General features: G+C 35.0%; 2 protein-coding genes, 2 long non-coding RNA genes and 1 other non-coding gene across 7 annotated transcripts; 4 read left to right on the plus strand and 1 right to left on the minus strand.

Annotated features, from left to right (window-relative positions):
* The first annotated feature begins 12567 nt into the window (after positions 1-12567).
* LOC139865459 (small nucleolar RNA R71) lies at positions 12568-12674 on the plus strand. The gene has a single exon (XR_011764978.1). It is a non-coding gene; the product is annotated as a small nucleolar RNA R71 (small nucleolar RNA).
* A 17971-nt stretch (positions 12675-30645) lies between these two features.
* Positions 30646-30993, plus strand: LOC139863826 (uncharacterized). Its single transcript, XM_071852426.1, has one exon. The coding sequence runs from the start codon at positions 30646-30648 to the stop codon at positions 30991-30993; it is 348 nt and encodes a 115-aa protein (XP_071708527.1).
* A 24007-nt stretch (positions 30994-55000) lies between these two features.
* LOC139861117 (uncharacterized) lies at positions 55001-56577 on the minus strand. The gene is made up of 3 exons (XR_011763654.1): positions 56362-56577; positions 55972-56205; positions 55001-55856 (listed from the first exon to the last, which is right to left on the minus strand). It is a non-coding gene; the product is annotated as an uncharacterized lncRNA (long non-coding RNA).
* Positions 55169-59344, plus strand: LOC139861118 (uncharacterized). The gene is made up of 3 exons (XR_011763655.1): positions 55169-56618; positions 57432-57502; positions 58109-59344. It is a non-coding gene; the product is annotated as an uncharacterized lncRNA (long non-coding RNA).
* Positions 59345-59903: 559 nt separating this feature from the next.
* LOC139861116 (uncharacterized) lies at positions 59904-67139 on the plus strand. 3 transcript variants are annotated; one of them, XM_071849418.1, is made up of 5 exons: positions 59904-60026; positions 60930-61047; positions 64749-65437; positions 65963-66391; positions 66566-67139. In XM_071849418.1, the coding sequence occupies exons 3-5, from the start codon at positions 64822-64824 to the stop codon at positions 66739-66741; spliced, it is 1221 nt and encodes a 406-aa protein (XP_071705519.1). In that variant the 5' UTR covers positions 59904-60026; positions 60930-61047; positions 64749-64821; the 3' UTR covers positions 66742-67139. The 3 variants fall into 3 exon arrangements, with proteins under 3 accessions (XP_071705519.1, XP_071705520.1, XP_071705521.1); XM_071849419.1 differs by lacking the exon at positions 60930-61047; XM_071849420.1 differs by lacking the exon at positions 60930-61047 and having other exon boundaries at positions 64760-65437.
* Positions 67140-72089: the final 4950 nt, after the last annotated feature.

Raw genomic sequence — 72089 nt, forward strand, 5'->3', positions numbered from 1 at the left:
CAATACCCCCTATCTATTAATAGTCATAGTCCAATGTCCACAAGTGTCGGTCTTTTGTCCAAACCTTAATTATGGTACAAAATCTAATAAACCAATCTTAATTTTTAGTCTAATATCACGATTAATTTGGTTCAAATAAGCATAATAATAACTTAGTTACGAGACATTAATTTAAAAAGGAAGAACATAGCTTACAGTGGTGATTAATCGCGCAGCGTTACACGGACAGAGTTCCGACTTTAAAACCCGTAAAACATTTCTTACAATAACCCAACTAAACCATAATTTATTATTAATCTTAAATTAAAATTATAATTATAATTTAAATATATTACATAGAGAAGAGATATTGATTTTTGTAAAATTAAAACGTCGAGCAAACTGCCTTTTTATAATACTTGGCCTGCTACAGTAACTCATGCAGTCGCATGAGATTTTAGTGCAAATCTCATGCACTCGCATGGGCTCATGCACTCGCATGAGTTTTATGCCTATTTCCCATACGATCGCATGGCCGTCAGATCCAGCTCACATATTTTTTGTTTGCTAGTTTGTCGACGTTATTTAATATAATATATAATATATAAATAATTTATATAATTATTTAAATATTATATTATATTCTTGTGCATAGTTGACTTGTAATTTTAGCTTCGTTGCGTCGCGCGTTGATAGTTGGCTCAGGTCCCGGTTCCGGTTTTTCGAACGTCCTTTCGTATAATTTAATATCTTGTACTTTGCGTTTTGCGGCTCGTACTCTTGTAATTTTGAGACGTTTCTCATCAATAAATTGAACCACTTGAATTATATCTTGTACATTTGAGCTTTTTGGTCATTTGCCTCTTAAAATCGTCGTTTTCTTCTTTTGTCTTCGCACTTATTTATTTAAACGAATATTACATAAAAATAGAACAATTGCAACTAAAAGCTTTACATATTGGAAGGATATTGATACTAAATATATGTTCCTTTTTAGCATTATCAAATATCCCCACACTTGAACGTTGCTTGACCTCAAGCAATACAGAATTTGAAATTAAATCACACTTCACTCGAATCACTTTTTTATTTTCACACTTTATACATCAGTGATTTTGATACGGCGGTATGAACAATGATAGTAACGATGTGGTTTACAGTCCCACATGACTATGAAAATTTAGATCCTTTAAGGAAATTGGATCTTTATGAAAACATTTGATCTTTTGAAAATTCATTCTAGATTTTACCATAGATAAGTTTTCCGGAATAACCCTTCACCAGTGTTTGCAAATTGTTTTTGTGGGTTTGGTGGGTTTCAGATTTGAAAATTTTAGCTAAAAGCTTATGGTTTTGTGTCACCCACTTGCTAACCTTGTATTGGGAAAGCAACACTTCCAGTATACTTGCTCCGTATATTACCTTTCGGTAAACTACCGTCCGGTTGTAAAGGAAAGCGTTGAACAAGCAACTGTTAAGGCAATGTCCCGTGACATGCTTTTGTTCATGGTCTAAAACGTGTCGGATGCAATTACTATCCTTTGTAGGAGCAATAGTAAAGATCACCCTATAATTTTTCGGTCTGGCACAAGGTCCTGTCTTCGACCATGCTATGCAACCACCGTTCTTACGATTGACACCCGAATTGGTTCAGGTGACCTAATGAATTTCGGTGAATTCTTACGATTTTACGTTCAATAGTAATGAACGCATTGAAAATAGGTTTTCAGAAAACAAATCGGTTTGTAATTTTGATCAAAATAATTTCTCGTTCAAGCTCGAGTTTAGATATCATCGAATTCCATGAGTTTGTAATTCTCAATCTTTAAGGTCAATCTCAAAGATTGAGTAATATCAGTCTTAAAAGCTGATTTTTAATCTTTAAGGAGATTATCCTTTTCGGGGGTATGATTCATTAGTCTTATCAAGCTAATTTGCACAGTGCCCTCCCCATTTTACGAGACAGATCCTCTCATAGTTAGGATAAGTCTGACCACATGGCGACCCTGTTTTATGTTGAGGTCTGTGGATTTTCTGCTGATTTTAGAGATGACTTTTCTAGATTTTTCGTCAATCTACAGCTGGTCTGGACGACAACTTCCTGACCTAAATCAAGAAGCGTGTGTCTTTTTCGGAAGACTTTACTTCCTTTTAATGATGTAATTGATTCATCGTGCAGATCCATCTTTCTTTCAAATATATTACAATAAATTAGGTAAAACTGATTAAAATCGTCCAAAACAAAAGTACCTGCAATAATCTTGTACAAACATGTAACATCCCGCGTTTTTCCGTTAAATTTATTTTTAACACCGTCTTTTTTTTTAAATAATAATCTTTCGTATTTAAATTCGTAGTTTCCGTTGACTAACGTTCATAATAATTCCGTCATTTAATTATAACATCTCTCGTTAACTTGCGTTTTAAAAATATTCGATCGGTTAAATCTCGCACCCGCTTCTAAACTCGAGGGACTAAAATTGACACGGGGCAAACTAGTTGACTAGGTCAACTAGTCCACCCCAATCACCACCATTCAATCCCTCTCTCTCTCTCTCTCTTTCTTTCTTTTTTTTTCTCTCAAGAACACAAACATAATTCATCATCTAAATTCGGATCGGGAAGCAAACTTCAAAACAAATTACATATTCGTGATCCTCTCATCATCCTCTTCGATTTGGTACCAATTTCATCCATTTTGGGTAACATTTCTAAAACACTAAATTTCTCTAAATTCGTTTTATATACTTGAAATTGTGTTAGTTAGTGTCTATGGCTCGTGTGTAACATGAATATATGTTTTGTTTGCTCGATTTGTGGTTTGGAGTAACTAGTTTGAGTTTTTGAAATGGGTTTGCTTAATCCTTGATTTTGGATGAGTTAATGTTGTTAGATTGTTAAAGTGCATGTTTTAATTGTGTTACTAGTATCATTAGCCACATTTGGATGTGTAGGTTGATTAAGAAAACTTCAAAAACCCGATTAATGATTTTGTGATGTTTGACTAGGGTTTGATAGTTCTTGACATGAACTTTTGGATGCTTAAATGCCATGGAGTGTTAATTGTTAGTGTTTAGTAGTAATGTATGCTTCATTACCTTCAAAACGGCATATCGTATGAGTAAATTGGATTCCCGAATCATAAAATACGTTTTACGAACTTGAAACTTTGAAAATAAACCTTTCTTGATCAATTGACGAGTTTTCGGTTATTGTAAATGATGTTTTTGATTGATGATATATATGGTTAGTTGTATTCCTCGTCAAAATACCTTTTCGACGATATATGATAAGCATTATAAGTGTTTGCGGGTCAAGAATTGGGTTGGAAAAGGTTTTGGTTCGTGCACACTTGGAAAAACTGACCAGAATTCTCTGGCCAGGTAGTGGCGCGGCGCGCCACATCCCCGCGCGGCGCGCAGAATCGCCTGGCCAGATTCTGCTCACTTTGTCACATTTCACACGAAATGTTTGACTAGCTACCGACCTCCGATTCACATGAAACTTGTTCTAATATGCTTATATATGAATAAAAACCTCAGAAAAATAGTTCGGGACCGAACCCGAACGTGTTGACTTTTTCGTTGACTTTGACCAAGTTTGACTTTTAGTCAAACTTAACCAAACTTTTATACAATCATTCTAACATGCTTTTATACTTGTTTCTTGTATGAAACTTGACAACGTGATTCACATGCTATACTTAATCGAGTCGTAACGAGCCATAGGACTAATTGAACACATTTCACCCGACCTTGTGTCGTAACCGGTTAATTGATATAACTTACTTGTTTAGGTCAAGACTAAGCAACTTTCATGCACACGTTTACTTGTTGAAGTACTTTTATACTCGTGCACTCGAGGTGAGATCATAGTCCCACCTTTTCAACAACTTTTTATACTTTTAAATTGTGGGCTGAGAAACATATACTTTGTTACATTTTGTGCTACTTGCTTTTATACTTTGAACACAAGTACAAGGAAAACAAACATTCCACAGCGAGTTAGAACAAAAATCCTCAATTCGATTATCATTAGTTACACTTGCAGGGTGTAAGCGAGAACTTATATTGTGTGGCCATACGGGTTTGACAAACCCTCATTCGGACGGTTCGCTACCGTTATGCGGATGAAATATATTTTTGAGAAACAGTGTATGTTCTAACACTATTGTGATGGGGTTCTATGGAAGGAAACGTTAAGTCTTGATAATTGGGTGCTCGCGAACAATACTTTTGGAATGCAAACGATTTTGATAATCAACTATGGGAATACTAAATCTTGTGGTTCGAAATATAACGTTTACAAATACACCTATGATTTCACCAACGTTTTTCGTTGACAGTTTTCTATATGTTTCTCAGGTTCATACTCGGCTACTTGATACATGTTTCCGCACTCTTTGATTACTTGATTGGAGTCGAGCATACATGCATACATGCTTCCGCACACTTTGATTTCTTGCTTGAGGTCAAGCATACATGCATACGCTAGTGATAGCACTTTTGGATTAAACCTTAAAGCATACATACTTACGCTATTTATAGCAACTGTGATTTTCAACTTATATTATGTCGCAAGTTATTTCATTTATACTTTACAATTTTTGTAATCTTAAACTTGTTGTCGAATTGTTTGTAAACTAAACTTTGCAAGTCTTGTACGTTTCAAATGAATGCGACATAATTTTGGTCAAACGAGTCTCATATAGGGACTACGACCACGCAACGGGACCTGAGTTAACGGCGCCGTCAATAACGGTTTTGGTCGGGTCGTTACAAGTGGTATCAGAGCGTTGGTTGTAGGGAACTAGGACGTGCATTAGTGTGTCTAACAGAGTCGTTAGGACGCATTAGTGAGTCTAGACTACAACCGGATAGTTAGCCATTGCATTCTGACATACATTTGCTATAGATAGCACTTACTTGACTACTTGTGCATTATACTTGAATCATTCTTAGGAAAACTTTTAATGGTACCCAACCTTCATCATACGAACTCGTATTCTGCCACTTTGGTTCGGGAACTCTGACTCCTTGGTTGTTATTCACCCCGTCTCATCTTACTATCCATGAGTATTGTAAAGTCACTGTCACTACTCTAGGTGAGTATCGTCATCACTATTTATCGCTACGGTTGCGTACTACTCGCTATCATGACTCGTTACTCTTTTCATACCTAACTACGTTATTGTCTGATTCGAACCGCATTGACGTGAACAATCACTTATACACTTCCCTCGGGGAACGCATCTTTAGAGTTGCACTAATTCTTTCGATTCAATACGAATCATGTTTGAGACGTCGTTACATTTTGTTCATTTTAGATTTTCACGATGACACGAACTTGAACTTATGGAGTGATGTGGGAATGGAGGTATGATTTGGCGTAATATAACGACACTCGATCAACGTGGTTATATTACGGTAAGACATACCAAAGTTCTAGTGACGCGTGATGGTGGTTAGACTCGATCAACCTAAGCACCACCATGTGCCATGTACATGACTTCATCCTTTCATGTTTGGACATCCGAAAACTCCGAGAATATTGATAACAACCATACCGGGGACACCCCTTCGACTTTTGTCGAACTATACTTATGCTTCCGAATGAATTACCGATTCCTCTCGACTTCAACCGTATGTTACACGTGTATACTATCTCGTCCTCGCACAGTCTTATGACTAACTACAATTTACTCGTTATGCTCACATCGGGGCGGAAACTTCTCTTGCATCACCCTCGTACTTCCGGTTCAGGAGGTCCTTATTCTAAATTCTCAATGGAGAGCGACTCTTTACGTCATACAAGTATTCGCCGCGAGGGTGGATAGTCCTAACAATCGTTTTCAAAACCCGATAAGAACTTGCCCCGACGAACGTTTTTGGAAACCGATAAATCTTCCGCGACGCGAATTTTCTTGAGAAACTTGTCCTAGCTAACGTTTTCAATTCCTAGCAAACTTGTTCAATATGCCTTAGGGAAATGTACCCCGTTTCGGATCGAGATCCTCGTTTCACTTCTAGATTTTGGAGTACCTTACAAAAAGCCTCGGGACCGCGTTTAGACATGAGTACCGCGTACCATCCACAACCCGACGGACCGAACAAACATGCGATTTAAACCTTGGAAACCATAATACAAGTTTGTATTACCAACTTCAAATTTACTTGAGAAAAGTATTTTCCTTTAACCGAATCCTCGTACTACAATGATTTTCATTCGAGTTTTAACGTCACTCCTTTTGAAACCACGTGTGACCGGAAACGTCATTCTCCTTTGTCGAACCAAGTAAACGATGATCAATTCACTGGGGCCGAGGTTATTCATGAGCAACCGAGAAAATTTATTCATATTCAGGTAAAACCCTACGCGACTCGTAATCACCAAGAGCTACGCCGATGTTAGATGTAAACATTTCAAATTCCACGTGGGAAACCGCGTCACGTTAAGAGTCGCACCTTGGAAAAGGTGCAATCCGTTTCGGGAAAACGTAGGAAGCTAAATTCGCGATAGTTTGATCCTTTGGAAATCTTGGGGCGTTTTGGACCCGTTGTTAGCCGTTTAGATTTCAGACTCAATTGAGTCTCCGTTCATCCTACATTCGATGTATTAAACTTAAAGAAGTGTCTTGTGGACAAGAACTTGTTATCCTTTTCGATGAGCTTACTATCGATGACAAACTCCGCTTCCTAGGAGGACCGGTTGAAATTTTGAATCACGAAACCAAACTCTGAAACAACGTAAAACCCCGACTGTCAAAATTCGTTGAAATACCCTAGAACGTACTTCTCCCTCATTCGTAGAATTGGCAACACAAAATCTCGAGGAAGATTCAACAACTACTACTTCCAACTAAATTTCGGGACGAAATTTCTTTTGAGGTGTGGACAATGTAACATCCCGCGTTTTTCCGTTAAATTTATTTTTAACACCGTCTTTTTTTTTAAATAATAATCTTTCGTATTTAAATTCGTAGTTTCCGTTGACTAACGTTCATAATAATTCCGTCATTTAATTATAACATCTCTCGTTAACTTGCGTTTTAAAAATATTCGATCGGTTAAATCCCGCACCCGCTTCTAAACTCGAGGGACTAAAATTGACACGGGGCAAACTAGTTGACTAGGTCAACTAGTCCACCCCAATCACCACCATTCAATCCCTCTCTCTCTCTCTCTTTCTTTCTTTTTTTTTTCTCTCAAGAACACAAACATAATTCATCATCTAAATTCGGATCGGGAAGCAAACTTCAAAACAAATTACATATTCGTGATCCTCTCATCATCCTCTTCGATTTGGTACCAATTTCATCCATTTTGGGTAACATTTCTAAAACACTAAATTTCTCTAAATTCGTTTTATATACTTGAAATTGTGTTAGTTAGTGTCTATGGCTCGTGTGTAACATGAATATATGTTTTGTTTGCTCGATTTGTGGTTTGGAGTAACTAGTTTGAGTTTTTGAAATGGGTTTGCTTAATCCTTGATTTTGGATGAGTTAATGTTGTTAGATTGTTAAAGTGCATGTTTTAATTGTGTTACTAGTATCATTAGCCACATTTGGATGTGTAGGTTGATTAAGAAAACTTCAAAAACCCGATTAATGATTTTGTGATGTTTGACTAGGGTTTGATAGTTCTTGACATGAACTTTTGGATGCTTAAATGCCATGGAGTGTTAATTGTTAGTGTTTAGTAGTAATGTATGCTTCATTACCTTCAAAACGGCATATCGTATGTGTAAATTGGATTCCCGAATCATAAAATACGTTTTACGAACTTGAAACTTTGAAAATAAACCTTTCTTGATCAATTGACGAGTTTTCGGTTATTGTAAATGATGTTTTTGATTGATGATATATGGTTAGTTGTATTCCTCGTCAAAATACCTTTTCGACGATATATGATAAGCATTATAAGTGTTTGCGGGTCAAGAATTGGGTTGGAAAAGGTTTTGGTTCGTGCACACTTGGAAAAACTGACCAGAATTCTCTGGCCAGGTAGTGGCGCGGCGCGCCACATCCCCGCGCGGCGCGCAGAATCGCCTGGCCAGATTCTGCTCACTTTGTCACATTTCACGCGAAATGTTTGACTAGCTACCGACCTCCAATTCACATGAAACTTGTTCTAATATGCTTATATATGAATAAAAACCTCAGAAAAATAGTTCGGGACCGAACCCGAACGTGTTGACTTTTTTGTTGACTTTGACCAAGTTTGACTTTTAGTCAAACTTAACCAAACTTTTATACAATCATTCTAACATGCTTTTATACTTGTTTCTTGTATGAAACTTGACAACGTGATTCACATGCTATACTTAATCGAGTCGTAACGAGCCATAGGACTAATTGAACACATTTCACCCGACCTTGTGTCGTAACCGGTTAATTGATATAACTTACTTGTTTAGGTCAAGACTAAGCAACTTTCATGCACACGTTTACTTGTTGAAGTACTTTTATACTCGTGCACTCGAGGTGAGATCATAGTCCCACCTTTTCAACAACTTTTTATACTTTTAAATTGTGGGCTGAGAAACATATACTTTGTTACATTTTGTGCTACTTGCTTTTATACTTTGAACACAAGTACAAGGAAAACAAACATTCCACAGCGAGTTAGAACAAAAATCCTCAATTCGATTATCATTAGTTACACTTGCAGGGTGTAAGCGAGAACTTATATTGTGTGGCCATACGGGTTTGACAAACCCTCATTCGGACGGTTCGCTACCGTTATGCGGATGAAATATATTTTTGAGAAACAGTGTATGTTCTAACACTATTGTGATGGGGTTCTATGGAAGGAAACGTTAAGTCTTGATAATTGGGTGCTCGCGAACAATACTTTTGGAATGCAAACGATTTTGATAATCAACTATGGGAATACTAAATCTTGTGGTTCGAAATATAACGTTTACAAATACACCTATGATTTCACCAACGTTTTTCGTTGACAGTTTTCTATATGTTTCTCAGGTTCATACTCGACTACTTGATACATGTTTCCGCACTCTTTGATTACTTGATTGGAGTCGAGCATACATGCATACATGCTTCCGCACACTTTGATTTCTTGCTTGAGGTCAAGCATACATGCATACGCTAGTGATAGCACTTTTGGATTAAACCTTAAAGCATACATACTTACGCTATTTATAGCAACTGTGATTTTCAACTTATATTATGTCGCAAGTTATTTCATTTATACTTTACAATTTTTGTAATCTTAAACTTGTTGTCGAATTGTTTGTAAACTAAACTTTGCAAGTCTTGTACGTTTCAAATGAATGCGACATAATTTTGGTCAAACGAGTCTCATATAGGGACTACGACCACGCAACGGGACCTGAGTTAACGGCGCCGTCAATAACGGTTTTGGTCGGGTCGTTACAAAACATATGTGATATGTGTTTTAAATAACTTGGTAAATTCTTCCCACACTTAGCTTTTATTTTCCTTTCTTTGCCTTTTTATTTTCCTCTATTCTATTTTAAATGAATTCTAATGTTTTGGGTTGTTTCTCCATTTATGTTCTCTCTGAGGTAACAATAATTTCGGTATTACAACCTAGTTTTATCGTTCATAAATATGTATAAACATGATTTTGAATTCATTTAATTGAAAATTTTTTAAATTTTCACAAAATTTGGCAATTAAACTAAGTGTAAACCCGAGAGAATTTAGAACCCTTCCCCACACTCAAGATCATGCAATGCCCTCATTTGCATGAAATCGGACTATAATTATAAATTCATGAGGGTGATTAGTGTAGAAAAGTGATTAAAAATACCGAGTTTGAAATTTCTAAGCTCGTCGAATGATAGATGGCGCGCCTCATCGTTCATTTCTTTTGTTGTAATTTCACATATGTTTTGCGTCTTATTGTCAAAATTAGTAGCTTTTGCTGAACTCAATGTCAGTCTTTGAAAGTGCGTTGTTTTACCATGTTTTGTACATAAGATAAACTACAAACATATATATATGTATATATATATATATATATATATATATATATATATATATATATGGTTTATATATATATATATATATATATATATATATATATATATATATATATATATTTTAAAACCTTTATTTATTAAAACAATTTAAATGAATGATTTTTAAAATTTTGTTTCCTTTTACTTTAGGTAGTTTCGGTATGTTTACCTAGTCCGTCCCTCAACAAAATTTAAAATTTGTCGTTTTTAAAGCGATTGTTTTAAAAGCATAGATTTTTGGGTTTTTAAATTTTTTTTATTTTTTTGGTATACTTTAGATCAATAAAATTAAAAATAATGATAACAAAATTTGTCGCCCCGCCCTCGGGTAAAGCAATTTCGGTTCCATGACCTAGTCTTCAACTTACGATAAATTTTAGAAATCATTTTTTTTTAAACTTAATGAAATAAAGTAATTTTTGTTTTTTAAAATCACACAAAAATTAAATTTAAAAAGCATATTAATTTCATATAAAACCTACAAAATATTTGAAAAAATCAGAATGGGGGGAGAAAACTAGTTCTTTAGTGTCTGCTAGCGGAAAAGACCAATCGAATTCCATTCTCGGAACTACACGAGAACAGAATAACTAACCCTTGACAGAATTATTTCTTAGAACATTTGAATCTCCCCACACTTAGGTAGCTGTGGTGTCGAAATTGTGGTTAACTTCATTGTCAATTTCTCTTGGACCATAATCAACTTGCATATCTGTGACTTTTGCTTTAAGCCATTGGTCAGATTCCTGTGTAATATCCACAAATTCAACTAGTTTCGCCTTTTCTCTAGGAGATAGATTGGATACTAACCGGTTACATAACTTAAAGTTCCCCTTGGTTCTAGCATCGCGAATCCGTTTAATAAGTTTCTTCATTGAACTGTTAATAACGGAGTCATTTAATTTTGTATCAACAACGGGGTTCTTTGTTATCAGGTCATCATTAGGTGTTACTTCATCTTCCCCACACTTAGGCATTTTATTATTGCTAAGCACTACCGTTGGAGTTGGTAAAACAACATGGTTCTTACATATCGTTTTTGTCGGTTCAACGGTTTTGGTTGGTGGAGATTTAGACTTTCGACTCACAAAGGTGATCGATTTTTCATTATTACTAAGTGTCATTCTACCATCTCTTACATCAAATAACGCCCTGGTAGATGCTAAGAATGGTCGACCTATAATTAGAGGAATGTTTGGGTCCTCTTCTATGTCAATGACAATAAATTCGACTAGAAAGGTTAAATTACCTAATTGAACGGGTAGGTTGTCAGCAATTCCAACTGGGTGCTTAATGGTTTGATCAAAAATTCGAACACTCATCACTGTTGGACTTAACTCATCTACTCCTAATCTCTTATATAATGAAAGAGGCATAAAACTCACACTCGCACCTAAATCTGCTAGTGCATCATACATGACACAATCACTAAGTAGACAAGGAACAATAAATTCACCTGGATCACCCAACCTGGGTGGAGGTTTTGGTGGAACTGTCTTCACCGGATTTATTTTTTACGGTTTTTGTTTCTTGCACTTTCTTATTCTTCTTCTTCTTCTTTCTAGAGGTATCACAAACTTTATTACCTATTACTTGCTCATACTCAACTCCTTTTTTTGGAAATGGGATGGGTGGTCTGTATGGTGCCACCACTGGCTTTACATACTCGGGTGGTGGTGGTGTTGTAACTTCTTCATTGTTACTCACATCTAAAATCTTCCCATCTTCTGATGTTGGTTTTTCAGAATTTGTTGACACCATATTAACATTCTCATTCCTAGGATTTACTTCAGTATTACTCGGTAGCTTTCCTTGTTCCCTCTCACTCATCATGCTAGCAAGAGTACCTACGTATTTTTCTAGATTCAAAATGGAAGCTTGTTGAGTTCTTAATGACTGATCAAACCTCTCATTTGTTTGGGTTTGAGATGAAATAAATTGTGTTTGAGATTCCATTAACTTTGCCATCATTTCTTCCAGATTTGACTTTTTCTCTTCGGTTTGTTGTGGTGGTTTATACAAGCCAGGTCTTTGTTGATTGAAAGTGTTGTTTTGAGTTGGTTGGTTATTCAGACCTTGTTGGTTGTACGAGTTATTGTTGGGTCCATTTGGATAGTAAAGAATGTTTTAATTTCGATTAAAGTTCGGCCTTGGCGGTTGATAATTATTTTGATAATTATTTCCCGGCCTTTGGTTCATGTAGGAAACATTCTCTCGTTGTTCCATCGTTTGCTTGATGTGACAATCTTTCGTTAAATGTGGTCCACCGTATTGCTCACAACTGATTCGTATTGCGTGAATATCTTTATTCATCTTTTCCATTCGTCTCTCGAAAGCATCTATTTTTGCGGAAACGGAATCAAAGTCATGGCTAGAATCGGCTCTAGCCACTTTAGATGAAGGAAAAATATCTTTTTCTGATGCCACTCATGTGAGTGGGAGGCTGTGTTATCAATAATTTTGTGAGCTTCAGTTGCAGTTTTCTTCATAATGGAACCACCAGCTGCTATGTCGATGTCTTTTCGTGTAGCAACGTTGCATCTTTGGTAGAATATTTGTACTATTTGATAAGTGTCTAAACCATGTTGAGGACATCCTCTTAACAATTTTCCAAATCTTTTCCACGCCTCATATAGAGTTTCATTTGGCTTTTGCGTGAACGTAACAATTTCTCCTTGAAGTCTCACGGCTTTAGATGCCGGAAAGAATTGTTTAAGAAAATTTTCAACTAAAACATCCCATGTATCAATCGCCCCTTCAGGTAACGATTCTAACCAATCTTTGGCTTCTCCCTTTAAAGTCCAGGAAAATAACATGAGATAGATCTGTTCATCCTCCACTTCTCGGATTTTAAATAGAGTACAGATCCTATTAAAGGTACGAAGATGTTCGTTTGGATCTTCCTTCGGCGCACTACTAAATTGGCATTGATTAGTTACCATGTGTAGAATTTTCCTTTGATTTCATAATCTGGCGCATTAATGTCTGGCTTAATAATGGCGTGACCTTGGCCCGTACGTGTGGCTCTCATTTGGTCTTCCATACTTAGAGGTTTCGTTACTTCCATAATTGAAATTGTTGAATATGAATCACTAGAGGATTCTGATTTAACGGTTTGTAGTTCAGGAGGAATGATTAGTGGTTTTGGATCTTGGAATTGTCCTTGAATATCCTCCGGGTTCTCGATAGTGAAGTCGGGTTCAAAAAATGGATTATCAGAAATTTGAGTTGGAGTACTTGGTCGACTAGATGACAATTCTAAAGAAAAATCAACGGCGACAATATTGGCTAGATGTCTTGATCGAGTTACAGGTGGTGAACGTTTTGCTCGATGCATTCACTGAATATCCTATTAGTTATAAAAATAAAAATTATATAAGTTATCAAATTAATAGACTTTTCTGATTTTGCCCACGTTTCGAATAGCCAATAGATGCAGCAGGTAGCCAGGACCCTTTAAATCGGAAGCCCACAAATCGCCACTAACAAATCCAACTATTACTACGAACCAGAAAATTTTGGATGTCTATCAATTTAACCGCTTAAAATAATTTTTCGTTTTGAAATTTTAGAGAAGAAATAGAAAATTCTATGTCCTAAAAACTAGAGCGGCGAGAAATAAGAAAGAAAAAGAGCGCGTCGGAAAACGTCGAAAAATAAAAGGTCGAAAAATAAAAATAAGAAAGAAAAACGTCGAAACGTAAAAGTCTAAAAACTAAATTTAAAAAGTTGCGCCTAAAGGTATTAAAGCTAAAAAGGAATTCTATATCCAAAACGGCAATAACTTAAAAGGCACTAAAATATATAAACGGCGTCGCAAAATTCTAAAGCATCTAAATCTTAGTCTAAAGAAAAAGCACTTAAGGGATTTTACGGCAAAGTCTTAAAATCTAGAAATAAAAATTAACTACTGCAAAATACTAATCTTAAAACTAATTATGAATGAAAAATTATAAAATTACGAATTAAATGTTTAAAAATACAAATTATAAAAAGAAACAAAAAAAATGATAAAATCACATATTTTTATAAAAATATTATTTTTATATTATTATTTTATAAAAGTATTAATTTATTATATTCATAAAACTAAATATAACTTAAAAATACAAAATAAATAACAACTAAACTAAATTATTATTAAAATAAACCCTAATTAGGTAATTAATAATAATAATAATTAATTAACTTAACCCTAATTCGGCTGTCCTAGGTTTCAGACGTGTCAGACATCACCATGCGGACGCATGGATTTGAAGCTTCCGGTTCATGCGATCGCATGGGCCTGAATTTCGGATCACAAATTGGGCTTCTACAGTACCAGGCCCAATTATTTTTACTTTTTTTTTCTGTTTTATATTTTTGTAAAATATTTATATAAAACTTATAAATAAGAAAAATTTACTTATTAGTTTTTTTTTATAACTTTTCACAATAAATAGAAATATAAACTTTTTAAATTTAGCTAAACTTAAAAATATAGATATATATTTTTCTTTTTCTTTTATATTTTTGATTATATTATATAAAACATATTTTTATAAAAATGAATTAAAGCTTAAATTTTTTTTTTAATAGCGTTTCGCTTCGGCGTTCCACGGTAGCGGCGCCAAAAACTTGATGTTGTGCGAGGTGCATACAAAATAGTTATATTTTTATTACGAAATACTATTAAATACGATACAATTTTACACAAGTTATTTATTTATTTATAGAATGGATATACGTAAACCTTGCTACAACACTTATAGGCAGTGTACCTAATCGTAGAGTAGTGTAGTTTTTAGTAAGTCCGGTTCGTTCCACAGGGAGAATGCTAAGTTTAACGCTATATTTTTCACAACTATATATAAGTAGTATTATTATTAAAGGGGGTTTTTACCGTTTAATGACCAGTTTGTCGATTTTAAATAAAGCGTAAAGATAAATGACGATAATATAAATGACAGAATTTAAATTGCGATAAAGTAAATTGCGGTAATTAAAATGACAGTAAATAAAGGTACGATGAAATATGAATTAAAAGTATTATGCTTATTTAAACTTCCGTAATCATGATGTTTGACGTTTTGATTTTAATTTATTTATCTGGGTTAATTGTCCTTTGTCCTGGATTTATTTAATACCTATCTAGTTTTTGTCCATAATAGTCCATCGGTCATAATTATAAAATGCTCGTCAAATTAACCTTATTCCCGAAGTCAAATATTCCAACTAATTAGGGATTCGAACTGCAACAAGGTTTTAATACTTTGTTTAATGATTACACCAGGTTATCGACTGCGTGTAATCCAAGGTTTTAATACCGAGCCTTTGTGTTGTTTGAAGTCAAAAGATTTTTACCGAGCCATGGGAATGGGCTTTAGTGTTGTTTGGTAACGCGTAGTCGCTTTGTGTCGTAAATTGATGAACCATAAGATTCGTCGGGTGTATATGACTTAAATTCACTTTAGTTGTGGGATGGGTGACATCGGACAACCTGGAAGTCGAGCCTTTGGTCTCATTGAATGTTGGTAGTGGAGTCTATGTGACGCAATGTCAGGTGCCTCTTTCATACCTGCGAGCGTAATATTTGACTCTGACGATGTTGTGGTTGCATTGTACTTAGGGTGACGGTGAGAAACCCTTAGATGTATGTGTGTCTAGGTAGCAGTGACAAGCGATAGCGATTGGATGATTGCATGAATAAAGCTTGTGTAAATTGTGGTGAACCCAATTGATAGATAAGTCTACCTTACGGGTAGCGGTGTATTGTGTTGGCTTTATGTCGTTGCGTAAATAACGCTAGCGCGTGACGTGAGCGTCAACATATTTGTTGAAATAAACTCGTGAGAATTTGAGGACTGTGATCGGCGGGGAGATTGGTCACGTATTTCGGAGAAGGGTAATTATCGCGGGATGATATTATCTTGACGATGTGGTTATGGGACGTAATTCCAAGTGGGGGAGTTGCACTCCCACACGAAGAGGTTCTAGTATGAAATTTTGGATGATACTCGTAGTAAATTCGGAGTTAGTATCGGGACCTAGGTTGGTCAGTGTGATGACCCGAAAAATTTCGACTTATTTAAACCAATTCTCGATACGATTTATTATTTTGTTACGTTAAACAAAGTCTGTTAGATTGAGTCTCAAAATTTTAGAACTGTTTCATATATTCAATTACCTTTGACTACTCTCGACGATTCATGAACAATTATATGTATGTATAGATATATTATAAGATGTACAAGTAAAAACGACTTTCCTACAGTAAAAACGACTTTGCTACAGTAAAACACTATTTGCTACAGTGAAACCGACTTTGCTACAGTGGAATACTATTTGCTACAGTGAAACCGACTTTGCTACAGTGAAACGGTGAAATCGACCTACAGTAAACACTATTTGCTACAGTACACACTATTTGCTACAGTAAATACTATTTGCTACAGCAACACTATTGCTACAGTACACTATTTGATGTCGACGAACTAGCAAACAAAAGCGGATAAGGCGGCCATGCGATCGCATGGCAAAAACACTGAAAACTCATGCGATCGCATGAGCTACAGGAAATTGAAAAGTACTATAAATACTCCAGTTTACTATACGAATTATGTACTCCTTTCTGAATCTCTCAATCTATCAATATATATATATATATTAATTATAATTTTAAATTTTAATTTTAAGTTTAATAATAATAAAGTATATTCGGGGGTGTTTTAATTCGGGTTTCAAACCGTTTTAAGCTAAGGAAATATTGGGTATTGTTCGGGGTATTGTTCTTGAATCCAAAGCCAACCATACAGTCATCTACCATCATTACGTCTATGCAATTTGCCTACAATATTGAGTCTCAATATTGAACCGTGAGTTTATAGTCTCCCCTTTTAAATACTTTAAATATTTTTGGGCTGAGAATACATGCAATTTATTTTAAACGCAATAAGACACAAGTACATACTAAATTCTACACTGAGTTAAACCGAAAATCCCTTAGCTTTGGTAACTAGTAGCTACCAGTACATAGGATATGGACTGGTGGGCACGAATAATTATATATGGATCCATAGGGCTTGACATCCCCGTCCGAGCTAGAGCGCTAGCCTTTTAACAGACGTATGTTATTTGAGTTTATGACACGTTGGTTTGCGTGTATTAAAACAAATGGGGTAATTATCATTATAACGTTAAAGTTTAGTTACCAGGGTGTTCTGTTACGTAGAATCTATTGATAAATTTTTGATGAAATCTTGTGGTCTATCTTTATATACAATTATGACTCGAGCAATTAAACCTATAACTCACCAACATTCGTGTTGACTATTTAGCATGTTTTATTCTCAGGTCCTTAGACTGCTTACGCTGTGATGTGCTTGTTGCCTGCATGGAGTCTCTCATGCTTTGTATAAAGTTTATTGCATTCGAAATAAAACTGCGTTGTGTAATAAATAATTGGACTGTGATGTCAACCTGTAAATTAAAGACTTATGTATTTTGGGGTTTTGCTTACACCTAAGCACTCACCCACATGATTATGACTTTTTATGTTTAGAAAGTCACGTATTTTAATGAATGCAATATTTTATCAAAACGTATCATATAGAGGTCAAAACCTCACTATGGAATCAAGGATTAACGTGCCGCGTCAATAGCGATTTTGACGGGTCGTTACAGTTGGTATCCGAGCTTGAGGTTATAGGGAACCAGAATTTGCATTAATGTGTTTAACTGGTAATTGTTAGGATGCATTAGTGAGTCTGGACTATGACCATATCTGTTTTTACCGATTTTTGCTTATCATTTTGTCAAAAACATTATATGTGATATATTTATATGCTAACGTAATTGTTGTTTCAATTATGTGATAGATGACTTCTTCTAATCCTATCATTTTGTACGACTCGGAATCAGACACTGAATCTATTCTATCCACAACTGAAAAGGGCGTTCCAATACCTATTAAAGAAGAAATTGTGTTAGCTGGGGAATCTCAACTTCAGGTTAACCCAGAGGAGGTCCCAGCTCCACCCAGCTCTAGTTTTCCGGAGCCACAGTATCGTTGGCATGGACCCATGATCCCTGGAGTAAAGGAGGATCGTCCATTTCTAAATGAACATGGACATTGGGCTAGATACACCGCCGACGGGCGGGTTGTGCCGATTACGCCTGGAAGATTTCGGCTCATGACCACCGGTCGAACACATCCTACACATGATTCAGACAGTTCGTTATCATATTCTCCTACACATGACTCAGACAATTCATCATCAGACGAGATCAGTGAGGAAGAGGATTTCGCTAATGAAATAAAAGAAGTCACTAAGGAGAAATTCTAACTTGCTATAGATAATAAAACAACCACAATAATAATAAGTCCTTAATTATTAAAAAGGAACAGGACCATTCGATCCGTAACCACCCTTATTGTATTAAACCCACTGAGGCAACGGGTACCTCAAAACCCCAACCAAAAACTAAATACACTGCTAGAATGTCTGTCGGACCATGCACACACAAATAATTGGCAGAGAGAACCAAATGGGAAGAAGTTTCTGATAGTTCTGAATAAATGACCTCGCAACCATAAATCTTCCATGCGCTATTCTATTGCTTATGTGTGCTACTCTATCTTGTTATGTAGAATAAGCATATGTAAAATATCGGTATTGTATGGTATTGTATTATTTTGGTTTATTAATAATAAATGCATGGAATGATTATTTGTATTATTACTACTTCTTATTATTATTATTACATAATAACATAGTAACTCGCTATAATTTTTCATAGTGGAATATTATTAGGATTTTAGTAGTTAATTCCTTGTACTAGCTATTATGTATGAACTTAACGGGTAGGTAATACCCTAGAAATAATTATAAAATGCTAATAAGAAGAAAAGGCTTTTATAATAAGTGGTTCATATTATTAATATGCTACGATTAACTATTGACAACTCATTTTACCTATAATATTCTATATGATTAAATTATCTCTGTTGTATTTATTGAAGAAACATGTCTCAAATGTCGGATGCTGAGTTTGAGGAACTAGTCGAGAAACGTGTGAAAGAAAGAATTGTTGCAGCTGAGGCAGCAAAAGCAGCAGCCGAAGCAGCAGCCAAAGCAGCAGCCGTAAACACAAATTCACGAAACGGATGCTCATACAAAACTTTTCAAGGATGCAAACCACAGACGTTTAGTGGGACCGAGGGACCAGTCGGTCTAACCCGATGGTTTGAAAAGATGGAGTCCGTTTTCAAAATCAGTAATTGTGTGGACGGAGACAAGTCAAAGTATGCTTCGTGCACGTTGCAAGACGGTGCACTTACTTGGTGGAACAATTATGCTAAAGCAGAAGGAATAGATACGTCATACGATATCTCTTGGGAAGAACTGAAAACGGTGCTAATCGAGGAGTACTGTCCTCGAAACGAGATCAGAAAAATGGAATCTGAGTTACGTAATCTGAAGGTTTTCAGCGCGAATCTCAATATCTATGAAAAGCATTTCATGGAACTAGCCTTGTTGTGTCCCGAATTGGTGCCAAACGAGAAACGAAAGATAGAAATGTATATTGACGGTTTATCGATCAATATCAAAGGAAATGTTACATCGTCCAAACCGAATACGATGCCGGAAGCCATGACAATGGCACACCAACTCATGGACCAGATTACAGAGAGTTCGATTAAGGCACCAATTACCGAAGTCAAGACAACTGAAGGAAAGAGGAAATGGGAAGACTATAAGGGCAAAAGTACTCAACTGAAGAAACAAGAAACTTTTAAAGGTAAACAAGATGGGGCAACTTCTAGTCCAAACTATAAGGGACCCCATCCATTCTGTAAAAGATGTTACACACATCATGCAGGTTATTGCCAAGTGGTCTGTGATAAGTGCAACAAGAAAGGACATGTGGCGAAAGATTGTTATGCCACCGTTTCTGAAGTAAAGACAAAACCGACAGATGTCAAGAAATGTTTTCGATGCAGGAAGCCTGGCCACTTTATAAATCAATGCCCTGATAAGGAGAAGAACAAATAACCCGCACGTGGGAGGGCATTTAATGTTAGTGCCAGTGAAGCACGTGAGGATCCTAATCTTGTCACGGGTACGTTTACCGTTAATAATCAACTAGCTTCTATTATGTTTGATACGGGTGATGATAGAAGTTATATGTGTAAAGACTTTAGTTCTAAACTAAAATGTGCATCATTACCTCTAGACGATAAATATACTATTGAATTAGCTAATGGTAAACTGATAAAAGCCGATAAAATTTGCCATGGTTGCGAAATAAATCTCGCTGGTGAAACCTTCAAAATCAATTTGATACCCATAGAATTAGGAAGTTTTGACGTAATCGTTGGCATGGACTGGATGTCCAAAACAAGAGCGGAAGTTGTTTGCACTGAGAAAGCGATCTGCATCCCTCGAAAGGATGAAACGTCATTAATGATTTATGGGGAGAAGAGCAACTCGAAGCTGAACCTTATCAGCTGTATGAAGGCTCAGAAACTTATAAGAAAAGGTTGTTATGCTATTCTGGCACACGTAAAGAAGATCGATACTGAAGAAAGAAGCATTGATGACATGCCGGTTGTAAGAGAATATCCCAGAGTATTTCCAGAAGAATTACCGGGGCTACCTCCACACAGATGTGTAGAATTCCAGATTGATCTCACACCAGGAGCCGCACCTATAGCCCGATCCCCATATAGACTTGCACCTTCAGAAATGCAAGAATTACAAGACCAGTTGCAAGAATTATCGGACCGTGGATTTATTCGTCCCAATTTTTCACCTTGGGGTGCTCCTATACTGTTCGTCAAGAAGAAGGATGGATCTATGAGAATGTGCATAGATTACCGGGAATTAAACAAATTAACGATCAAGAATCGGTACCCATTACCGAGGATTGATGATTTGTTTGATCAATTACAAGGATCAAGTGTTTATTCTAAGATTGATCTACGCTCCGGATATCATCAGCTGAGAGTGAAGGAAGAAGATGTTCCTAAAACCGCGTTCAGAACCCGTTACGGTCACTATGAGTTTCTAGTCATGCCTTTTGGATTGACTAATACTCCAGCAGTATTCATGGATCTAATGAATCGCATCTGTAGACCGTATTTAAACAAATTTGTCATTGTTTTTATCGACGACATATTGATTTACTCGAAGAACAAGGAAGAACATGAGCAACACTTAAGACTGGTACTGGAGGTACTCAAGAAAGAAGAACTGTACGCAAAATTTTCGAAGTGTGATTTCTGGTTACATGAAGTACAGTTTTTGGGCCATGTTGTCAGTAAACATGGAATTAAAGTTGACCCCGCCAAGATCGAAGCCATTAGTAAATGGGAAGCACCGAAGACTCCAACACAAATCCGCCAATTCTTAGGTCTTGCAGGTTACTACCGAAGATTCATTCAAGATTTCTCTAGAATCGCCAAACCCTTAACTGCATTGACTCAAAAGGGAAAGAAGTATGATTGGTCCACGGAACAAGAATCCTCATTCCAGTTATTAAAGAAGAAGTTAACGTCTGCACCCATTTTGTCATTACCGGAAGGAAATGATGATTTCGTGATCTATTGTGACGCTTCGCGCCAAGGTTTAGGTTGTGTATTAATGCAACGCACAAAAGTTATCGCATATGCTTCACGCCAACTAAAAATTCATGAAAAGAACTATACGACGCACGATTTGGAACTTGGAGCAGTAGTTTTTGCACTCAAAATATGGAGACACTATCTATATGGCACCAAGTGTACAGTGTACACCGACCATAAGAGTCTTCAGCATATTTTTGATCAAAAACAACTCAATATGAGGCAACATCGCTGGGTAGAGTTGTTAAACGATTACGATTGTGAAATCCGTTACCACCCCGGAAAGGCTAATGTTGTAGCTGATGCCCTAAGTCGGAAAGAAAGAGTAAAACCTCTTAGGGTCTGAGATTTGAACATTACAATTCGTACTGATCTCACAAAGCAAATTCAAGCAGCACAGTTAGAGGCTTTAAAAGAAGAAAATGTAAAAGGTGAAATGAGTAAAGGATTAGAAAAACAACTTGAAGTAAAAGCCGATGGAACCCTGTATTTTACTGGTAGGATATGGGTACCAAAACATGGTAACCTAAGGCAACTAGTACTGGATGAAGCACACAAAACGAGGTACTCAATTCATCCAGAAAATGGGAAAATGTACCACGATCTCAAGAAGTTCTATTGGTGGCCTAATATGAAGACAGAAATTGCTACTTATGTAAGCAAATGTTTGACGTGTGCAAAGGTCAAAGCTGAGCACCAAAAGTTGTCAGAATTACTGCAACAACCAGAAATTCCGCAGTGGAAATGGGAAAGAATAACCATGGATTTCATTACGAAATTGCCAAAGACTGCAAGTAGTCATGATACTATTTGGGTGATAGTTGATCGCCTAACTAAATCAGCTCACTTTCTATCAATAAAGGAGACAGACAGTATGGAGAAATTAGCACGCCTATATTTGAAGGAAGTAGTTTCCAGGCATGGTGTACCTATCTCCATCATATCTGATCGCGACACCCGATTCACATCACGTTTTTGGCAGTCATTACAAAAAGCATTGGGAACTCGATTGGATATGAGCACCGCTTATCACCCACAGACAGATGGTCAAAGTGAAAGAACTATACAAACATTAGAAGACATGTTACGGGCATGTGTGATTGACTTTGGAACCGGTTGGGATCGACACTTATCGTTGGCAGAATTTTCATACAATAACAGCTATCATACGAGCATCAACGTAGCGCCATTTGAAGCACTTTACTGTAGAAAGTACAAATCTCCTATCTGTTGGAGTGAAGTAGGAGAAAGACAACTTACTGGACCAGAAATTATTCACGAAACCACCGAAAAGATCATTCAAATACAACAGCGACTGAAAACGGCCATGAGTCGTCAAAAGAGTTATGCTGATGTAAGAAGAAAACCGCTAGAATTTCAAGTGGGCGACAAAGTCATGTTGAAAGTGTCACCCTGGAAAGGCGTTGTACGATTAGGTAAACGAGGAAAGCTAAGTCCTAGGTATGTAGGACCTTTTGAAATCACCGAAAGAATTGGAGCAGTTGCTTATCGATTAAAGCTACCGCAAGAACTTAGTAGTGTTCACGACACATTTCAGGTGTCAAATTTGAAGAAATGTTTAGCTGAAGAGGATGTCGTAATACCTCTTGAAGAAATACAAATCAATGATAAACTCCATTTTATCGAAGAACCTGTTGAAATCATGGACCGTGAGGTCAAACAATTAAAACAAAGCAAAATACCGATAGTTAGAGTTCGTTGGAATGCTAGACGAGGACCCGAGTTTACTTGGGAACGTGAAGATCAAATGAAGCAAAAGTATCCATATTTGTTCACTGATATCGCTCATGAAACAGGTACTACTCAAAATTTCGGGACGAAATTTTCTTTAACGGGGAGGTACTGTGATGACCCGAAAAATTTCGACTTATTTAAATCAGTTCTCTATACGATTTATTATTTTGTCACGTTAAACAAAGTCTGTTAGATTGAGTCTCAAAATTTTAGAACTGTTTCATATATTCAATTACCTTTGACTACTCTCGACAATTCATGAACAATTATATGTATGTATATATATATTATAAGATGTACAAGTAAAAACGACTTTCCTACAGTAAAAACGACTTTGCTACAGTAAAACACTATTTGCTACAGTGAAACCGACTTTGCTACAGTGAAACACTATTTGCTACAGTGAAACCGACTTTGCTACATTGCTACAATGAAATCGCCTTTGCTACAGTAAACACTATTTACTACAGAAACACTATTTGCTACATTAAATACTATTTGCTACAGTGAACACTATTTGCTACAGTAAACACTATTTGATGTCGACGAACTAGCAAACAAAAACGGATAAGGCGGCCATGCGATCGCATGGCAAAAACACTGAAAACTCATGCGATCGCATGAGCTACAGGAAATTGAAAAGTACTATAAATACTCCAGTTTACTAGACGAATTATGTACTCCTTTCTGAATCTCTCAATCTATCAATATATATATATATATATATATATATATATATATATATATATATATATATATATATATATATATATATATATATATATATATATATATATATATATATATATATATATATATATATATTAATTATAATTTTAAATTTTAATTTTAAGTTTAAGTTTAATAATAATAAAGTATATTCGAGGGTGTTTTAATTCGGGTTTCAAACCGTTTTAAGCTAAGGAAATATTGGGTATTGTTCGGGGTATTGTTCTTGAATCCAAAGCCAACCATACAGTCATCTACCATCATTACGTCTACGTAATTTGCCTACAATATTGAGTCTCAATATTGAACCGTGAGTTTATAGTCTCCCTTTTTAAATACTTTAAATATTTTTGGGCTGAGAATACATGCAATTTATTTTAAACGCAATAAGACACATGTACATACTAAATTCTACACTGAGTTAAACCGAAAATCCCTTAGCTTTGGTAACTAGTAGCTGCCAGTACATAGGATATGGACTGGTGGGCGCGAATAATTGTATATGGATCCATAGGGCTTGACATCCCCGTCCGAGCTAGAGCGCTAGCCTTTTAACGGACGTATGTTATTTGAGTTTATGACATGTTGGTTTGCGCATATTAAAACGAATGGGGTAATTATCATTATAACGTTAAAGTTTAGTTACCAGGGTGCTCTGTTACGTAGAATCTATTGATAAATTTTTGATGAAATCTTGTGGTCTATCTTTATATACAATTGTGACTCAAGCAATTAAACCTATAACTCACCAACATTCGTGTTGACTTTTTAGCATGTTTTATTCTCAGATCCTTAGACTGCTTCCGCTGTGATGTACTTGTTGCCTGCATGGAGTCTCTCATGCTTTGTATAAAGTTTATTGCATTCGAAATAAAACTGCGTTGTGTAATAAATAATTGGACTGTGATGTCAACCTGTAAATTAAAGACTTATGTATTTTGGGGTTTTGCTTACACCTAAGCACTCGCCCACAAGATTATGACTTTTTATGTTTAGAAAGTCACGTATTTTAATGAATGCAATATTTTATCAAAACGTATCATATAGAGGTTAAAACCTCACTATGGAATCAATGATTAACGTGCCACGTCAATAGCGATTTTGACGGGTCGTTACAGTCAGTTTGTGGTAGAGTATAATTTGGGTTAAATTGTATTTTATTGGTTTGGATGTAAATTACTACTCGAGGTGTAATGTGGTTAAACTCATTAAGAGATAAATGGGCGAGTTCCACGAGCAAGGTAAGGTCCCGTAGTTGAGGGATGGTGTGCCAAATTCTCTTTTAGAGAATTGTAATCTTGAGCCTATGCATGATAAAGGTTATTTCTTGCTCAGTTGTGATAGCGGTGTTTGTACATACATGTGATTCGTGTACAGGGATTCCAAGTCGAGTGGAATGATTCTAAGTATGCGTATATACTTAAATTGCTTGCAAGTATTGTGGAAAGTGTTTTTCGATTGTGAGGTCTCACTTTTCGTTGGCCACGGGTGAGGGGTGATAAGTAGTAAGTGGTATCCGTAGGATTCACTTTTCATTGGTTACCTATCAAGTTGTGGCAAGCGTTCCGTTAGGATTCACTTTTCTTCGGCCATGTGTGAGGAGAGGTAAGTGTGATCCGTAAGGATGCGCTTTTGTCGGCCTCTTGTTGCATAGTGGTAAGTGGTTAATGTTTGATCTACCGCTTTTCGTCGGCCTCGTACGCGTGAGGATATGGGTCAAGTGGTATCTAATCGTGAGGATTCACTTTTCGTCGGCTCCATTGTGTTGTTTGTTGGCCATATTATTGGTGTGTTGTTACTTTAGCAATGTACATGTTAAGGGTACACTAAAGGGATTGCTAGCTCGGTACGAGACTTGAAGTGTTAGCTTGTATATGTCGTGCGTTCGAGACATGAGTTCATTTCGGTTTGGGAGGGAAGGGAGACTTAGTACTCGGTTTGGTAGGTTTGGTAAATCGTGGATGACGATTTAATTTGGAAAAGTGACTTTTTGAGTAAAGTCGCCTAAAGGAGTTGTGTAAAATCTTCGGATTGATGGAAATTGTTGTGGACATCGAGTTTGGGCGTATGTCGGAGAACCATAGAGCGTGGGTCATGTTGGTTAAATGACAAGGATCACGAGGACGTGATCGATTTTAAGTAGGGGAGAGTTGTAAGACCCTGAATTTTATGCATCAGAAAGTGTTCCTGAAAGTGTCAGTAAATATGTGTATTAGAAACTGCCACTAAAAGTCAACTTAACACTTATACATTTTCAGAATTTACATCAGAATCAGACAACTTCAGTCCCTGAACTACAAATAAAGCTGAGAAATATTCTGATGTGGATTTAGACGTGGAGCCGCGCCGCGGGGGTATTAGCTGCGTCGCGGGTGTCAACTGATCAGCACCCATTTGTTTTATTTAAAAGATAAAAACGGGCATTTTGGTAATTTCGCATTGGGGACAGTTTTAGGCCACAAAGGCAGATTGGTGGACTCATTCACATCCACAATCTTATCTTTATCCTCTCATCTTCAACCTCAAGTTCTAGAGAGAAAGTAGAGTGAGAAAGCTTGAGAAAAGAAAGAAGAAGCTTGTGTTCATCAAATTGAAGCCATTTCTTGTGTTGTTTTTGTGCTAGCTTCGTTTTCTTTAAAAGGTAAAACCCTAATTCGGATTTTGGTTGTATTAATTCATTTATGATGCTAGGGTTTGTGTTAAAGTGAGTGGAAACCCCATTTCTTGGAAGTTTGGGGTAAATGGGTCAAGTTTTGGTGTAAGAACCCTAATATTGGTGGGTTTAGGGTTGGATGATGATATTGTTAGTTTGTAAACTAAATTTGTTGATGAAATCACTAGTTGACTTGGATTTGTAGTGATTGGGTGTGTAAACTTGCAATTTGGTGTTTTGACTTGAGATTAGGTCAAAATGAGTTATGTGTAAAAATGAAGCAAGTAAGTCTTTTGATGATTAAACTTTGAGTAAAATGTGGTATTGGAACATAATCACTAGTTAATTGTGATTATGGGTGATTTGGACGAGATTTGACTTGGTCAAAATGGAAGTAAGTGCAAATGGGTCAAAATTGCACTTATGGTGTTTTGGGTATAAGCTAGAGTGTTTAGCTTATTTGTTTGTGAATTACTTAGGTGATTTACATTTGGATGACTAGGAGCTCAAGCGGGATTGGCTTTTCAAGTAACCGATGTGAGTGGAATATTTATACGTGTGTGTATATAATTTGGTTGCTTGCGTGCAACGTGGCAAATGTTATCCAGTAGGATACGCTTTTCGTGGGCCACAAATGGGTTGTGAAATATGGTGAGTGATATCCGTATGGATAGCTCTTCGTTGACTATATTGGTTGCGCTAGGTGGCGAGTGAAATCCGGAAGGGTTAACTCTTTGTTGGCCACATTTGGGTTGAGGCATGTGGTGAGTGGTTAACGTTTGACCTACCGCTCTTCGTCGGCCACATGTGTGTTGGGGTAAGTGGTGAGTGTTATCCATTAGGATACTCTCTTCGTTGGCCACTTATCGGAGGATGGTAAGTGTATATTGCGGTTTCACTTTTCGTCGGCCATCCTTGTGAATGAGGTAAGTGTTAACGTTTCGGTTACACTTTTCGTCGGCCTCTTGGTGCGTAATGGTGAGTGGTTAATGTATTTGACCTACCGCTCTTCGTCGGCCACGTACATATTGTGATGGGTGGTGAGTGGTTAACGTATTTGACCTACCGCTCTTCGTCGGCCACCATCAAGTCGAATGTCTACATTGTGTATATTGGGTTGTGTGAGTTTTATTAGCATTGTACGTTTGTTTATACTGTTATACGATTTGCTAATGATATGTGTTGTTTGTGTATGTGTATGCAAATGATTGAATTATGTATGTATGCGTATAAGTATTGCATTCACTAAGCAATTAGCTTACCCTCTCGTTGTTTACATTTTTAGGTTTGGAAGCGGACGTGGCAAGGGTATGCTTGGAATTTAGATAATTTCACTTTTGTTGCTTGCTTAGATTACTTTTGGATTCGTCCTACGATTGGGTAGTTTATCCCCAAACATCATGCTCGTAGTTTGTTTGGAAATTAAACTCAGTTGGGTCGAAGTTGACGCTTTAAATTTGTAAATGGGTCGTTGTGGTCTCGGGGTCGTTGTGCCCGCTTTGTTGTCTTAAAACTTTCAAACCAGGTAACCGGGCCATTTAAATATGTTGAGAAGTCTTTCGGGTTTGTTAAGTGTTTAAAAGTTTGTGAATTGGGGTTTTATGTCTTAATTTGAAAACAGAATCTGGTTACAGCGTTGGCTGCGCCGCGGGTTGCTTTGCCCCGCCGCAGGGTATAGTGTATTTTGGTGTCAGTAACTTTTGATGATGCTGACCTTCAACTCCCGTCGTGAGCTGCGCCGCGGCTAGGGCAGGCGCGCCGCGTCTATCTGTTGATAGCAGGATTTAACAAAAAAAAAAATGTATGTTAACGGTTGGTTATCGGGTTGGGTCGTTACAATAGCTCCTCGTACAGGGGTGGGTTGATTAACTACGAGATTTTAGAATGTAACAAATTGTCGAGTTTTTTTTTTTGTTCTTGTCTTCTAATGTTATTCATGTAAATGTCTGTTTGGTTTTGTGAGGGGTTACTTGCCCAATTGTAAATGATATAGTGTAAATTATTTATAGTAATACAAGCTGCTTGCCTTTCAAAAAAAAGAAGAAAAAAAAAATGTTAGACAATGCTTTCAGTAACATGTTTTTTATTTATTTTTTCATTTATATAATATTTATATTTATTTCGAAGAAAGCACATTGTTATAAGTTTTTTTTGGAAATAGAAATGATTCGTACTATGAATATTTATCCAGACACTATTTAAATACTACGTATTAATTATGTTCTATGATTAATTTTGTTGCATAAAACAATACCTTCAAACATATATAATGTAAGAACGAAAGTTAGTGGTTTAGAACACGATGACATTTTTCTTTGTAATGCTGATTATTTCTATATCTCTTAAAATGTTAGGAAGGGCTTTGAGGAATTGAGGGTGACAACGTTGAAGCTATTCTCATCAATTCATCGGACCCTCCCAACCCTCGAATAAACCAAAGAAGCTGATGAAGAAGAAGGTGATTCAACGCTCCGAAATGACGCAATATACCGAGTTCATTAAATACGCATAATCGTTTGTTTTGGTGGTGGTTGATTGTTTAGGTTCTTTTGGTCATGTTTTGCTATTGTGGTTTTCTTTATTTAGTTATGTGTTTTGAGCTAGTTTCTTTATTAGTAGTTTGATATATTAGTTTAGCTCGGATGGTTGTCGTATGATTGCTTGTACTTGAGGCTTCATTTTTTATGTAGTTTTCTGATAGATCACAGGTCCTTAAGTATACTCAAATATAGACATTGATAGATTATATTGAAATCAATAAATAACTGAATAATACGGATGGCAGAGGTAAAAGAGCAAAACTCTGTCACTAAATTTTATTATTAACAGTAAACAAATATATATAGACTAACAAAATACTAACCGACCACCTCTTCCTATAAACTAGCAAATACACCAACTAGCAAATACACCGCAACACACACATACAACTTAGACTCGGTACCTAGAACCCACGTGCACCACATAGAGATAAAGTGACTCCCAATTCAACAACTTAACTATTACATTAATAATTAATAATTAACAAAAGAATACTAACATTAATACATATTAGACCAACACATATCTATGTAACATTTGACATTATGTCAACAAATGACATTATGTCAACAAATATAGTCGATTAATCTCAACCTTTGCAAATCAACACAATATCTAAACCGATCGATTAACCCACCAAATCACTCCCTTAATTGGTTATTCTATCATACCCATTCACCACACTTGTAACATCGATTGCGACTTTCCCGAACACATGCCAGACTATCTCAAATTTTATTCAAACTAGCCTAAAACATTAATATAACATATTAATAAATCTAATACCATCTATTAATAAAAACAATAAAAACTATAAAACATTAAACATATTCCAAACTAACCATATAGACGTAAAACCGGTTAGCCCAATTGTTGGAACTAATCGGTTTGTGTGTTCTACATCGGAAGTAGAAAGAACAATTGATCGAATGTATATAATTTTAGGGGAATCTCTCTATATCATCAATTAGTTTTAGAGTATTAGAAAACTCTTGACCAGACTTATATGCAGGACATGGTAGTGGACATAAAACGATCCAACATTTTCCAATATTGTTACAAAGTTTCTTCGTTTTTTAGCAAAAAAAAAAAAAAAAAAAAAAAAAAAAAAAAAAGAAGGATTACCTAACTTTCAATATACCTTTCGTTTTGTAAAGCTGATTACATATGTATATATAAAAATGTTAAGATTAGCTAACTTTTAGTACACCGCCCACAAATTAAGACCCTTTCACATAATTCCGTTCCTTATGAAGTTAAAATATTTTTTCATAACTTGTTGTTTCATGCCTTTAAAACCATTAGTGTCACACTAACTTCACTGGTTAACAACCACAACACACCATACAGTTTCCTAGCCATGTTTCGAGCAATGAGCATGCGGAGAGCGTCTAGTGGTTACGAGCCATTGGGCATCGGGGGAGCACCTGTGGACGATCTATTGAAAGACGCAAAGATGATCAGATCAAGAACGATGCCTACAAATTTCTTTGGTGATTCGTCTGTCTCATTTGAATACCAACAAAGAACGCCAATGCGGGAAAATGTTATCGATAAGCAAGTGAAAAAGGCGAGCAAGGTTCACCCTATTTTCGCAATATTCGAGAGGAGGAGCAGAAAGAAGAAAGCTACTGCTAAACCGGAGTTCTCAAGGTACATGCAATACCTTAAAGAAGGTGGTAGTTGGAACGCTGATGAATCTAAGCCTGCCATCTATTGATTCGGTCATTTCAAGAAAAGAAAAAAAGTACAACTCTTTTGTAAAGGTTAATTAAAAGATGTTGGAATTATTTGATGCTTGATATTTCTTTCCTCACTAGTAATGAAATGGTACTGTAAATAAATAAACATGGCAAGAATGATCTGTTCCCGTTTACTTGACTGCTTATGAGCTTTAATAATTAACAAGTTTTCGGAATTAAATACGTGTTTATTTTTTATTCCATTATTATTCAATTAATTTCCATAAACCATGTCTTAATAGTCTATTAGTTGGATACAGATTTTTTTACAAGAGGTAACATGTTTAAAACTCACTATGAGCGTATCTTGATGTAGCTACGGAAAAGGGTCGAAATCAATCATGAGAACCCGGTTATGCTGAAAACATATGAGTAAAAAACATATTCCCCTTCTCCATCTAACCTGAACTAGAAAAAACATGATCCCGTTATAGTAATTTTCTACGTATGCAAACCAATAGACGGATGAAGTTTTCTTGGGTCAGAACTTGGGAAAAACTCGGATGTATGTGATCGAAACAAGTCATCCCTTAACCGTTTTCGACCTTTTCTCTGGTTGCCCTGATATATGTTCGTAGTGGCCATGAATGTTCACCCGTAGTGACTCAAGATCGACTACTCGCAAAGCGACTAATTGCCCTGCGATTAATCAGCTCACAAAGAGAATAAAAAACCCAGGTAAATAAAATAACGTATATATATGATTTTATTTTTTTATTTTTTTTTGTTTTGTACAAGTCCATGATTATTATAAGCACCATCTTTTAAATATATATTTATAGGTTAAAATTAGTCATCCAGTCACTAATAGATCGCTAGTAAAGGTATAGGTGTTTATCGGTTCAGTTTTCGATTACCTTCTTCAGGTTCGGTTTGTTCGGTTTTGAAAATTTTAGAAACAAAACCGAAACCGAATTTGAAATCGAATCTAATTTAGAATGCGAATCCAAAACCAAACCAAATAACGAATTCAAATTAGGTTAGATTTCGGTTAAAATCAGTCAACCCAAAAGATAATAACTATACCATAATAATTCGATTCTTGGTAGGAATAATTTAACCCTAAAATTATATGATCACAGACTCACAGTTGAATTCCGTAAACAATTCGAAAAAGGAAAACGCAACTTGTCACCCCAAGTCCATCAAGTATCAAGTTTCTTTCCCTTCTTTATAAACTTTCAAAGAAAATTCCCCAATAACCCCTAGACCATTTTATTTTATTATATTATATTATATTATTATATTATTATATTATACTATATACTAAATATGGACAAAACCCACCAACCATACCACGCCACCTACCCAGAAATCACCGTAGCTACTGTAGCACTGTAGCGAAATCACTGTAGTTTTTTTTTTTTTTTTTCCCTTACCACAATGGAGTATAAAAATATAAATTCATAGATAAATAAAGTTGCTCTGAATTTTATTTTATTTTTTTCCCTGCTTACCACAATGGAGTATAAAATATAAATCTTTTGGGTTTTCCCTTACCACAATGGAGTATAAAATATAAATCCATAGATAAACGCAGTTGCTCTGAATTTTTTTTTTCTTACCACAATGGAGTATAAAATATAAATCTATAGATAAACACAGTTGCTCTGTATTTTGCAACTATAAATATACATATTATGTATAGCGATATACAAACAAAAATTTGAGTCGAAAAACTATATATATATATATATATATATATACTAAATATGGACAAAATCCACCAATCATACCACGCCACCTATCCAGAAATCACTGTAGATACTGTAGCACTGTAGCGATGATAGGTCAGATCATGTTGAGATTGAGAGAAAAGATAAGATAGAGTGAGATTCGGTATATAGGAAGAAGACTCGGTATGAGAGAGAATCGGTAAAATTACATTCCACAGCTTCTAGAACTCGGTTACAATGCAATGGCTATCTAATTAGGACTACTTAGGTTCCTTATATAGCCCTCTTCTAAGGAACCTTCATTTAAAGCTTAATTCACATTAACACTATACAACTTCGGGGTCCTAACAATCTCCCCCTTAGTGTTAAATGTGAACTTTACAATATAATCCTATTGTGAAATCTTGAGAGGTCCAAATGTTAGTTTCCATCGTGAGCCATATGGTTTTGAAACTTCTACTTGATTTTCTGAAATTTGCTTAGAAGTTTTCCAGACTCCCCACGCTTTCCTTGGATCTCCCTCATGTAATGGATATTCATCCATTTCCTTGAAATACCTTCTCTTTCTCTGGCCACGAAGAATCTCAAACTGTCTTGTACGGATTCGGAGCTTTGAACAATCTCTGATATGCTTTATAAACTCTCCAAGATCCATTTTTGTATCAAAGTCATCAACCTTGCTTTGAATTTTAAGATACTTCAGTGCAGCCTTAAGTGTTCCATCTGAATATTTGTTCAGCTCTTCAGTACGAATGAACACCTTTTCCTTTTGAGAATTTACAAATACAAACCCTTCGGGTTCGAATTGCATTTGAAACATCCTCATATCCTTCAGTCCCTCCGTAAATTAATTCGGACACGTTATTCGAATCTTTTTCCTATTTGCTTCGAGACCTATTTGAAAATCTTCACGTCTCATCAGTTCAATTGTCTCCATCATATATCTTTTCACAGCTTCCAAAGCTTGAGCTTTAGCAAAAGGTCGAATGGTGATGATACTGAGGTAGTTGTAGATGTGAATGATGTCAAGCATATCAAGATTATGAAAATCTGCTTCTGTGAACTTGTACTCTTTCTCATCTTCTCTAATAACGTGGAACTGACTGATGACGTCTTTCTTTTCACTTAACTCTACTCCGACTCGAGCAATATTCAACACTTCTGAAATACGATATTTTCTTTGAAGCCACAAATCATCTTCATCTTTGTTGATATGTTTCCTCCACATAAACTCATACCAATTCCTTTCACTTGCTGGAAGCAATCGTGAACCTATATAACTAAACCTTTTACTCCTTGGTGTATCTTTGATGCGGAAGATCTTGTAGGCATTTTCTTCGATGAATGTGTTTCGTAACATTATAAAATCATGTTCAACTCCCAATAACAATCTTTGTTCCCGATTCTTAAAGAATATACCATGGTTGTATTTGAATCTGGAATTCACTGTTTCACTTGATGTAGATGTACTAGAAGTTGAGCTTTCATTAGCATTTGTTGGATTTGAACTCGATGAAGGTGTAGAATTCGATGAATGATCAGTAGGATTTGTTGCATCATCATTTGGAACATCATCATCTTCAATATGATCAAAGATATCATCTTCATTTGGATCAACATAAAGATTGTATTCATCGTCATCAGAAGAATCCATTTCATCATCACTTTCTATTACTGGATCAGGATTCCCTTCATCTACAATCTCTACATCTTCCGAAATTGAGGATACTGAAGATAACTTGCTTAAGATGACAAACCCATCATCATCCGTCTCTTCAAGATAAAAATCACTTAAGTTCAAATCCTCATCTACTGGTCCACTATCAGCCTCTTTATGAACAATTGGAATTATAACTTTCTCAGGCTCCTTATCATCAATTTCATCATGTACAGAAACCATTTCTGATTCCGTCTGAACTTGTTGAGCTTGTGAAGCTGATGAAGACCTCACATCACCACCCTTGGTTGAAATGTTCACCGATAGATATTCTCCATCTACTCCTATCTCCCCCTCATGGCTATTCTGAGGATCAGAATCGTCATGTTCATCATCACGGTGAGGACTTAAAGGAGAAGAGCAGGAAGTAAGTGGATATCGAACACGAGCACGAAACAATGCTTGAAGCGAAGTGCATCGAAGAACATCAAGATTGACTCTAGAAAACATACGACTGAAATATTCTTGCTCCAAAGCATCATAGAAATGTGGTAAATGAGAGGGTGATGATGGAAAAGTAACAATGGGAATAGAAGCAGCAGCAGTACCTGTTGAAGGCGATGTCGATGGAAGTGTTTGAGTTGTCGTGAGGGCAGGTAAGGATGATTGTGCGGTATTATTCTTATATGTAGGGCTGTACATACTACTAGTCAGATTCGTGATATCCCCTTCTAATGGAGGTTGGGTAATAACCGAAGTTGTTACCGGCGAAGTTTCTTTCGAAGCAGCCGCCTCCATGACTTTAGTCTCATGGGATTCTGACAGAGTAGCAGAACTACCCGTCGGTTTAGCTCTCGCAGAGATATTGCTATCTCCGACTCCTGAAATCATTGATATACCATGAGGTGGCACGTCTCTTTCAGTTAAAGACTCTTCCTCCAGACCCTGAGATTCAGAATCCGGAAGAGAAGTGGTTTGATCCAATGGATCACTTTCATGAACCAAGGGATCAGTCTGCTGGAAGTCTGATAAATATCTCGAAGGATTGTCATGTTGACTCGTTTCCATGGGACGCGGCAGATCTCATTCATCAAGATAAGCCAGACCTCGAGACCCTGTTGTACGTTGAGGCACAGGGGGATTTCCAGCCAATACGCAGGGTGCCTTTTCAAGACTTTTCGGCTCCCCTTCGGCCGTTCTGGACTTCAATGATTGAGTTTCCTCAATCGATTGAGTCAACGTAGACTTTACTGCAGAAGAAGACTTTACTTCCTTAGATGCCGAAGCACCGTGCTTTGTAGGATTTATTATTAAGTCCTATTTAGATTGGATGGGCTTAGTGGTCTTTGTATCATCCGTGCGTTTAAATCTCTTGCCTACCGAAACTTGCGCTTCATTTAGCGTAGGGCTTACTGTTATTATTGGATGTGATACGGAAATGGGTGAAGGTGACCTAATTTGCTCTAGGTCTTGGTCCGTATCACCAACGGTTGTAGTAACTGTTTGGCGGATGATAGGTGTCGAAGTCCTAGATCTAGTCACTCATTGGGTTGGCGGAGTCTGAATCATCTCATCAGGTATATATCGAGTTCTCTTAGGAGAATGTTCGGGAGACGATTTAGATGCTGTTGCTGAAGTGTCGGTGTCACTGCTCACTTCGGGTGTTGTGGAAAGGGTTGGTTCCATCCTAGTTGGACTAAGTTCCCTGATCCTCACGGGTTGAGCTTGGTGTGCTGCCCTAGATCGTTTAAGGTTCACCCTAAGTGGAGGATTAGCTGGCCCGGGTGGTTGAACTACAGGTTCCTCTACAACCTCTTGGGCTGGAACCACGGCGGGTTTAACTTGTTCTTGTTGTACCGGGTTCGGAAGAGGTATTCCTACAGCCTCAAAATAAGAACGCATACGCGCGTCTTGGGGTTCAGCTAGCCTCACTAGCCAATTTGGAATCGGTGCAGTGAATTGATTATTAGATACCATCGGGGTATTCATCTTCAGCTCCCCAAATCATTTCATCTGTAATCCATGTGTCCCTGGTACATATATATTTGAATTTCTGCAAGCATTTATAGCATCATGGATAAAGATACAGAAAAACCTTTCACAAGGGATGTATGAACCCCTTGGTTTATCAACTTGAGCTTGAACCAAGTCCCATATTAGTTCTGCATAGTCAGGAGTTTCTACTCTTATGAAAGAGTAGAACAACTTCAGCATAGGCACAGTCAGACTGTCGGATCCACTCCTTGTCATCAGCAAGCATCGGTTGATGATTGAGAAGATCACGTATGAAATGTCCCGTTCATATTGATTATAAACGTTCCATATTAATTGATTTCATTGCGAGGTTTTGACCTCTATATGAGACGTTTTTCAAAGGCTGCATTCATTTTTAAAACAACCATAACCTTTATTTTATCAATAAAGGTTTTAAAAAAACATTACGTAGATTATCAAATAATGAAAATCTAAAATATACTGTTTACACACGACCATTACATAATGGTTTACAATAGAAATATATTACATCGACATATGTTTCTTGAATGCAGTTTTTAAACAATATCATACAAACATGGACTCCAATTCTTGTCCTTATTTTAGTATGCAAAAGCGGAAGCTCTTAGTATTCACCTGAGAATAAACATGCTTTAAACGTCAACAAAAATGTTGGTGAGTTATAGGTTTAACCTATATATATCAAATCGTAACAATAGACCAAAAGATTTCATATTTCAATACACATCCCATACATAGAGATAAAAATCATTCATATGGTGAACACCTGGTAACCGACATTAACAAGATGCATATATAAGAATATCCCCATCATTCCGGGACACCCTTCAGATATGATATAAATTTCGAAGTACTAAAGCATCCGGTACTTTGGATGGGGTTTGTTAGGCCCAATAGATCTATCTTTAGGATTCGCGTCAATTAGGGTGTCTGTTCCCTAATTCTTAGATTACCAGACTTAATAAAAAGGGGCATATTCGATTTCGATAATTCAATCATAGAATGTAGTTTCACGTACTTGTGTCTATTTTGTAAATCATTTATAAAACATGCATGTATTCTCATCCCAAAAATATTAGATTTTGAAAGTGGAACTATAACTCACTTTCACAGATATCTCCTTCCTCGGAAATAAGACTTGGCCACGGATCGATTCACGAACCTATACAAATATGTACATATATATCAAAGTATGATCAAAATATAATTACAACCATTTTTATTATGTTTTAAAGATTTGAGTGTATTAAGTCAGCTGTCCTCGTTAGTAACCTACAACTAGTTGTCCACAGTTAGATGTACATAAATAAATCGATATATATTATCTTGAATCAATCCACGACCCAGTGTATACACGTCTCAGGCTAGATCACAACTCAAAGTATATATATTTTTGGAATCAACCTCAACCCTGTATAGCTAACTCCAACATTACTGCATATAGAGTGTCTATGGTTGTTCCAAATAATATATATACATGGGTCGATATGATATGTCAAAACATTTGCATACGTGTCTATGGTATCCCAAGATTACATAATATATTAGAATACATGTATAATACAATATAAGTTAGCTAAGATATGATTTGTATAGATTTGTTAAACATTTCCCGTAGCTAAAATAATCAAAAAATATCCAATCTTGTTTTACCCATAACTTCTTCATTTTAAATCCGTTTTGAGTGAATCCAATTGCTATGGTTTCATATTGAACTTAAGTTTATGAATATATAAAGAAAAAGTATAAGTTTATAGTCGGAATTACAGGTTAAAAGACATTTTTGTAAAGGTAGTCATTTCAGTCGAAAGAACGACGTCTAGATGACCATTTTGGAAAACATACTTCCACTTTGAGTTTAACCATGATTTTTTGGATATAGTTTCATGTTCATAAGAAAAATCATTTTCCCAGAAGAACAACTTTTAAATCAAAGTTTATCATATTTTTTAATTAACTAACCCAAAACAGCCCGCGGTGTTATTACAACGGCGTATATCCGGTTTTACGGTATTTTTCGCGTTTTCCGATTTTAAATCATTAAGTTAGCATATAATATAGATATAGAACATGTGTTTAGTTGATTTTAAAAGTCAAGTTAGAAGGATTAACTTTTGTTTGCGAACAAGTTTAGAATTAACTAAACTATGTTCTAGTGATTACAAGTTTAAATCTTCGAATAAGATAGCTTTATATGTATGAATCGAATGATGTTATGAACATCATTACTACCTCAAGTTTTCTGGATAAAGCTACTGGAAATGAGAAAAATAGATCTAGCTTCAAAGGATCCTTGGATGTCTTGAAAGTTCTTGAAGCAGAATCATGACACGAAAACAAGTTCAAGTAAGATTTTCACTCGAAATAAGATTGTTATAGTTGTAGAAATTGAATCAACGTTTGAATATGAATATTACCTTAAATTAGAAAGATAACCTAATGTAAATAACAAAGGTTCCTTGATCTTATATGATTACTTGGAATGGATTAGAAAGCTTGGAAGTAGACTTGCAAACCTGGAAGTATTCTTGATTTTTATGAAACTATACTTATGGAATTTATGAAGAACACTTAGAACTTGAAGATGTAACTTGAGAGAGATCAATTAGATAAAGAAAATTGAAGAATGAAAGTGTTTGTAGGTGTTTTTGGTTGTTGGTATATGGATTAGATATAAAGGATATGTAATTTTGTTTTCATGTAAAAAGTCATGAATGATTACTAATATTTTTGTAATTTTATGAGATATTTCATGCTAGTTGCCAAATGATGGTTCCCACATGTGTTAGGTGACTCACATGGGCTGCTAAGAGCTGATCATTGGAGTGTATATACCCATATTACATACATCTAAAATCTGTGTATTGTACGAGTACGAATACGGGTGCATACGAGTAGAATTGTTGATGAAACTGAACGAGGATGTAATTGTAAGCATTTTTGTTAAGTAGAAGTACTTTGATATATGTCTTGAAGTCTTTCAAAAGTGTATGAATACATATTAAAATACTACATGTATATACATTTTAACTGAGTCGTTAAGTCATCGTTAGTCGTTACATGTAAATGTTGATTTGAAACCTTTAAGTTAACGATCTTGTTAAATGTTGTTAATCCAATGTTTATTATATCTAATGAGATGTTAAATTATTATATTATCATGATATTATGATATATTAATATATCTTAATATGATATATATACATTTAAATGTCGTTACAACGATAATCGTTACATATAAGTCTCGTTTCGTAATTCTTGAGTTAGTAGTCTTGTTTTTACATATGTAGTTCATTGTTAACACAATTAATGATATATTTAAATATCATTTTATCATGTTAAATATAGTGTATCAATATCTTAATATGATACATATGTATTTAGTAGACGTTATCATAACGATAATCGTTATATATATCATTTCGAGTTTCTTAACTTAGTAATCTCATTTCTTATGTATATCACACATTGTTAATATACTTAGTGAGATACTTACTCATCATAATCTTATGTCAACTATATATATATGTCTATATATATACCACAACATGTAGTTTTTACAATTTTGTAACGTTCGTGAATCGCCGGTCAACTTGGGTGATCAATTGTCTATATGAAACTTATTTCATTTAATCAAGTCTTAACAAATTTGATTGCTTAACATGTTGGAAACATTTAATCATGTAGATAACAATTTCATTTAATATATATAAACATGGAAAAGGTCGGGTCACTACAGTACCTACCCGTTATATAAATTTCGTCCCGAAATTTTAAGCAGTTGGAGGTGTTGACGAGTCTTCTGGAAATAGATGCGGGTATTTCTTCTTCATCTGATCTTCTCGTTCCCAGGTGAACTCGGGTCCTCTACGAGCATTCCATCGAACCTTAACAATTGGTATCTTGTTTTGTTTAAGTCTTTTAACCTCACGATCCATTATTTCGACGGGTTCTTCGATGAATTGAAGTTTTTCGTTGATTTGGATTTCATCTAACGGAATAGTGAGATCTTCTTTAGTAAAATATTTTTTCAAATTCAAGACGTGGAAAGTGTTATGTACAGCCGCGAGTTGTTGAGGTAACTCAAGTCGGTAAGCTACTGGTCCGACACGATCAATAATCTTGAATGGTCCAATATACCTTGGATTTAATTTCCCTCGTTTGCCAAATCGAACAACACCTTTCCAAGGTGCAACTTTAAGCATAACCATCTCTCCAATTTCAAATTCTATATCTTTTCTTTTAATGTCAGCATTGCTCTTTTGTCGACTTTGGGCAATTTTCAACCGTTGTTGAATTTGGATGATCTTCTCGGTAGTTTCTTGTATTATCTCCGGACCCGTAATCTGTCTATCCCCCACTTCACTCCAACAAATCGGAGACCTGCACTTTCTACCATAAAGTGCATCAAACGGCGCCATCTCAATGCTTGAATGGTAGCTGTTGTTGTAGGAAAATTCTGCTAACGGTAGATGTCGATCCCAACTATTTCCGAAATCAATAACACATGCTCGTAGCATGTCTTCAAGCATTTGTATCATCCTTTCACTCTATCCATCAGTTTGTGGATGATAGGCAGTACTCATGTCTAGACGAGTTCCTAATGCTTGCTGTAATGTCTGCCAGAATCTTGAAATAAATCTGCCATCCCTATCAGAGATAATAGAGATTGGTATTCCATGTCTGGAGACGACTTCCTTCAAATACAGTCGTGCTAACTTCTCCATCTTGTCATCTTCTCTTATTGACAGGAAGTGTGCTGATTTGGTGAGACGATCAACTATTACCCAAATAGTATCAAAACCACTTGCAGTCCTTGGCAATTTAGTGATGAAATCCATGGTAATGTTTTCCCATTTCCATTCCGGGATTTCGGGTTGTTGAAGTAGACCTGATGGTTTCTGATGCCCCGCTTTGACCTTAGAACACATCAAACATTCGCCTACGTATTTAGCAACATCGGCTTTCATACCTGGCCACCAAAAATGTTTCTTGAGATCCTTGTACATCTTCCCCATTCCAGGATGTATTGAGTATCTGGTTTTATGAGCTTCTCTAAGTACCATTTCTCTCATATCTCCAAATTTTGGTACCCAAATTCTTTCAGCCCTATACCGGGTTCCGTCTTCCCGAATATTAAGATGCTTCTCCGATCCTTTGGGTATTTCATCCTTTAAATTTCCTTCTTTTAAAACTCCTTGTTGCGCCTCCTTTATTTGAGTAGTAAGGTTATTGTGAATCATTATATTCATAGATTTTACTCGAATGGGTTCTCTGTCCTTTCTGCTCATGGCGTCGGCTACCACATTTGCCTTCCCCGGGTGGTAACGAATCTCAAAGTCGTAATCATTCAACAATTCAATCCACCTACGCTGCCTCATATTCAGTTGTTTCTTATTAAATATTTGTTGAAGACTTTTGTGGTCGGTATATATAATACTTTTGACCCCATATAAGTAGTGTCCCCAAGTCTTTAATGCAAAAACAACCGCGCCTAATTCCAAATCATGCGTCGTATAATTCTGTTCGTGAATCTTCAATTGTCTAGACGCATAAGCAATTACTTTCGTTGCATTAATACATAACCGAGACCTTGCTTTGAGGCGTTACAATATATCACAAAATCATCATTCCCTTCAGGTAATGACAATATAGGTGCCGTAGTTAACTTTTTCTTTAACAATTGAAACGCTTTCTCTTGTTCATCTTTCCATTCAAATTTCTTCCCTTTATGCGTTAATGCAGTCAAGGGTTTTGCTATTCTGGATAAGTCTTGGATGAACCTTCTGTAGTAACCAGCTAGTCCTAAAAACTGGCGTATATGTTTCGGAGTTTTCGGGGTTTCCCACTTTTCAACGGTTTCGATCTTTACCGGGTCCACCTGGATACCTTCTTTGTTCACTATGTGACCGAGGAATTGAACTTCCAACCAAAATGCACACTTTGAAAACCTAGCGTACAGTTTTTCTTTCCTCAATACTTCTAGCACCTTTCTCAAATGTTCTTCGTGCTCTTGATCATTCTTTGAGTAAATAAGTATGTCATCGATGAAAACAATGACAAAGTTGTCAAGATATGGCCCACACACTCGGTTCATAAGGTCCATGAACACAGCTGGTGCGTTAGTCAATCCAAACGACATAACCATAAACTCGTAATGACCATAACGTGTCCTAAAAGCAGTTTTTGGAATATCATCCTCCTTTACTCGCATTTGATGATATCCTGAACGTAAATCGATTTTCGAATAAACCGACGAGCCTTGTAGTTGATCAAATAAGTCGTCAATTCTCGGCAGTGGATAACGGTTTTTGATGGTAAGTTTGTTCAACTCTATGTAGTCAATACACAACCCAAATGTACCATCCTTCTTCTTGACAAACAAAACAGGAGCTCCCCATGGTGATGTGCTTGGTTGAATGAAACCACGTTCTAATAGTTCTTGCAGTTGGCTTTGCAGTTCTTTCATCTCGCTGGGTTCTAGTCTGTAAGGAGCACGAGCTATTGGTGCAGCTCCTGGTACAAGATCTATTTGAAATTCAACAGATCGATGTGGAGGTAGTCCCGGTAATTCTTTCGGAAATACATCGGGAAATTCTTTTGCGACGGGAACATCATTGATGATCTTTTCTTCAGTTTGTACTTTCTTGACGTGTGCTAGAACAACATAGCAACCTTTTTTTATTAATTTTTGTGCCTTCAAATTACTAATAAGATGTAGCTTCATGTTGCCCTTTTCTCCGTACACCATTAAGGGTTTTCTTTTTTCTCGTATAATGCAATTGCATTTTTGTAACAAACGATCTCTGCTTTCACTTCTTTCAACCAGTCCATACCGATTATCACATCAAAACTCCCTAACTCTACTGGTATCAAGTCAATCTTAAATGTTTCGCTAACCAGTTTAATTTCTCGATTCCGACATATATTATCTGCTGAAATTAATTTACCGTTTGCTAATTCGAGTAAAAATTTATTATCCAACGGCGTCAATGGACAACTTAATTTAGCACAAAATTCTCTACTCATATAGCTTCTATCCGCACCCGAATCAAATAAAACGTAAGCAGATTTATTGTCAATAAGAAACGTACCTGTAACAAGCTCCGGGTCTTCCTGTGCCTCTGCCGCATTAATATTGAAAACTCTTCCGCGGCCTTGTCCATTCGTGTTCTCCTGGTTCGGGAAATTTCTAATAATGTGGCCTGGTTTTCCACATTTATAACAAACTACATTGGCATAACTTGCTCCGACACTACTTGCTCCACCATTACTCGTTCCGACACCATTTGTTCCTTTCGTTTTGTTAACCCCTGGTCCGTAGACCTCACACTTCACCGCGCTATGACCATTTCTTTTACACTTGTTGCAAAATTTGGTTCAGAACCCCGAGTGATATTTTTCACACCTTTGGCATAGCTGCTTCTGATTGTTGTTGTTGTTGTTGTTGTTGCGGTTGTTATTGTTGTTGGGATGATTGTTGTAGTTGTTGTTGTTGTTGTTGTTGTGCCGTTTGCTGTAGTTGCGATTGATGTTGCGATTGTTGGGATAGTTGTTGTTGTTTTGGTGACTCTTATCACCGTTTTCCTCCCACTTTCTTTTGACTAACTTCACGTTGGCCTCTTCGGCCGCCTGTTCTTTAATTCTTCCCTCAATCTGGTTCACTAGTTTGTGAGCCATTCTACATTCCTTTTGCATGGAGGCAGGCTCGTGTGAACTTATATCTTCTTGGATTCTCTTCGGTAACCCTTTCACAAACGCGTCGATCTTCTCTTCCTCATCTTTGAACGCTCTCGAACACAATAGGCACAATTCTGTGAATCGTCTTTCGTACGAAGTAATATCGAATCCCTGTGTTCGTAACCCTCTAAGTTCTGAATTGAGCTTATTGACCTCGGTTCTGGGACGGTACTTCTCGTTCATCAAGTGCTTGAATGCTGACCACGGTAGCGCTTAAGCAGCATCTTGTCCCACTTGCTCTAGATAGGTATTCCACCATGTTAACGCAATACCTGTGAAGGTATGCGTAGCGTACTTCACTTTGTCTCCTTCAGCACACTTACTTATGGCAAACACCGATTCAACTTTCTCGGTCCACCGTTTCAATCCGATTGGTCCTTCGATCCCATCAAATTCTGAAGGTTTGCAGGCAGTGAATTCCTTGTAGGAGCATCCTACACGATTTGCGCCGTAAGCTGTATTGCTATATTCAGAGTTATTGTTGGTATGTAGCGCGGCCTGTACTGCGGCTATGTTTGAAGCAAGAAAGGCACGAAATTCCTCTTCGCTCATATTCAAGGTGTGTCGAGTAGTTGGTGCAATTTCCTTCAAAATAGTCAAATGAAACAATTTAATCATAAAGAATATTAAGAGTAGTCAATAGTATCTCGTAGCATAATATGAACTCATTTATAAAAGCTTTTTCTTCATATTAGCGTTTTATAAGTTTAAATTCGGGTACTACCTACCCGTTAAGTTCATACTTAGTAGCTAATATACAATTCAACTACTACAATTCCATATGAAAAACTGATTATAATAATATATCACATACAAATATTCTTCAAACTTACAACTTCGCTATATTACATATAACATGAAATATAGTACACTATGATACAGGACAGTTTTGAAGATAAATCTAGTTAATACGCAAGTTGTTCAGCAAAGGAAATAAAGACACATAATTCATAAGTCCAGAAACATGTCATGCATTCTGGTTTTACTAAGACGACTTCCCATCCTTGGTCTTGTGGAAAATAACCGTTATGACCATTAGCTAGGCAGCATGTTGTAATGTCGTTAAAAGGACGAGGGTTTCTTAATGTCCAACAGCCCCGTAATAATCTAAAAACCTTGTTTCTTACCCCAACTACTGAATCCGTCACTTGTGGGAAAGTTTTATTTAAAAGCTGCAATCCGATGTTCTTTTTCTCACTTTGGTAAGAAGCAAACATCACTAACCCGTAAGCATAACATGCTTCTTTATGTTGCATGTTAGAAGCTCTTTCTAATTCACGAAATCCTATGTTGGGATATGTTGAGTCAAAATAGGTTCTTAACCCGTAGTATAAAATTGCATTTGGGTTCACCGCATTTAACGCTTTAAAGAAAACACGGCGTAACTTAAAGTCTCCCCAATGTGATATACCCCACCTATCAAAGGAAAGCCTTTTATAAACTAAGGCATTTCTGGAAAGTCTTTCAAATGTTTGACAAGTTAATTTCTCCATAACTAAATGTGCTGATGAATTCTGACCGACTCTAGACAAGATTTCCTCAATCATATCCTCTGGTAGGTCTTCTAAAATATTCGGTTGTCTACCCTTAACGTCCATTTTGTTTTTATATTGTAAAATAGACAAGGATTAGATTCGTAATAACAAACAATACAAGCAATTTTTTACATAGAACATAAAAGTACAAGCACACTACAATACATTTATTACACAACATGCTCACACCCCTCTAATCTGAATCACTGGTTTCTTCTTCTTCGGACTTGGTTCTTTTTCCTAATCTTCTAGGGATATATGATGTTCCTCTAATATGAGTCGTCGTTTTCCACATTGGTTTAGAAAAACCTGGTGGTTTAGAGGTTCCCGGGTTATTGTCACGATATTGAAAATACGGGTGTTGACGGTACATATAAAGTTCATCTGGGTCGGAATCAGATTTCTCTATTTTGATGCCTTTTCCCTTATTATTTTCTTTTGCCTCATTAAATTGGATCAGGGTAATTTCCATAACATCATCAGAATCCTCATCAGGATCCGATTGAAAAATTGGTAATTTTCCCAATATTTTGCTTCCTTAGCGGAAACACCATTGACCATTATTAACTTTGGTCCATTGGTTGAGGATTTTCTTTTATTTGACCGGTTTTCTGTGGTTCCTACTATTCCCCCCTCCGGAACCTCTTCTTCTTCCGGTTCCTCTTCTTCTAGTTCCTCTTCTTCCGGTTCCGTTTCCTCTTCTTCCGGTTCTTCGGGAACTTGTGAATCTTGCCAATATATATTCGACTCTTCGTTATTATTAGGTGAGTCAATGGGATTTGTGCTAGAGGTAGACATCTATCACACAATATCAAACATGTCAAGAGATTAATATATCACATAATATTTACATGTTAATAATATATAGTTTCCAACAAAAATGTTAAGCAATCATTTTTAAAGAAAACACGGTCGAAGTCCAGACTCACTAATGCATCCTAACAAACTCGATAAGACACACTAATGCAAATTTTCTGGTTCTCTAAGAACCTGGCTCTGATACCAACTGAAATGTCCCGTTCATATTGATTATAAACGTTCCATATTAATTGATTTCGTTGCGAGATTTGACGTCTATATGAGACGTTTTTCAAAGACGGCATTCATTTTTAAAACAACCATAACCTTTATTTTATCAATAAAGGTTTTAAAAAAACATTACATAGATTATCAAATAATGATAATCTAAAATATACTTTTTACACACGACCATTACATAATGGTTTACAATAGAAATATATTACATCGACATATGTTTCTTGAATGCAGTTATTAAACAATATCATACAAACATGGACTCCAATTCTTGTCCTTATTTTATTATGCAACAGCGGAAGCTCTTAGTATTCACCTGAGAATAAACATGCTTTAAACGTCAACAAAAATGTTGGTGAGTTATAGGTTTAACCTATATATATCAAATCGTAACAATAGACCACAAGATTTCATATTTCAATACACATCCCATACATAGAGATAAAAATCATTCGTATGGCGAACACCTGGTAACCGACATTAACAAGATGCATATATAAGAATATCCCTATCATTCCGGGACACCCTTCGGATATGATATAAATTTCAAAGTACTAAAGTATCCGGTACTTTGGATGGGGTTTTTTAGGCCCAATAGATTTATCTTTAGGATTCGCGTCAATTAGGGTGTCTGTTTCCTAATTCTTAGATTACCAGACTTAATAAAAAGGGGCATATTCGATTTCGATAATTCAACCATAGAATGTAGTTTCACGTACTTGTATCTATTTTGTAAATCATTTATAAAACCTGCATGTATTCTCATCCCAAAAATATTAGATTTTAAAAGTGGGACTATAACTCACTTTCACAGATATTTCCTTCCTCGGAAATAAGACTTGGCCACGGATCGATTCACGAACCTATACAAATATGTACATATATATCAAAGTATGATCAAAATATAATTACAACTATTTTTATTATGTTTTAAAGATTTGAGTGTATTAAGTCAGCTGTCCTCGTTAGTAACCTACACCTAGTTGTCCACAGTTAGATGTACATAAATAAATCAATATATATTATCTTGAATCAATCCATGACCCAGTGTATACACGTCTCAGGTTAGATCACAACTCAAAGTATATATATTTTTGGAATCAACCTCAACCCTGTATAGCTAACTCCAACATTACTGCATATAGAGTGTCTATGGTTGTTCCAAATAATATATATACATGGGTCGATATGATATGTCAAAACATTTGCATACGTGTCTATGGTATCCCAAGATTACATAATATATTAAAATACATGTATAATACAATATAAGTTAACTAGGATATGATTTGTATAGATTTGTTAAACATTTCTCGTAGTTAAAATAATCAAAAAATATCCAATCTTGTTTTACCCATAACTTCTTCATTTTAAATCCGTTTTGAGTGAATCCAATTGCTATGATTTCATATTGAACTTAAGTTTATGAATCTATACAGAAAAAGTATAAGTTGATAGTTGGAATTACAGGTTACAAGTCATTTTTGTAAAGGTAGTCATTTCAGTCGAAAGAACGACGTCTAGATGACCATTTTGGAAAACATACTTCCACTTTGAGTTTAACCATGATTTTTGGATATAGTTTCATGTTCATAAGAAAAATAATTTTCCCAGAAGAACAACTTTTAGATCAAAGTTTATCATAGTTTTTAATTAACTAACCCAAAACAGCCCGCGGTGTTATTACAACGGCGTATATCCGGTTTTACGGTGTTTTTCGTGTTTTCCGATTTTAAATCATTAAGTTAGCATATCATATAGATACAGAATATGTGTTTAGTTGATTTTAAAAGTCAAGTTAGAAGGATTAACTTTTATTTGCGAACAAGTTTAGAATTAACTAAACTATTTTCTAGTGATTACAAGTTTAAACCTTCGAATAAGATAGCTTTATATGTATGAATCGAATGATGTTATGAACATCATTACTATCTCAAGTTTTCTGGATAAAGCTACTAGAAATGAAAAAAATGGATCTAGCTTCAAAGGATCCTTGGATGGCTTGAAAGTTCTTGAAGCAGAATCATGACACGAAAACAAGTTCAAGTAAGATTTTCACTCGAAATAAGATTGTTATAGTTGTAGAAATTGAATCAAAGTTTGAATATGAATATTACCTTGAATTAGAAAGATAACCTACTGTAAATAACAAAGGTTCCTTGATCTTAGATGATTACTTGGAATGGATTAGAAAGCTTGGAAGTAGACTTGCAAACTTGGAAGTATTCTTGATTTTTATGAAACTATACTTATGGAATTTATAAAGAACACTTAAAACTTGAAGATGGAACTTGAGAGAGATCAATTAGATGAAGAAAATTGAAGAATGAAAGTGTTTGTAGGTATTTTTGGTCGTTGGTATATGGATTAGATATAAAGGATATGTAATTTTGTTTTCATGTAAATAAGTCATGAATGATTACTAATATTTTTGTAATTTTATGAGATATTTCATGCTAGTTGCCAAATGATGGTTTCCACATGTGTTAGGTAACTCACATGGGCTGCTAAGAGCTGATAATTGGAGTGTATACACCCATAATACATACATCTAAAAGCTGTGTATTGTACGAGTACGAATACGGGTGCATACGAGTAGAATTGTTGATGAAACTGAACGAGGATGTAATTGTAAGCATTTTTGTTAAGTAGAAGTACTTTGATATATGTCTTGAAGTCTTTCAAAAGTGTATGAATACATATTAAAACACTACATGTATATACATTTTAACTGAGTCGTTAAGTCATCGTTAGTCGTTACATGTAAATGTTGATTTGAAACCTTTAAGTTAACGATCTTGTTAAATGTTGTTAACCCAATGTTTATTATATCTAATGAGATGTTAAATTATTATATTATTATGATATTATGATATATTAATATATCTTAATATGATATATATACATTTAAATGTCGTTACAACGATAATCGTTACATATAAGTCTCGTTTCGTAATTCTTGAGTTAGTAGTCTTGTTTTTACATATGTAGTTCATTGTTAACACACTTAATGATATATTTAAATATCATTTTATCATGTTAAATATAGTGTATCAATATCTTAATATGATACATATGTATTTAGTAGACGTTATCATAACGATAATCGTTATACATATCATTTCGAGTTTCTTAACTTAGTAATCTCATTTCTTATGTATATCACACATTGTTAATATACTTAGTGAGATACTTACTCATCATAATCTTATGTCAACCATATATATATGTCTATATATATACCACAACATGTAGTTTTTACAATTTTGTAACGTTCGTGAATCGCCGGTCAACTTGGGTGATCAATTGTCTATATGAAACTTATTTCATTTAATCAAGTCTTAACAAGTTTGATTGCTTAACATGTTGGAAACATTTAATCATGTAGATAACAATTTCATTTAATATATATAAACAAGGAAAAGTTCGGGTCACTACAACGTACCACCTTGAATGCATATATTTCTTCTGAAACTTAGCCAGAGGAACATTGCGGGCTCCAACATAACCAAGATCAAAGACAGATTACATCATCTGTTGAGTAGCAGGAAAAGCAGGGGCATTCTGCACAACATGAAGTCTGAATATCCTCCTAAAATCAGCCTTAGTGATACTCCTCCTCCCTTGAACTCCTCTCAGTTAAAATTCAAAACGAGCTTGTGTTCCCTCTGGATTTTTAGCAGTAGGTTGTGTAGCTTCCATAAACCTAATTGTTCTGTTAAGTAGTTCCAGATCTGTTACAGGTACACTGACTTTAGAGTTTAGAGCAGGCCACAGAGTGTGCCTCTCTAGAATTGCAGTCCAGTAGTTGCAGGGAATGTTGGTTTCAGAGTTGATGAAGTGATTGTTCGTCATTTAGCTGTATAAATAAGAAATAGAAGACCACAAGATATTTAACATTAAGCATATATCTCTATTCTTACTTGTTCATATTTAAGAATAAAGGATTTTTATATCTTAGAAAAATCATAAAAATCATAAAATATAAAGGATAAAACATATACATGACAATATTCAATTTAGTAACGTCTGACATGTCATAACCTTCTTGTTGTCGTTTGATCTCATCCCATATATCTTTTGCAGTAGTGTTGCTATCAACATTTTTAAATAGCTCATATGGGATAGCTTGCATGACAATATTCTTAGCCTCTATGTCACCCTGAGCTCTTTCACATTTATCACCAGAAAGCTCATAGACTGGAATTGGCATACCCGTATCCGGATGAAAATCAACAACTGGACCACCTCTCAGAGAAGCCCAAATATGTTTAGCTTTCTCACCCTTATAGTCTATGTACTGAGTAATACAATGAAGCCGCTGAGTGTACTTGCCATCAAACAACACTGGAGGACGGGAGTCTGATCCAATGATAAGAGTATCTTGAGTAGACATCTTAAATTGAGGTAGATTCGGTATTAAACACAATCTATGATCAGGGTTCAGTATAAAATCTAACAAGAATGTCAGATTCGGTAAAAGATTCGGTACAGTAGCAGATTCGGTAAGTGGTTCGGTACTGTAGCAGATTCGGTAACAATTCGGTAAACCAGATTCTGTATCAGAAACTGATAAGAATCACAAGTAACACACTCAAATTCGGTATGGATTCGGTAACCACACAACTTGAAGCTTCAGTACACTTAAAACCAAAGAATTAAGTGAAACCGAGATTCTGATTCGGTAAATGACTCGGTAGTCAAATTCTGTAATATAATATGTGTAAACTCAATCCAATTCCCCTGAATTAGATTCGGTAACCTTGCTGCACAAGAAAACAAGTTAGTAACAAACAGAATATCAATGATACCGAAGATTCAGGATACCGAATGTCAACTGTAGCAGTTGACAATACCGAGTCTAAGTCTAAAACTTAGAAATATAACAGAATCCTTTCACAAACTACACCAATTAGCTGCGTATGAACAAACCGAATGTGATAGAATCACAAACACACCACAATCTGCAACACTTAAGATGAAATTCCAGTAATGAAGCAGATTCGGTATGACAGTTACGATACCGAGTGTTGATCAAATCTTCAAAACTTGAAGAATTGAAGAAATTGAACCGACAGAAATGTGATTTAACACCTCACGAACACAACTGAATCTTTAAATCTTCACAAAACACCAGAATCAAGCTTGAATTAAGCAATACCGAGAGTTTTAGCCACAAACTCTAAAAATCAGCTTGATTCTCCATAATTAAAGTTAAAAAGCTGTAATGATGATCGAAACTCTTTCTAATAGACCTAATACACCTTCGCTGAACTTATCACAAGAATCTGAACATCAGATGATCAAATTCGATAATACCGAATCTGATTCATTTTACCGAAAGTATTCAGATTCTATAATCTACAATCTCTGGATCGATATAGTGATGTAGAATCACTTCCTGGAAGCTCTGATACCAAATGATAGGTTAGATCATGTTGAGATTTAGAGAAAAGATAAGATAGAGTGAGATTCGGTATATAGGAAGAAGACTCGGTATGAGAGAGAATCGGTAAAATTACATTCCACAGCTTCTAGAACTCGGTTACAATGCAATGACTATCTAATTAGGACTACTTAGGTTCCTTATATAGCCCTCTTCTAAGGAACCTTCATTTAAAGCTTAATTCACATTAACACTATACAACTTCGGGGTCCTAACAAGCGAAATCACTGTAGCCTTTTTTTTTTTTTTGGTTTTTCCCTTACCACAATGGAGTATAAAAATATAAATTCATAGATAAACAAAGTTGCTCTGAATTTTTTTTTTCCCCGCTTACCACAATGGAGTATAAAATATAAATCTTTTGGGTTTTCCCTTACCAAAATGGAGTATAAAATATAAATCCATAGATAAACGCAGTTGCTCTGAATTTTTTTTTTCTTACCACAATGGAGTATAAAATATAAATCCATAGATAAACACAGTTGCTCTGTATTTTGCAACTATAAATATACATATTATGTCTATCGATATACAAACAAAAATTTGAGTCGAAAAACTATACACACACACACACACACACACACACACCATAGTATAATTTTTAAATGAACTAGATTAACTAAAATGAAATCGTGTAGCTAAAAGGATTATACAACAGATCTAGAAAACTTCAATATTTCAAGTATTCATAACGAACTAATTTTAATTACCTAATTCGATATTAGATATTAGACATTTAGTAGATGATAAGTAAAATAATAACAAGAAAAGAATGAGAAGGAGAATGTGGTATATGGGATGAAAGAAGGGGGAAAGAACACTGGAGAAATAAGTTAATTAATGGAAAAGTGATTTCGTTTGTATAATATATAAGACGGGTCAGCCCAGAGGCCCATTGGTGGGTTTTGGAGGTTAAAACGTTGGTTAAGTAATTGAACAAATGATTTCTTTAATTTTTCTTTAAAATATAAAATTTGGTGTACACAACAACACAACAACAAAACTCAATCTCACATGTATGGGTTATAGGAGAGGTGAGACGTTGATAATCCTTCATTTATCCTTCAATAAAGAAAAGTCATTTCTCAACCCCAAGTGAAGACCACCGGCCAATATGAAACCGAACATATACAAATATTACATACAAAATAGTAAAATTGTTTACTTTTTTAAGTATTATAAAATATTGTTATATGTTACTCCTCGGTCCAATATTAATAGTCTTTAGCTAAAAATACACAGTTTAAAACATTACATTCATTATATTATGCTTTTTAATTACTTTACCATTTAACCAGTTACTTTTTACCTATATTTTTATCTTATATACAAAAGGTAATGATTATTTTTATCTATTTTTGAAAGTCGACTTATAATTTACCTTATTTTATAACCCGTTTATTTATTATTGATTAAGAAAAGTATTGAAATTATATGTGTATGTGGATTTGGTCTCCGTAGCGAAGCACGGACCTCCAAACTAGTTTTACCTATATACTAAAAGTGATGTTTTATTTTATTTTTTTACCTCTATACTAAAAGTGGTGCCATATTTCGTAGTTTCAGTTCAACCGGATTGTCGTTTTGAGTTTGAGCTCACACTACAAATGGTCCCTCAACTTCGGCTCAATTTACACAACGGCCCCTCAAGTTTACACTTTTTCAGGGGTAGAAAGCGTAAATATATAATTTTATAAAAATAAAATAAACTAATTCCACCCGAATTTTTAACGGGCCCTATCTTCTCGCTCGGTGCGAGTTAAATTTTTCCGAGACCACCGTTTGTAATGACCCGCAAAATTTTGACTAATTTTAAATCAAACTCTCGTTACGATATTATATTTTTGACATGATAAGAAAAGTCTGTTAGGTTGAGTCTCAAAATTTTGAACTGTTTTCATATATTCAATTGACCTTCGACTGTTCTCGACGATTTACGAACCACTATTTGTAAATAGATACATATATATTTAAATAGATATATATATATATATATATATAAATATATATTTTGAAATATTAAATGATTTAGTTGTTATAATTAATTAAGAAAAATCAAATAAAAAAATATGATATTACAATAATTATTATTTACAACATATTTATATATAACTAAAGTATATTAAAAATAAATGTTAACTTATTGTAATACTCGTTTGATGTTCCGATTGATATTAAGCAAGTTATAAATGAACTTATATGATTTTAAAATAAACGGTGTAGGATATTCAGTCCGTAAAAGAAATTAAGACAATAATACCCGGCGGCTAATATTTGAGTTCTGTATAATTGATTGTTATTTAATTCATTAAATCACTTTATTTAGATTTCTTCTGTTTCTAATTGATGCATTTCACCATCATCCCTTATATATACATATTGCAAGAGTTAAAATCTAATATCGACATGTCAGCCTGTTTCAACATCAACCCACTACAATCTTTCTTTTTATTTCTATAATTAGCTAAATCCTACTCCTTTAACTTTCCTTATAGAATTTCAAATAAAAATTAAATTCCATGTTTAATTTCTTTAATCAATCTATCTCTCTGCACATTTCATAAACTTAGAATATAGATATAGTACATGCATTTTCAAACCAGTCACCATCTACATATATAATATATAATATACATGATAACAATGTACATCATCCATGCTCATCTCCTAATAATTACCCTAATAACTTGTGTCATTGTAATTTCACCCGTGACTTAAATAGAGTGTATTATGTATTATTTGATCATTACTTTTTGTTTGGTGACTTTTGTCATCACTAAACCAAATACATATTCTTATATAATATACACCCCTAATTTATGCATCTCACAAAAAAGAAAGATAACCACCCAACTATGTCATTATCAATCTAATCTCCAATATATAAATACTTTAGATATCATATGAGTAAAAGATAGATATATACACTTACTATATACTTACTATATATATATGATTATACTTTTTAAACATCCACACATTTAATATATTGACATACATATAGAAGTGGATATCGACCAAAAGCCAACACACCTTCTTCTTTCTGTTTCCCATCTCAATCATCACACCATTATTTTCAATGAACCCCACAATTGAAAATTTTGTTACCAATTCTTTTAATATTAACTTCTTCTGTTTCGTGTCCAATCTATCAAATTTTACATACGTATACTTACTTTCATGAACATAGATATATAGACATATAACTGCGAGGAAATAGACATATAACTACGAGGAAACACATCACCTTGAAATCATCTTCTCCTTCTCACAACACCACCCTAACCACGTTCCTAGAACCCTTTCGAATAACCACGGTGTACTGCTGTTGCTACAATTCAATTCTGTTTCTACCATCCACACCCCATCACTACAATCATCATTTATTGAACTGCTGGTGCTAAGTTCCTAATTTCCTGTACCTGCCCAGGCACTCAAGACCGTCGAAAATCACCCAAAACCCATCACTAACCATTTCATCAAATCATATTATTGTTCTTATTTCAATTGTAAACCAAGAAATCATTTTCTACTACAACCCATCGATGAAGCAACTATCAATCACCATGTCTTCTTCAACCATCCTTCTACCACCAAAACCACCTCCACTCGCCACCTATTGCTGCAGTCTGCTTCCTGTTTTTCTGTTACCCTTTCGAACCTCCACACGCACACCATCAAATTACTTTGCTCTGCTCAACAAACCACAACCCCGCTCTTTCATGAAATTCCAGACCTGACATATACCGTATAACCTTTTCAAAATCAAATCCTGACTAGTATTATAACTTTTAAAAGAATGCTTCAGATATAAAAATGCTAAGCTTTCAATGAAATCAGAATAAACTTACTTTAGGTTTTGATAGCTGCAGTTGCTACTGCATTGTTACTTGTTTTCTGTTTGAACCTGGCCGACCACCAACACCAATATTGTTGCAGGCCTTGTTACTGTGGCAATATTTCTTATTTCAAACTTCAACCCAATTCAAAACCAAAATCCATTGAAACCTACTCAAAAACGAATGCCATTATCAACCAAAAATCCATTTATGCTGCTATTTGTTCTCTGTTATCCGCTACTGCTGCTATTAATAACCGAAAACACAAACAAATCATTGACTATAGTCGACTACTACTAGAAACACCAATCATTACTATTCGTGTTCAATCCAATTAAGAGTACAGGATACATATAGAGGGATAAAGAAATTAAAAGAATAATTAATGAATCGATTTCTTACTTGAAACAATTGGTTAACCGATTAATTGATCGGTTATTGAGGGATGACGATCAACGATGATGAAGAAAACTGATGATGACACTTAACGATGATGATGAGGAATCGATGACTTGCTAAACTGTTATGATCGTTGCTTGATTGATTGGTCTGATTGATGAATCGAAGAACCCTAATCGTGTTATGTTTCTCCTGCTTTTGCTTCTGTAACTTCGATCTGTTTTGGGGAACCACCAACGAAACGCGTAGCTCTTTAATAGGTAGTTTATTATTATTATTATTATTATTATTATTATTATTATTATTATTATTATTATTATTATTATTATTATTATTATTATTATTATTATTATTATTATCATTTTAGGATTAATATTATGATTTGGTTAAAACTTATTAGGGTTATGATTAAAATTATAATTAAATTATGATTTAATTGAATTATTGATATTATCATCTTTATTGATATGTTATTATCATTATAATTATTATTAATACTATTATTATTATTACTATTATTTCTATTATTATCATTATTAATACATATAACATTTTATTACATAAGTATTATCATTATCATTACTATTATTATTATTATCATTAATACCATTATTCATATTATCATTTTTTTTATTTTTATTAACATTATCATTTTTATTATTATTATTATAAGTATTATTATCATTAAAAACTATCATAATTATTATTATCAATACTACTACTGATATTATTATCATTATAAGTATTATTATTTTAGAATCCTAATTATTATTATTATCATTATTAAGTATATTTACTAATATTATTATTATAAAATAATACAACTTTTTATTTATTATTATATTATTTTATCAAATGAGTTTTTGTTATATAACACTATAGTTAATACATATAACACATCTATATTAACATTTTATAATAAATACTAATTATTTAGTAAAGTACATAAAATAGAGATATTTAAATTACTTATTTATGAAACATATAATTTATTAAAATAAAAATTATATCACTAATTATATATAAATTTGTTCAATTACAATTATACGTGTTAATATATATACTTGATATAGGTTCGTGAATCCGAGGTCAACCCTGCATTGTTCAATATAGTCATATGTATTTTTACTACAAAATATATTTGGTGAGTTCATTTGATTCCTTTTTACTCTTTACATTTTTGGGACTGAGAATACATGCGCTGTTTTTACAACTGTTTTATTAAATGCTTTTGAAATATATTTTGAACTGCGAATACATGAAATGCTTTTATAAATGTTTGACAAGATAGACACAAGCAAAACATTCCTCGAATAAATTATTATGCAGACAGAAGTTCTGCGAATTATTATTGAATTATGTGGACATGATAATTGCCACCATTGAATTATGTGGACATGATAATTGCCACCATTGAATTATGTGGACATGATAATTGCCACCAATTGATGTGAATGTTATGTATCGAGAGAATGATTTTATACACAGGTTATGTTTATGTTATTTTTGTACACGAGATATGTGTACGGTTATTTAGATTTATGAAAGATGATTTCGTACACGAGAAATGTGTACTGTATTTAAAAGATATCGCATGTACATTACAGGTGGGTATAGGATTCGGGCCCATTTGTACCATGCAGGATTTAAATCTTGTGGTCTATCAAAATGATGAATTTTATTGTTTTATGATAAACCTATGAACTCACCAACCTTTTGGTTGACACTTTTAAAACATGTTTATTCTCAGGTCTGAAAGAAGTCTTCCGCTGTGCATTTGCTCATTTTAAAGATATTACATGGAGTCGTTCATGGCATATAGAGTTCAGTACCTCGAAATGGGACCATATGTTGAAGACTTCGTCCGGATGGATTAGGACGGGTCTCTACACCGTTCAACTCTAAAAAATCAGACGAACCTAATGGGACTAACTATACGAGAAACGGACATCGTCTAAAAAACACTAGATAACGAGCCCTTGCTCGGTGCGAGTTAAATTTTTTCGAGACCACCGTTCAACTCGGAAAAATCAGACGAACCTAAGGGGACTAACTATACGCGAAACGGACATCGTCTAAAAAACATTAGATAACGGGCCCTATATTCTCGCTCGGTGCGAGTTAAATTTTTTCGAGACCACCTTTTAACTCGAAATAAATTTACGAACACAACGTTACTAACTATACGCGAAACGAACATCGTTAAAAAAATTAAATATTTCGGGCTATATTAGATACATATACATACATGTCCAACAAACAACCCAATCTACTAGATATATTAGATACCAAACAACGTATATCCAAATTCGACCGCGCGTCGAATACCACCGCAGCAACGCGCGGTCGAATTTTTTTCTAGTTATAGGCTATTTAAATGGTCCAACAGTGACTAAAACTCAAGGATCCGTCACATTTCAACCAACCAATCACATTTTTAAAGATACGTATTTTTATTATTAATGTATTTTTTCCCACTCAATTGTGAGTTAGATTTTACTACATCACCCTATTAAATATTTGACACAAAAATTTGACAAAAGAATTTAAAAAGGTCCGAAACTGACATTGCTATGTCATATGCAGATTCCACTTTTTAGCCGGAAAATATACCGACTGCCTGTGATATCACAGACATAGTTAGAAATGGTCGAATTGTCATAAGTTTTAATTAAAAGGCAAGTAATTTTAAATAGCATTTTGAAACGAATATGCAATAGTTCTAAGGTATTTCATCATTAACTCATTAGACCATGTTTTATAACTTATGTCCAGCATTTCATTGACCACCAAGGCACCAAATCATGAAGCAAATAAATAGACCGCAATGCCTAACAAAATAGTCTGTGGGCCAAACAGACTCCTGAGTTTGGGAGTTTGGAGGGAAGGCGTGGTAAAGCAACCGAAAAAGCAACGAGCGTGACTTGCTTGTGATTGGTTGAATATATATATTTTTATTTTGTATTATTATAATCGTAATTATTATTATTATTTATATCTTCTTTTTGCTCACCTCCCAATTATATTTAGTCATATAATTACAACACTCACAATTAACACCGAGAGCAACATTATCATTACTTCATATTCTCAACTCACACCGACACATCATCAAAAAAACCCACACCACGAACTCACACCTACAACCATTACAAATGGTCTTAGTATTAGTGAAGGATTAAAAATATCATGTTTTCATCTTTTACATTTATAATATAAGTTTACGTTTTATGCACTAAATTTATGTTTTTGTTTTATGTTTTGTGTTTTACGTTTATGGTTTACGTTAACATGATACGTTTAAGTTTTATAGTTTACGCATTACGGTTATGTTTTACAGTTACATGTTACGTTTCATTTTAAGTTTTATATTTTACGTATTATATTTACATTTTCCATTTTATTTCTTACATTTTACTTTTTACGTTTTTACATTTTATGTTTTACAAATTTAACGTCACCCGAAAGAATAAGGGAGATGATTGTAAAAATTGGTAAAGTTGTGGAGTGATACGTGGATAGCCAATAGCCAATAGCCAATAGCCAATAGTCAAAAACTAATAAAAGAAAGCTGACGATTCTTCTCGACTTCCTCCAAGAGTCAAGGAATCTATATAATCTCGCAGATCATTTCACCTTCTAATTTGCGGTTAAATTCACTCTTTAAGGTACGAACTCTCTCATGTTTATTGAATTTAATTTTATATAATACATGCACTGTTGCAAAACGCTCCCGAGCGTTGCGACGATTTGGTGGCTACCCGGTCCCGTCTCGAAGAAAACCTTCTAATATCACAGTCAACGGTCAAAATTCGGGTCAAAGTTAAAAAAAAATCGGGTCAAAGTCTCTCAAAATTCAGAAAAGCCAGAAAGTCGGTAAAATCGATTTGTTGTATTTTAGTTTGAATTTTCTGTATTTATATTAACTGTGATAGCGAGTATGCGTACAAATTAGTCAATTAAAATTTTTGGCTTTAAAAGTTGTACACATACTTACTTAGGGATAATTGATTCAAAATGCATCGAACTTTCATCAAAATCCTATTGTATGCATTCAACTTTCAAAAGTTCTATTGTATGCATTAAACTTTGGTTTTTATCCTATTGTGTGCATTCATTTACCCATTACCGGTTGTTTGCTGATGTGTAACAAGTCACTCTTTTTTAATCCTAGTCAAATCCTAGTCATTTGCCACATAGATATAATCACTCCTTTATATAACCCTAAATACCCCCATTTACTTATTTTCCCCAAATTAAAAAAACCCTAATGAACCATCCAGGCATAGCCTGGGTGGCCACCAGGACTTCCAATGAAGCAAGAGGTCACGGGTTCGATTCCCTTCAAGGCAAATACCTTGGGGCGAGCTTCATTTAGTGACTGATTGACTAGAGGATGCTTTGCCTGGTAGTGGTGGAGGCCTGGCTTGCCGTTTACCCGGGGTTTACCAACTAGAGGGGAGCCATTATGGCTCGTCGCTAGGAGGTTCCTCGTAAAAAAAAAAAAAAAAAAAAAAAACCCTAATGGAAAATCGCAGAAGCATAACTCGTCGTCATTCCTCTTCGTCCAGAATCAGCACGCCTCCAACACAAGAGATTCAATTCTGTGATTGTGGTAATCGAATGTATGAGAATACGGGATGGACTATCAAGAATCCAGGAAGAAGATTCATTAGTTGTCCAAATTTTGTAAGTTTTCAATTTTGCCCTAATTTTCGTTCTTATAAATTTGTCCCAATTGGTTGTTGCTATTACAGGATAAACGAAGGAAATGTAAAGTATTTCACTTTATTGATGAGGAGCTTCCAAGCCAGTACTACAAAGATTTGTTGTTTGATCTTCATTTGCAAACATTGGAGTTAAACACTTGTAACCATTAACTTTAAAAGCTTCACTCTTATGCCTGACCTCATACTCAAACCCACCTGCAAAATGGGCTTGCCAGTATCTACATAAGAAGTGAAAAATTAGTTTATATCAAACAAAACAGAAATAAACAAAGTAAAGTAAAGAATCGTACCTGTGTTGATCTTTGATTTTTTCAAGTCTTTTCATGATATTTGGAACAATATCACCTACCCATTCCTCAACAAGCCTCCTCATCACAGTCATTCTTTCCATAACAATCACCCTAATAGTTTCTAACATTGTTATTATGGGCTTATGTCTACACATTACAATCACAGAATTAAAACACTCACTAAACCCATTTTCCACTGCCTCACACCCTCTATCCACTTCAAAAAAGGCCCTTGACCAAGTTTTTGGATGTATATCAGTCAAGTATTTGAATGCACTAGGGTTAGCAGCCTTGATTTTTTCCATTGTTGCATCAAACAAAACAGGATATGATGCTTTAGATGCTTCCCAAAACATATTCCTAAACTCTACTCCACTGTATTGCTTCCTAAAATTCTCATATATATGTCTAGCATACTGCCGATGCTCAGCATATGGCATTACATCCTTCACAGCTTCTATTAAACCTTTATGTTGATCAGACATAAGTGTGAGACCAATACCACCTTCTACTTCCAAATCAGTTGCTAACAGCTCAATAAACCAGCTCCAGTTTTGCTTGTTCTCCACACTAACCACTGCTCAAGCAACAGGGAATATGTGATTATTCCCATCCCTTCCTATTGCAGTTAACAGCTCACCTTGATTTGGGCTCTTTAAAAAACATCCATCTAAAGCTATTACCTTTCTACATCCATTCTTCCATCCCTCTTTCAGACCATTCAAACACACATAGAATCTGTCAAAATACACTCTTTCATCTGGGTTTTGAGTCACTCCAATTTTAATTGTTGAACCTGGGTTGCTATTTAACAGTTCATCAGCATAAGACCTTAACAGACCATAATGTTCTTCAATAGATTTTTCATATTCAGTTATTGCCCAAGTCTTAGCCTTTCTACATTGATTAGGAGTTACAGTACACTTATATTTTTTCATCACTAAGTCTGCAATGTCTACTAGCCTTATATTTGGGTTTGCTCTGATTTTGTCACCAAACTCTCTACCTATCCATTTGTAATTTATCAAACTACCAAACCTAAAACTTCTAACACATGTGTGTTGATCAACCATAGATATTACCTGAAAGGAAGCCTCATCTTTCATCATTCTTCCAAAACACCTCCAAGAGCATTTTGGTTCTTCACCCTTTGCAGTAGATGGATATCTGTTATATTTCCTTTTCTTAGATTCAGTTGGTTGTTTCAGCCTAGGTGCTCTTTGCCCACACTTTGCAATCACTTCCTTTTCACAACTTCTATGATACCATAGTGAAAAACCATTTGCAAGGGCATAATAGGTTAAACAATCCTTAAACTGTTTTGCATTTAAGTATTTCTCACCCACTATAGGCTTCTTCATTCTCCAATAGGTTTTCTCATCATGTATTGGAAACCTTTCAACTGTGACAAGAGCTTTAAAAGGATCACTACCTGCTTCTGATTCATCATTACTTAATTTCTTCAACAAATCTTCCATAAACTCCTCATGTTCACCAATTGCATCCATGAGTGGATTGTCATCTTGAGTATTATTTGATGTGAGCTTTGGTTTTGGGACTCTGTTGGGTACTTTTTTTGCATTTGCCTTCAAAAGTCTAAGTTCTTTTACCTCTTCTTCTCCATCTGATAAGTGATCTATAGAAGCATTATCACTTTCATTGTCAGTTTCATCACCAATGTAATCACTGTCATACTCACTATCACTTACACTCTCACCCCCCTTACTTTCATCTATCCCTACAGCTTCACTTACACTCTCACCCCTTTACTTTCATCTATCCCTGCAGCTTCAACTACATCCACCTTAGGTTCATCCAAGCCTACAACTTCAACTTCAACTTCATCCACCTTAGTATCATCTATGCCTACAACTTTACTTACACTCTCATCCCCCTTACTTTCATCTATAACTTCATCCATGTCATCACAGTTATTGATTACATATTCAGTTAAGTCATCACTAAAGTAATCAACATATACATCTATTTTGCCATACATGTAAACAAGGTCATACAACACAAGTAAGTCCTCCTCATTCTCTAAACGCATTACTCCATTTGACAGTGTAGTACCAGGGATAGTAAAATACAAACAAGTAAATGGGAAACCAGTTTCCTTTTCCAAAAACTCGTAAAATTCATCAAACTCAATTTTATCAATAAAGATGGGCAAAACTTCACCAGCATCGTACCTAAGCGGCTTGAACAGAAAGGCACCATTATAATGCACATCAATGTCAAAACCTCGTGCTGGAATTGGGGTTCCAACCATCCTGAAATTGATGTTTCAGCAGTTAATATAAGTGTAAAAAAACCCTAAAAACAGCGATGATAGTGAAATTGAGCAGCAAACATACCTTCTGACACTTTTGTAATACAGAAATTGAGCAGTTAGTATATAGCTAGGGTTTTTTTGGAGCGAAGATGAAAAGTTTTTTTTGAAGCCAAATATAGCTAGGGTTTTTTTGGAGCGAAGATGAAAAGTTTTTTTTGAAGCCAAAATGAGAAGTATGAAAGAAGCTGTTTATTTGTATCCACGTCATTTCATTTACATTTTATTTAATTGGATAATGCTAAAAACCCCAAAACACAACCGGTTACCGGAGTAATGGGTAAATGAATGCACACAATAGGATAAAAACCAAAGTTTAATGCATACAATAGAACTTTTGAAAGTTGAATGCATACAATAGGATTTTGATGAAAGTTCGATGCATTTTGAATCAATTATCCCTTACATTTATATACTTATATATATAAAAGTCAACTGTCAGTCCGTCTTGAACGTCTAGACATTTTTAGGACCCTACCGTCTCGACCCGTCTCACGTCTTATACATGCATACATACCTGTAGGTACATGTATATCTTGATTGCAAATTGTTTATATGTTTTTCTTGCACGAATCTAAGTGTTTTAAGTTTATATTCTGTGCATGCTTATTGATTTTGATATTTGTACTTCATGTTGAATTATTGATTTTATGTTAATCTCTGATGTTGAAGCTGTTAACTGTGTAGTTTTATGTTTGAATTAGTCGATTTTTTACTCCCTCAGTCCCGATTTAATACCCCAGTTCTCAATTTTCTAGTCCTCCTTTTGTCTGAAACTATCAAATTTTTGTCTAAGACAGTTAAATTAGGGACGGAGGGATTACTACTTTTTCATAATAAGATTTTCAATTTTTATGTATGCATTTACAAATTAATTAGTTTCTCTCTTTCTTTTGCGTATTTTACTCAATAAAATTAGGCCAGTTTGTACTCAGAGTATATATTAGTATTTATAAATCATGTTAGGTGGTCTGGAAGTTAAAAAATTAGGTTTCTTTGTGGTTGTGGTTGCAATTAATTATTGATTGTGTTCTGTAGGTGATGTGAAGTTTTATGCTTTATGGTTGATGATGGAAGAGCTTGAAGGTTAGAGATATATATTTATGGTACGATGAATATTACAACGATTGCTTTAGATCAGTTAATAGAATCAAAAGCTTCTAATAATCCAATGGAAGCTGATAACAATGCAAATGATTCGAGGCAGGGGAGTCGAAATAATGGTACTGATAAATCAACAGATAGAAATCATCATTGGAGTCAGATTTCACCTGCGTTGTACGCGACCCCTGAACCGACACCGCTCCCCGATTCTCCATCGTCGTTTGCTCCATCTCCATACATTGTAGATCACAAGAGACGTGGGCCACGTCTTTTCAACGCTCTCTCTGAAGATGTTATCGCTATTCACCGAGCTGTAGCTGATGAAAAGGATACTGAAATAGTGAACAGTTTAGAAGCAGATATTGTTGAGTCGAGTAGTGTTGTCAATGACACGGTTGCTGATATCGTTCTTGACCCAATGCTTAATAGGACTGACGATGCGTCAGCTGAACCGGATAACTTTGAGTCTGTTGAGTTGGAAAAGGACAGCGAAATGGATGATTTTTTTGATCCGCAAGATTCAATGAGTTTTAGGAGCAGCATAGATGGGGAAAGCAGTAGTGGGTTGGAGCGTTCTGTGAATCTTAACGCTTCTTCTTCTGAGTTTTATGATGCGTGGGAAGGTAATTTCGTTAATTTTTGCTATATTTTGTAATACGAAATGGGCAAATTATAAATGTGCTATATGGGACTACTTGCATCAAAAGATAACCAATTAGTATGATTTATATTTTTCTGTTTAGGAGATCAACTTTGTTTAGGCAACGTCTAATTATCTGATTGAGGGCTTGAAGCTGCTTACCAAAAATAACAGATTATATTTATATCAGAGAAATTAACATGGTGAAATCAATATGTCAACATGGTCAAAATCCAGACATGTAAGGTTGTAATTTTGAAATTACCTTAAGTTGGAATATTTGAAATCTTGTTTTCTTAAATAAAAATATTGAAATTATGATGTTATATCATCTAGTTTAAGTTAGAAACTGGGTCAAAGTTGATTACTTTATCACTCATATGCAATCAGCCCTGCGTTATGCCCCTAAAATATAACAGCGTTATTTATTTTTAGAAATAGTAATTATAATTACTTCAGAAAACTATGTTAGTAATGATTCAAGTCTAAAGATCATTCTCTGATACAGAATTATCATCTGTGAGTGGATCCCAGCCTTCTTCACATGATGTTGAGACCGAATTACGTGAAATGCGACTGAGTTTATTGGTGGAAATTGAGAAACAAAAACGCGCAGAAGAATACATAAACGATATGCGAACCCAATGGAGGAGGATACGCGAGCAGTTATATTTCGTTGGGTTAAATCTTCCGGAAGATCCCACTGTGTCGCAGGACCATTCTGGAGATGATCTTGTAGAAGAATTATCACGACAGGTTCACGTCATTCGCTTTGTATCGAATTCTATTGCTACGGGAGTTGCAAAAGCTGAGCTCGAGCCCAATATGGAAGCCCAAATCGAATCTAAAAACTTCGAGATTGCTAGATTAGTGGACCGATTGCGTTATTACGAGGCTGTCAATTATGAGATGTCTCAGAGGAATCAAGAAACTATTGGTGAGTGTTCATAGTACTTGTAAATCAAATGGGTAGTAAAAATTAATCTTAGAAAACGGGTTAAATGGGTCAGGCTGATGCTGCCGAGCCTGATTGACCCATTATACAAACCGCCCATTTTCCACACGCATCCTTCCTCGTGTTTATTATTTTTTGACTTTTTTGCATATGTAGAATCGATGCGCCGTTCAAGGCAAAGAAGAAAGAGAAAACAGAGGTGGATTTGGGGTTTAATTGTTGCTGCGGTTACAGTTGGGAGTGGTGCTTTAGTATGGTCATACGGTAAAGGTTCGTCTTTACAAGACGCTCCTACATCTCATACGTCTGAAGGTAGTCGTTCAGCGCAGTAACGAGAAAAAATCTCGCCGGAGTTGATTTTGCGTACGCCGATAAAAGAGTAAAATTTGACGAAAGAGCGACAGCGCTTATAAATGTAGATTTTATAGTTTAGAATAGAAGTTAGGTGTATAGAAGTTGAAATTAAGTCATGTTGGCTAATGTTATGTATAATGAAGATATATTTTATAGTTTTGATATAAGCGGTTTTGGATGGGAAACTTAATACTATTGAGCATGTCTAATTTAAAGCATCTCGAAACAATCAGGGTGGTAATCACCATTGTGACCCAACTACCTTGACCATTTTGAGCCATTGTTGTAGAAAATTATGATCATCAAGATATAGGAAGATGTTAGCATGAGCAAAAATATCTTTTTGGTTAGTGTTGTATATTTTTACTCCAAATTTTGTTAGGATTGTGAATCACTGGTAATAATGACATTCTCAGAAAGATACAGAAATCACATTCTACAATATCTGTGTCCACCTAAGGTTGTTATTTATTTTTATTTTTTTAAAAGCAAGATAATTCATTCATATAAAAGATATACAACGGAGTTTACGCTCAAGAGGACGCATACAACATTAAACGAAATAAAGTTGAGGTGCAAAGGTTGCACCCCACTCAAATGTATCTATCTAGCAATCTAAGTACATAGAAGGATTAGAGAGCCAATTGGTCTACTCGAGGCTTTTCCCTTTGATTCTAGATGAGATCCATTCGAAAGATTTCACTTGTATTTTATTCAATAACACCGGAGTGCACCAACTTTTGTTTTGAAAGACCTCATGTTTCTATTCTTTTCAAGATAGTATGTAGATACCCATGCGACGGCTTGCCAAATTTTGGATCCAAGCGAAGACATGACTTGTGATGATTTTCCATGAAGCGAGTCGGGGCCATTTGATGGTGAGTAAGTGCCAAAATTCCACCATTTAAAGACTAGATTCCAAATATCACAAGCGAAAGAACAATTAAAGAGTGAATGGTCAACTGATTCAAGATCGTTATCACAAATCGGGCAACGAACGCTATGAAGATCGATGCCTCTTTTGTCAAGCTCGATCCGAACCGGTAACCTTTTCTTCAAAGCACGCCACACGAAAATTTCGAGTTTTTTAGGTATTAAATTGTTTCTCAACGTTTTATGCGATGTTTGATTTGGGACAGTGAGCACCTTAGCATATATGAGAGTTGATAATCTTTTAACCGTGAAAAACCCATTGCTCGATAGTGACCATTTCCATGAATCTCGAACATTGAAATCAAACGAAAGTGAGCGAATCAAGTTTTCTAATTCCAACAATTCAGTCTCTGTACGACCTGAAGGAATTCGAAGCCATTCCCATTTAAAATTAATCGAACCTGGGCCTGCTGCATGTGATGAATTGGGACCACCTGATGAATTATTATGAACAGAATGATCGAGAGGAGCTGAAGCTGCCGTATCCGAAAATGTTACACGATGACTTGAACCACCTGATGCGAATGATGGGGTACTGCTGTTGTTGCTGTGAACCTGACCGAGCTGCTACACGATGGCCTGCTACACGAACTTGTTGCTGATGTAGATCTATGTGGAGAGACGACCGATTCCACTGTTGTAGGAGGACTGTTTGAACTTGATGAGACACGATCTCTTACCGAAGCGTTTTTGTTTCGTTCCAACTTACAAATCCTTGGGAAAAAATTTTTGAGACTATCCGAGCCGCACCACACCTCGTCCCAATATAACGTAGACCTTCCATCACCAATAGATTTCTTAAAAGAATTCATAAAGGAGATGTTAAGATCGTCAATTTGATGTCCTGCAAGAATTATGTTATTCCAAATGCCCGAGGTCGAAAGATGAGTGAGCCCATCCCTCGAACTCAAGCCACCGTCAATTCCATAAATGCTACGAATGATTTTGGTCCAAAGACAATTGGTTTCGGTTTTGAACCTCCACCACCATTTGCCCAAAAGAGCAAGGTTTTTGCCTTTTAAAGAACCAATATATAAGCCACCCTCCCCATAAGGTAAACAAGTGTAATCCCACTTAACCCAAGTAATTTTTTTGGAACCCGAAACATCCTCACCCCAAAAAAATTTACGTCTAATACTCTCAAGATGGTTAAGGACACAAGGTGGGGCACGAAAAAGTGCAAAGTAATACAAGGGAAGACTACTTAAGACCGATTTAAGAAGAACTAGTTGTCCACCAAAGGATAGCGTTCTCATTTTCCAATCCGATTGTCTATTATTAAATTTATCGATCACCAGAGCCCAATCGCTAATCTTCCGCATCTTTGCTCCGATGGGGAGTCCAAGATAAATGAAAGGAAATTTACCGGCTTGACATCCCATACGACGTGCTAAATCTTCGACTTCACTCGAATCAACACCCACACCATATAGTCGACTTTTTTGGAAATTAACTTTTAACCCCGACGCGAGTTCAAAACATTTTAAGATGTTGAAAAGATTCCTTGCATTCATGATGGACCAATCACCAAAGAACATCGTATCATTCGCGTATTGCAAATGGGATATTTCAATCTTATCTCGACCAATTTCAACACCTTTATAAAATCCTCGGTCAACCGCAGCTTTAGTAATTAAATTAAGACCTTCCGCGGCAATTATAAAGAGAAAAGGGGATAACGGATCTCCTTGTCTAACCCCTCTTCCAATCGAGAATTCGCGAGTTGGCGACCCATTAATGATGATAGAAATGCTAGCCGATTGTAAACATGCAAGGATCCACTTGCACCATTTTTTCCCAAACCCCATACACGCCATAACCTCCAAAAGAAAGTCCCAATTTAGACTATCGAAAGCCTTCTCAAAACCGACCTTAAAAATTATACCCTTCTTTTTTTTTTTTGATTTTTCAAGTAGTCAATAGATTCGTTTGTAACAAGCACCATCTAATATGTATCTTTCTTTCAAGAAGGCGCTTTGTTCCGAAGCGATAAGCCTCGGGATCACCTTCCTAAGTCTATTGGAAAGGATTTTAGCTACTATTTTGTAATAGCTACCAATAAGACTAATGGGTCGATAATCCCCGAGGATGATCGGATCGGTCTTCTTCGGAATTAGGGTGACAAATGACGCATTACACCCCTTAGAAAACTCGCCATGATTCCAAAACTAAGAAACGGCATTAACCACATCATCCTTAATTATATCCCAAAAATTTTTGAAAAATCTTTGGTTGAATCCATCCGGCCCGGAAGCTTTAGAACACACACAATCATTTATCGCGTTAATGATTTCCAATTCACAAATCGGGGCTTCTAAGCTATTATCTTCGTCACTTGTTAAAGAGGGTTAAGCAAGGTTTACTAGACTAGGTCTAGAAACCACCCGCTCTTCAAAAAGGCATTTAAAGTGGTTATAAGCCGCCTCTTTGATTTCGAGTGGGTCCTCATGTGACGACCCGGGAATTTCCTACTAAATTTAAACTTAATCTTTATATGATTTCGACACGATAAGAAAAGTCTGTAATATTGAGTCTAGAAAATTTTGGAACGATGTTCATATATTCATTTGACCTTTGACAATTCCTGACGATTCACGAACGATTGTGTGCAAATAAATATGTAAACATATATATATATATATATATATATATATATATATATATATATATATATATATATATATATATATATATATATATACTCATTAAATGTTATTTTATAGTATATATACAATTACTCCCTCCGTCTCATTCCAATAGTCCACAGACAAAAAACACGCAGTTTTAGGAAATCTCACTAAATTCATTTCTCCACCAATGAAATATTTTCTCTCTCCAGATCCACCAATGAAATATCTTCTTTCCTTTCTATTTATGGAAGTGGACTATTAATTTGGGACAGCCCAAAATGGAATACTGGACTATTGGAATGAGACGGAGGTAGTAATAAATATGATATAATTAATAAGTTGTAATATTATTATATTAAATGTAATTAAAAGTTAAAATATAGTTGTTATAGTAATATTATTATTATTACTTTCATTAATATTTGTAATATCAATGAATAATATTAATAATTAATCTTAGTAATAGTTATATTATAATAGATAATATATAGATATGAAATTTAACGCATATAATTTGTCATCTTTACTAATATTACTTTCATTACTCTTATTTGAAAAAGTGTTTAATATTAATATCAGTGTTATTATTATTAATATGAATATTACATAATTACGAAATTTGATACAATTGATTTGTTGTATTATTATTATTATTTTTGTAATTATTATTACCATTATCATTAAAAATCATTATTAATATTATTATCATTTTATTATTATTAATCACTAGTAATAATATAGTTATTATTCGTATTATTTTTATTATTTTTTAAATTAATATATTTATTATTAATATCTATTAAGTAAAATTTAAAAGCAGAAGATTACCAAAATTTGTTACAACCTTTTATCTGATCGATTCAAATCCGATTCCTTTACAGTACAAATCAGAATCAAACACTAGGAACAAGCCAAAATCTGTTATGAAATTTTATTCCTTTTATTTCTTTTTCTTACTTAATTGCTTAATTGGAAATTTTGTGTCCTTCTTGTCTAATTCTGTTAAACGTCGACCTCTCATGTCACTATACAATAATTTAGGATTTATTATAAGAGTTATACATCATTCAATTACTCAGATATAATCTAAATATCACTGCAATAATCAAAACAGAAAACAGAAGTTAAAACCTGTCGAACTCTGTATTTGGTCTCAATTTCAAACAGCTCAATTTTTAAATCAATTTCAAATTGTGTTAATGTGGGTTTGTTAGTAATGTTTTACTTAATCTTTCTGCAAAGATTGAACTCTCACCTCTTTATAACGAACTCTAATTATGGAGTCAAAGTTTATGTTTCAAAAAGTCAAATATTGTTCTTGAGAAAAATTCGAAGTTTCAGTTATGATTTAGGTTAAATTAACGAATCGTATAGTTTCTAATAACGATTTAAAATATTTTTCATGTTATATGTATAGTCTGAAATGTTCTTAAAAATCAAATTTGAGTTTGAGTTCATACTTATTTAAAACGGGTACAGCGACTGTTTTTTTTTAATTTTATTTTTCATTCTGCTGATTGATAAATTCTGTTAAGTAGATACACAATACAATGGGTCCGTTTCGTTTGGAAGTCCAAAACCAAAAATCGTTGTTTTGTTGATTATGAGTTAAGTGGATGCTAGTCGATTTGATTTGGGAGAAGATGAAGGTTTTAAAAACATGGGTTAAATAAATTCATGATGGGAAACATAACAGAAAATTGGGACGACTTGGATGGTTCGAGTGTTTATAGGGTGAACGAGAGGTCGGGGGTTCGAGCCCG

Source organism: Rutidosis leptorrhynchoides, chromosome 8, assembly GCF_046630445.1.
Source record: "Rutidosis leptorrhynchoides isolate AG116_Rl617_1_P2 chromosome 8, CSIRO_AGI_Rlap_v1, whole genome shotgun sequence".
NCBI classification, from domain to species: Eukaryota; Viridiplantae; Streptophyta; class Magnoliopsida; order Asterales; family Asteraceae; genus Rutidosis; species Rutidosis leptorrhynchoides.

Coding starts and splice junctions, on each gene's coding strand:
- LOC139863826 (XM_071852426.1), top strand. CDS start 30,646: ATGAGCATGCGGAGAGCGTCTAGTGGTTACGAGCCATTGGGCATCGGG.
- LOC139861116 (XM_071849418.1), top strand. CDS start 64,822: ATGAATATTACAACGATTGCTTTAGATCAGTTAATAGAATCAAAAGCT. Junction 65,438..65,962: donor GTTTTATGATGCGTGGGAAG/GTAATTTCGTTA, acceptor TCTCTGATACAG/AATTATCATCTGTGAGTGGA. Junction 66,392..66,565: donor GAGGAATCAAGAAACTATTG/GTGAGTGTTCAT, acceptor TTGCATATGTAG/AATCGATGCGCCGTTCAAGG.